The sequence below is a fragment of the Cannabis sativa genome, chromosome 1, assembly GCF_029168945.1.
Source record: "Cannabis sativa cultivar Pink pepper isolate KNU-18-1 chromosome 1, ASM2916894v1, whole genome shotgun sequence".
In the NCBI taxonomy this organism is placed as follows: Eukaryota; Viridiplantae; Streptophyta; class Magnoliopsida; order Rosales; family Cannabaceae; genus Cannabis; species Cannabis sativa.
The window spans coordinates 9,817,784-9,889,872 of NC_083601.1; the positions used below are offsets into that span (position 1 = coordinate 9,817,784).

The 72,089-nt window shown below is 33.8% G+C and overlaps 3 protein-coding genes across 3 annotated transcripts; 2 read left to right on the top strand and 1 right to left on the bottom strand.

The window, feature by feature from the left end:
• Positions 1–5,522: 5,522 nt before the first annotated feature.
• On the top strand, positions 5,523–8,275 carry LOC115703839 (uncharacterized). Its single transcript, XM_030631069.2, has 6 exons — positions 5,523–5,818; positions 5,961–6,056; positions 6,141–6,218; positions 6,721–7,021; positions 7,172–7,447; positions 7,599–8,275. The coding sequence occupies exons 1-6, from the start codon at positions 5,792–5,794 to the stop codon at positions 8,024–8,026; spliced, it is 1,206 nt and encodes a 401-aa protein (XP_030486929.2). The 5' UTR covers positions 5,523–5,791; the 3' UTR covers positions 8,027–8,275.
• A 17,580-nt stretch (positions 8,276–25,855) lies between these two features.
• Positions 25,856–30,274, top strand: LOC115707975 (probable zinc metalloprotease EGY2, chloroplastic). Its single transcript, XM_061103571.1, has 12 exons — positions 25,856–26,275; positions 26,360–26,423; positions 26,815–26,946; positions 27,389–27,439; positions 27,529–27,639; positions 27,921–27,995; positions 28,130–28,235; positions 28,370–28,463; positions 28,891–29,044; positions 29,167–29,374; positions 29,608–29,768; positions 29,858–30,274. The coding sequence occupies exons 1-12, from the start codon at positions 26,121–26,123 to the stop codon at positions 30,104–30,106; spliced, it is 1,560 nt and encodes a 519-aa protein (XP_060959554.1). The 5' UTR covers positions 25,856–26,120; the 3' UTR covers positions 30,107–30,274.
• Positions 30,275–59,857: 29,583 nt separating this feature from the next.
• Positions 59,858–62,239, bottom strand: LOC115703803 (uncharacterized). Its single transcript, XM_061112312.1, has 2 exons — positions 60,984–62,239; positions 59,858–60,035 (listed from the first exon to the last, which is right to left on the bottom strand). The coding sequence occupies exons 1-2, from the start codon at positions 62,237–62,239 to the stop codon at positions 59,858–59,860; spliced, it is 1,434 nt and encodes a 477-aa protein (XP_060968295.1).
• Between the last annotated feature and the right edge of the window lie 9,850 nt (positions 62,240–72,089).

Consider the following 72,089-nt stretch of genomic DNA (forward strand, 5'->3'; position numbering starts at 1 on the left):
CCTGGCGTCCATTCTAATAGAATAGCCTGCAAAACCAAGAGCTAGCCTAGTCAGATTGCGATCAACAATAAATTACTAATTACCACTTACTTGAGAAAATGAAACATGTGCCTAATCAGCTATCAGGCTACTAACATGCTTTTCTTATAACATACTAATAAAATAAACTATTGAAGTAATAAAGGCTTACTAAACCGTGAGTCGAGCTTATCTCTGATGATGATTGTACATATCATGACGATCTTTGAAGGACCACCTGGCCGCTCTGATACAAAATTACAATACCTTACTAGTTTAGGCATGTTATCGTGATTTTATATTAATTATCCAATCTGTTGCTAATCAACGAGTTCATTGAAAATCGTGATTAATTAAAACATTACTTAATTACCTTAAATTGAAAGTAAATAACGTTTTACATAATATGGGATCCCGTACTTAAAATATTTGCAAACGTAATATAAAATACTCGATACAAAAGTTGTCACCTAGCGACCATTCAAAATATAGCCTGCTGTCCTAAAGATCGTACGCTCCAGGCCTAACCGTCCCGACATGTACAATCTTCATCCGCTCGCACTTACTGCTGTTCAACCTTAGCTTTGCCCTTATCTACACATGAAAACAATAACTGTGAGTCGATAGACTCAGTAAGAAAAGCATAATCATAACATAGATATAAACCAGATTACAATTAGGCACCCATACACCCAATCATAACCCTATCCCTGCGTCCCACGTAATACTGAGTTTAGAATGTTCGTACGATAGTACTATTGACCATAATATTAGCTTATACTCGGTACTCTAGTCGTACCGATGTGATAGCGTCGATCAGTACTTAAGCCAAACATACATTCATTAGTATCCATTATAACTCTATATATACTGATACTACTAATTCAATGTAATCTAACAGGAAATCATAAACATGCATACTATGTATTCACATATGCATATCATTATACTTATCTTACCTCGATTCTGAATTCAGGTGTACCGGTCAACTTGAGTGGAATTGCTGCTCGACGGTTTACAGGCATCTAAGTCACAATATACGTAAAACTGATAAGTGATACACTAAATCCCTTTTCAGGGACTTTAAACTCGAAACTAAAAGTTTTTTTATCGATATCTAGCAAGACAAAGTCCTAAGCATCGAGAAAATAAGAGAAAAATCCTAAAACGGGGAACCTGCCCAAAAAATAGTAGGCCGTTTTATAAAAAAAACGGTCTGCCACTTTTTGGGTTTTGCACCAAAAAAAAATGGTAGAAAAACGACTTGTCATTTTTCACTGTAGAAAAACAAAGACCCCCCATTTCGTACCAAAAGTACCCTAAACTACACCATAAGCTCCAGAACACCTAAATACAACATAATAAACCATTTCTAAGTGGTAAAGTCAAAAATAACTTGAAATTACAAAATCTACCATAGTTGAGCCAAGTTTGAGTTCTTGAACTCAAACTTGCTCAACACCAACTACAACCCTTAAATCTAACTCAACAAAGCCTAAACCAACTGAAATTAACCTCAGAAAACACAATCAACATAATTCAAAAACCTACAGAACCCTAATCCTCAAAATTGCATGGATACAAAGCTTAAAAACCATAAAAATTGAAAGGAAAGGGGGGAGGGAGCTTGCTTACCTTGAGTTGGTTCTTAATGATCCTACCAAATCCAGCTAGAACACTTAAAAATTGAGTTGAAAACCTAAGCTTTCTGCTGGGTTTCTTGAGAGGTCGAGAGAGAGAGGGTGTTGGAGAGAGAGAGTTTTGATTTTTTTTCTTTCTAATTTTGAATAATTGATAAAAAAACTTAATGTTTATCTAAAATATTCCCTAATAAATTTAGATTATTAACTCAACAATGATCCACTAATGGACAAAAGCCAACATAAGGCAAAAGACTATTTTGCCCTTGCTTAATCAAAAAGTAACCTTGTCACTTAAGGTCATTTTGTTCAAATTTAAACTACAAATATTCTCGATATTCTCAATGTCTATCTACATTGTCCCGCTATTCTAAAAGTTATTAAATCATACTAAGGTGACTCCATAGGTCATACGTCACGTTTCACTATTATCGGGCATAAAAATAATGAGAAAGCGTAAAATTCATATATAATATAAATAGCATATCTAGAATTTAAATATATCTTCAAAATCATAAAAATAATAACTTAAAGTCCACTAGTAAAATTAGACCCTAATTATCTACTAATTCTCATACTAAAATTAAGCAGTCATTACACTAAAGCTGAACATAGGGAATCAAATCATGATCATCATTCGATGGTGATCAATGTGAATGAAAATGAGCTGTCGAGATCGAGAGTAGTGGAAAAATTGCCAAGGTCACACTCGACGGGTTACTCATTGATTTAACTTTGAGAGTGTACAGAGGGGTACATGATAAGAATACTAAAAGAAGCTAGGAGACAACTAAAGATTAAGAGTGGAAATAAGCTGCAACTGAAAATTGAAGTGGAGAGTGTTTTGACTAAATAACTCTTTTTTTTTCCCTATATATTTCAATGAATTTTTCTTTTAAAAAAATAATAAATATAAATAATAAATAAATAAAAGATGGGGGCAAGTCAAGTCCGACCTGCTTAACTTGGGTCACCTTTTTTTTTTATTATTTATTATTTGTATTCTTTTATTTTTTTAAAGAAACATTCATTAAAATATACCAAAAAAAGAAAAAAAAAAAAGTTATTTAGTCAAAACACTCCTCTAAGGGTGTTCAACAAAATTTATAAACCGTTAAACCGAATAAACCGCCCAAACCAAACCGAATAAACCGATAAAAAATACAACTCAAAATAATACAATAAAAATCCAAACCGCCCAATAAATATATTAGGTGGTTTACAAATTATTCTAAACTGCCCAATTAACCTGAATAAATAGAATTAAACCGATGTATATATATATTTTTAATAAAAGTGTATATATTATATTACGTAAATTATATTTATTAGTCAAATTATTTTGTATTTAAACTTTAGACATTTTAGTGTTTAACTTAAAATTTAAACTTTTTAGTTAATAGCTTTTATTGTATTTGGATATTGAAGTTGAAGTTTAAAATCTATCATATTATTACTTTTTTTATTATTATTATTTTATTCAGTTATTTTATGTTTACTCAATTATATTTATTTTATTTTAAAGTTTTTAAAATTAATTTAAACTATAACATTTTTTAACTTGATATATAAATAACAATTTTTTTATTTTATTTATTATTATTTTTTTTTTATAAAATCTAATTATTTGAATACTAAAAACTAACAATAATAATTATAAAAAAAAGTGAAGAACGATTTGGACGGGTTAACGCGACCAAACCGACGAAATTATTAGACGGGTTGAACTTTTTCTAATTATTAATTGGGCGGGTTAAGATTAAATATTTGCAAACCGATATTCATATTGGGTTAATAAAAATATGCTATAAATCGACCAAACCGACCAACGTACACTTCAACTTCAGCTTATTCCCACTCTTAGGTGACGTTTGGTTAGAAGGAATGAAAATATAAGAATGAGAATGGGAATAGGAATAGGAATTGAATGGAATAAAATTTAAAATGCATAAAAAAAATTCTTAATTTTTTTCTTATCATACATTGGAATGGTCTTTCCTTCCATTTCAAAATGGAATAGTCATTCCACCAAAATGGTAGAAAGACCATTCCATTAAAATGACATTCCAACACTTTAATATGCAGTCAAACAAAAGAATAGAATGAAGATTGTTTCCTTTCAATTCTATTTCATTACCTCCAACCAACGTCACCTTAATCTTTAACATTCTCCTCACTTCTTTTGGTATACTGCTTAACCCGGGTCAAACCTGACTCGTTCGATTTAAGAAAGCTATTGGGCTGGGCCAGATCATGCCAAATTGTTATCAGGTCAAGTTGGATCGAAGTCGGGTCTGGCTTGACCAGCCCCATTTGACATTGCTAGCCATTTAGCTTAGGGCTATTTTCAAAAATATGGAAAAAATTATTAAGGTTATGATAAATATGGCATAAAAAGTAAATGCCACTAAATATGGCATTATCTAACCATTCAAACTAAAAATATGTTTTTTTTTTTCTAAAAAAAAACTATATAAAACATTAAAAAGAAAATCTGAATTTAAAATTTATAAAAAATAAAAACTTAATTAAATTACCATAAAAAATATTAAAATTCCTTTCATATTTATTTTTTTTAAAAAATAAAATAAATAAAACTATAGTGATCGTCGAAGTTGTCACTCGTGCCGGAAAAGTCACCGGAGTTTACTGCTGGCACCGAAAAAGTCGTCAGAGTAGCCGCTGGTGCTGGAAACGTCGCGGGAGTTGCTGCCGGTGCTAAAAAAGTCGTCAGAATTAGCATTGTCGCTGGAAAAGTCACCAAGAAACTGGTTTCTTAATGAGGAAACCGGTTTCTTGGTGATTTTTTCGGTAATTTTACCGGTGACAATGCCAAGTTTGACGACTATTCTGGAGTTTGATGTCGGTGCCGGAAAATTTGTTGGAGTAGTTGCCGTTGTCGGAAAATCGCTGGAGCTATTGCGGGCGTCAAAAAAGTCATTGAATTGATATTGTCCCCAACAAAATCACTAGAAAAATCACCAAGAAAGTGGTTTTTTCATCAAGAAATAAAAATGATATACACTGAAAATAATTGAAACCAGTTTCATCAATCAACCAAATAGAGAAAAAAAATACAAAAAAAATTACTAAGAAACTGATTTCTTCATCAAGAAATTGGTTTCTTGATGAAGAAAAAAAACCAGTTTCTTAGTGATTTTTTCGGTAATTTTTCCGACGATAATTCCAATTCTGACAAATTTCCCAAAGTTTATTGTTGGTACTGAAAAAGTCACCGGAGTAGCTGTCGGTGTATTAGTCGTCAGAGTTGCTACCAATGCTGAAAAAATCGTCAGAATTGCCATTGCCGTCAGAAAAATCACTGGAAAAATCACCAAAAAACTGGTTTCTTCATCAAGAAAGAAGAAACCAGTTTCTTGGTAATTTTTCCAGCGACTATGCCAATTTTGATGACTTTTCCGATGTTTGCTGTCGGTGCCGGAAAAGTTGCCGGAGCAGCTGCTAGCGTCAAAATAGTCGTCAGAATTGGCATTGTCAATGGAAAAATCACCAAGAAACTGGTTTCTTGGTGATTTTTTCAGTGATTTTTCCGGCGACAATGCCAATTCTGACGAATTTTCTGGCGCCGACAGTAACTCCGATGACTTTTGCGGCACTGACCGCTACTCTAGCGACACTTCCGGCACCGGCAGCAAACTCCGGTGATTTTTCCAACATCAATGACAAATAAAACTTACTAAACAAATAAAAACATTAAGTATGGGATTTGAAAAACTAATTACATATATATGGCATATCAAATACCATAAAAAGACCTAAAAAAAAAATAACATATAAATTGGTCAAACTTAAATGTGTCATATTTATCATAAAAACTTTTAAAATCCTAAGTGTAATTTCCTCTTTAGCTTAAAAACCCCCCCAAAACTCGTGTTGAATAGAAGTAGGTGTAAAATTATTAATCACCACATTTGGGTTTTATTAACCCCCCCAAAAAAAAAAAACAAAAAAACAAAAAAGATAAAAAAACCACACTTTTTGGGTTTTCTGCATGGGTCTTTGATCGAGCAGTGATGAGAATTTGAAGGAAGCAAGATTGAGAGTTTTGCTTTCGAGTTTGCCTTACTGTGTTACTGGTGTTGCCTAGCCTAGGGCTAAAATACTTCTTCAAAATGGCCCCAAAGGCACGATTCAACAAGGTTCCTCCTTTTTCATTTCACATCGTTCTGCATTCTCCATTTCTTTATTCTCTTTGTTAATCTTGGAATGCTTTTTCTTTTTAGTTCCGTTATGTGCTATTGATCGTTTCATATTTGATTATAATATACTCTGCACTTGCAGAGAGGTAACACACGTATGGACGCGGCACTGGATGCTATGGGTCAATTTGGATTTCAGAAGCAATGTGTTCGTGAAGCTGTCAGAAAACTTCTGAAAGTGGGTTTTATCTCCTTTCTAAATTACATATAGTATGTCTGTGTGTGTATATATGTTTGAGATTCTAAAAGGGTTTTGCTTTAGGTTTATGGAGGAGATGATGGATGGCCTTTTATTGAAGAAGATTATTACAGAGTCCTACTTGAGGCTCTCCTTGAGAAGGTAAGTTGGTACATCTATGCTATAATTTTCTTGGTTATTATATTATTATTGAATGATATTATGTTGATGATAGGTGATGTTCTATTTTTTTCCCATTGTTTTGTGATTCTTAAACAAGGTAGTGATAATCCCTTTCTATTTTCATGTGCTGTGTATTCTCTAGTGTTATAATTAGATAAAACAAAAAGAAAAAGGATGGCCCCTTTGATTGTTCATATGGTAAAGAAGGAAAAAATGCATCTTAGTCTTACAGAATACTGAAATAATATGTAATATCTTATGTACACAGCCATACAAACACCATCCTCTGTGTGTATTGTTTAGTTATTTTGTATCTGAACTAAAGAGTTATTCCCTTAATTTAGAATAAACCCTTTGGGTTGAGTTAATTAAAACTCTCTGGTATTACTATTTTAGCTGTGTATAAAGCAGTCAGTATAATAATACTATAGTCATGATGCTAGTTTGAGCTGGTCTATTTTTGTTTTTACTCATTTTATAGGATGTTTCACAAGATGATGCAAGAAGTCTAAAAGACACAGAAACATCAACTGCTGGGTCATCTTCTGGAGTTACCACACGTAGCTATGCTAAGTTTCAGACTCTCAAAACCAACTTGCAAATTGAAGCTGCTTTGAACTCTATAAAAGACACCGAACCATCAAATGCTGGGTCTTCTTCTAGAGTTTCCGCACCTGACTGCTCTGAACTTGAGACTGCAAATACCAACTTGCTTACTGATACTACTGTGAACTCACAGAGCACTAAAGCTATGGACTTTGATCCAGAGACTAATAAAGAAGGTAATTTAACTTTCTTTGCTGTTTCATAGACTTAAGAGAGGTTAATGTTGATAGACTTGAAATTGTGTTTTTATGAGCATTTTCCCCTATTTAACAAGAATGCACTTAGCTTCATATTGCTACAACCTGCTTTTCGTAATTTGTTCTCAGGGGCAGAAGATAGCGACCCACCTACTAAACAAGGTGGAGAGGGGAACTTGGCCGATAAGAAGTTGAACATGAATTCCACTAACTTGCAAATTGATGCTGATTTGAACTCTATAAAAGACACAGAACCATCAAATGTTGGTTCTTCTTCTAGAGTTTCTGCACGTGATTGCTCTGAGCTTGAGACTGTGAATACCAAGTTGCTCACTGATACTACTGTGAACTCTATATCACAGAGCACTAAAGCTATGGACTTTAAGCCAGAGACTAATAAAGAAGGTAATTTATCTTTCTTTGCTGTTTCATAGACTTAAGACAGGTTAATGTTGATAGACTTGAAATTGTGTTTTTATGAGCATTTTCTCCTATTTAACAAGAATGCTCTAGCTTCATATTGCTACAACCTGCTTTTTCATAATTTGTTTCTCAGGGGCAAAAGATAGCAACCCACCAACTAAACAAGGCGGAGAGGGTAACTTGGCAGATGAGAACTTGAAGTTGAATTCCCCTAAGAATGATGTGGATAGTTTTCTTGATTCTGAAATCCAAACTGATAAACCACAAATTGTGTGTGCCAAAGATTCGGGATACGACAAAAATACTTCAAACTACCCCATTCACAGCCCAAACCAGGAATGCTCTCTTTCACTGAGGAAGCGTCGACATTATCATGGTTGGGTTAGTGCCAGCTGCGAAGATCACAACGACAATGATCTTGTAGATTTGACACCGGATCCTTTACCAGAAGGTTTAGCGAATTTGTCCAGGAAGATTCATGGTAAGAAACAACGCAAGTCACTTTGGGATATGAAGCCTGAAGATATGTCCCAGCCTCTCACCAACTATCTAAAAGCCTAGATCACTTTTTTTTTGTTAACTTCTGCTTTTGGGTAGATAGCAATAGTAATACTCGATGGCACTACTGGACTTAGGCTAGCTAGCAGGTTTTGCTGATGTATCATTGGAGTTGAAGCTGAACAACTACACATTTGTGATTCCCAAATGGGTTAATATTACTTAATAGAGGAAAAATGATTATAACTTTCAGTGTAATTTCTTGTGGGACATCGACTAATTTAAAGAATACATACTGTCTTATTGTTAGAATGTTCACTCTCTTTTTGCACGCTAAATAGAAGTAAAAATCACTTAAAATTACATGGAAATATAAAAAAGATTTTTTTTTCTTTTTGTAAGGATAAAAAGGGAAAAAAAAAATTAAATATGCTATCAGGACAAACTTTTAAAGGTGAGTCTTATTTGTTGAATAAGTATTCAAAATATTTCCACATGACAAAATTGATATCTATAGGTATACGGTGTGCATTTAGATTACCACTTATTACAAAATCTATTATGATATTGTAACTGCTTACTATTATACATGATATTTATTTTTATTTTTTCTGAAGTATACTATTATGCATGATTAGAGCATACACTAGTTTTTTATTTGTAAAGTAAAATATTATATCAGCCAACGAAAGAGCTACACATGTAGGAGGAAGGAACATCACCCTCCTTCAAACTACAATCAGAAAAACAATAAGAGTAAGAAGCTATAATAAGGAAATGAAAATGATCTATTTTACAAGGAAACTCAAAACAAATAGAAATATCATTCAATATATGTTGACAGTAAATTCCTACAATCATTATTTGAAATGACAAACAAAGACACTACATGGATTTGGCTTCGAATTACCTGATTGCTGAACCACAACCGAACTCCAGTCTCCAAAATCAACTTACTTCAATCCTGCCTCTTTATTTAACTCAATGCTTCCTTCACTCCTACTCCCTCAGCTAAAGTTTAGTCCTCTTAAATTAAAGGTTAAAAGCAGATTACAACCAAAAGATCAAATAATACTCACAGAGTAGCACAGATCTGATGAAGAAGAACCAAGAAAATACTAACAAAACCAAATATAATAGTTATACATAGTAAAATTTGACAATTCATGCTTAAAGTGAGTTTAGCGACTCTTAATATTTTACTTTACAAATCATTCTTTAAATACACCTCAATTTTACTTAACCCCCAAAATACCCCTCCCATTCACTCACCTCTCTCACACTCTCTCCCTTTGAATCTCTCCCGCTCCCTCTTACTCATCACACCTTTGAACAACCACCACACCCACCACCATCCACAGCATCCCTCTTCCTCGAACTGCCCCTCTCTCCCTCTCTTTCTTTTTTCTTCATTTGGAACCCACGAATTGCCTCGAATCCCACTCACCCACCAAAATTTGAAAAGGGTTTGGTGTTTTAGCGAAGGATTCGATGTACATTGGAAGACCCGAGAATCTAACACAGATTAAATCCCATTTTTGGGTAAGATTTTGATGTCTTCTTAGAAGATTGAGAACAAGATGATGATGAGGCACCGTCTACTCCAATGGATGGGATTATCACGACCATTGGTGATACACAATCACAGGATGGTGTCCTACTCCATACTGGACCCCTAGAAGGGGTACCATTTGTGAGAAAGAAGAAGAAGCCTTGGTATTTGCTGGACTACATAGAGGAGAAAAAGAAGAAGCGACTTCTTCCAGAAAATGTAGACCCAAAAAGACCACCAGATCGTAGATTGCTACGTACATTCAAGAGGTGAGTGCTTGGGGACATCCCAATATCCATCCTAGGAATCTCCACACCAGCGTCGGTGATGTGAGTTTCTTTACGAAGTTGTTAGTGGTCGGGAAATAGTTGGAGGATGATGTTTTTATTGGTTTTGTCTATAATAAGAAAAATATTGAAAGAATGTTATTTTATCGACTTTTTGTCGATAACTAACCCAAAACACCAAAAATGTTGTTTTAGTGACTAGTATTTTAGTTGTGGATAACTAAGCAAATGTTGATGTTATGTCGATACACATTGCTAGAGGAATCGTCTAATGTCCCTGAAAGTTCATTTAATTCTTCATTTTAAATGATCATTGATTTATGTGGTTTATCGATAACATAGTCTTTACATGTCGCTAAATGTCATCAAAACATGTCCTAGTAGTCAAGATTGGCATTCTTATAATATCGATGATATAGTCAACACATGTCGCCAAACTTGTAGACGACTAGCATTCTAACCATGTCGACAACATTGTCGACACATGCCGACAAATATCGTTAAACATGTCTAGATAGCAAAAAACTACAAAAAATAGTCATTCTAATTTAATCATATTGATAACGTGGTTGATACACGTTGCTAAATATCGTTGTAGTAGGTCCAACTAGTAAAAAATTAATAAAAACAACTTAAAAAATAGATCATAAAACTGTATTACTAATAAAAAGAATGAAAATACTAAAATAATGCTCAAACTCGGGCCTTGCATGAAGCTTTGTTGTGGCCTAAGTTGCCACAGTTTTAACAATGGTGAGTACCACAACTTTATCACCGTTAGATGGATATTAGTTACTCCATCTTCTTCCTGCATTACTCTTCCTTGGATGACCTATGAGTTTTCCTCTCCACTGGTATCCCGACTCTCATGTTTTGCATATATTCTAGAAGCACTCAATTGTCCTCCTCGTCGATAATATTAGTTGTTGCATCGTACGTATACTTCCATGTATCTTTGTGTAATAGGTGGAGCTTAGAGCATATAGGCTCACAAAATGAGTAATCGTTGCGGCACATGCATGGGTACAAGGAATTTTCAACAATTGGAACATGCTACATGTGCATGTTTTCTCAACTAAGTTTACATCACCATCTCTCTGACCCTCAGGACCTCTACCGAAGTTAAACAAATGTGCACCATTATGTTGGACGCTTCTGAACTTACCATCCTTGTGTTACGTTGCCAAATCATCCTCAAAAGTAGTTGCCAAAGGGATAGCACACTTACTTGTCTCTTTGAGACGGTCAATGAACCAACTTTGTAGTGTGAACCCTATGAACTTAACCAGAGTAGTTATTGGATATTTCTTGAATTCTTCTGTCATGTTTTTGAGGCTTTCAACAGTGTTCCTTATCATTATGTTGTACCTATCACATATACAATAAGGACGAGCCTACTTTTCCAGTCTTATACTCTAAGTGTATGCATCAATGGCAGGATCCTTCCGTTAAAGCACCTAAAAATGTTTATCACATTCCCTCTTCTACCATGCATAAGCGGTGAGCCATATTTGCTTATGGCATACATCAGTCTTGAGCGTGTGGGCCACATTCATAGTAATATGTTTATAGCATGCATAGTGGCATGCTTCAGGGAAAATGACATTGACAACATGTTTAATGTTTTGATTCTTATCTAATACAAACACTAAGTTTTCAACCTCCCTAATCATTTCCCTTAACTTCAGTAAGAAATACTTCCAAGATTTGTGATTCTCACTGAATTGCAAAGGAAATTACAAATAATTGGTTGTTTGCATCATACACTACAAAAACTAATATTGTGCCACCATACTTTGTCTTCAAGAACTTGTCATCAATACTAATCACAAGACGACAAAACTTAAATCCCCTCCTACAAGCATCCAGTGACCAAAAATAGTACTTGAACCAGTCGTCCTCTATGACAATGTCTGTAATAGTACTTGGATTCTTCTGTTCCAGCATGTACAAGTAACCAGGTAACTTTGTATAAGATTGTGCTGGCGTACCCCTAACATATGTAAGTGCATTATCCATGCACCTCCATGGCTTCTCATAACTAATTTTAATTCCATATTCGTTAAACATTTCCCTCTATATGTCTTTTGCTTTGTACTTAGTTCCATCTGATGTGTACTTTCCTTTAATAAGGTGGCCAACAACCCACAGTGCTGCTTAACGGTTATCAGCATGTCTAGAATCCATGTTACATGTGTGTTTGTTGTGGAACATAGTGACCTCAAACATGTCACAACGTGCCTTCTTCCTCCCCCTCAATCTCTATTTGCAATTTGAATCCTTGCAAGTTACGTAAATCACATCGGTGCCAGACTTCCTCACCATGAACTCAAAATTCAATTTCAATGCAAACATTTCCACTATATTTTTCAATTTAATCTTGTTTGTGTAAAACTTGCCAATATGTATTTCTCCTGAAGTTATTCCACTAAGAGAAGCTGTATAAATATTATTTTCCTCTATGTCTTCCCTTGTCCACACAAGACATATGAATTTTGTACAAACTTCAAAATCTAATTGTACAATACTACGAGGAGGACTTGACCGATTACTACTAGTGCTTGGTGTTTGGTAATTTTCACTACGAGGGGTTCTTCTTTCTTGCTATGCACTCTGGTTCCTTGGAGGTAGTTCTAACCTCAAAGCAGGTACCTCTATAGATTCATCAACTTGTAACTCTATATCACCATCCTTGTTCAAATCTACCACAAGATTATTGTTGTAAAAGGGATCATCAAACTCATCAAACTGATCAAATGTATTATCAGCTTTATGCTCATCTATATTAGTAGGGGCCTGCTCATTAAAACCTACCGCATGGTCTATTTCTAGGACAAAACCCCCAACAATATTTCATGGGGGCACAATTGGCAGAGTAGGTCCTAAATTCGCATGCCTCTTAACTTTAGTCACAAACAGTGGCAACAAGTTCTCCACACTCATTTTTGTCTTCATTATTAAGAACAATCTTACTTGACTGTCTTTCACTAAAACCTCCATAGTATCTATTGCCTTCATTGTATATGTAACACACCTCTACTTTCAGTTCATACACAAGAGGGTCTATATTCAACTCTTCATACAAAATTCTATGCAATTTTTGTACAGTAGTGTCAACCTCAAATATCAATATCTTACTTTTTTGATTATTGAATATCAAGTTGAAACTTTCAACTGTCCAATCCCCATCATACAGTACAACTACAAACATAATTGAATTTGCAAACAAAAATGAAAAAAAAAATTAGTTCAAGAAACAAAATATGTCAATAACTATTGCAAGAGATATCACAACATGTTGTGAAACATATCGACAACTCCATCGTAACACATTTCTACTAGTCACTAAATGTCATTCTCTACTTCATTAAACACTATTTCTAAAACTATGGACACATATTGCAAACAATATCGATAAACATCGCTAAAATTGTAAGTAGCTAAAAAATATTCACAAATGTCATCAGTTACATCATTACATGTCGCTACATGTCGTTAAAAATTATTTCTAACCTCCAGCGCATACTCATGTTTCCATATATCGATAACGGCATTGCTAAAAATTGCTAAAACTAAAAAAAAAAACCAAAAAACATAGAATCTGAGATTTGTATTTCAAGAGTAAAACAACCAAATAAAAAGAAGGATATGCGTAGATCTATTCATATCACCCTAAATACACCTAAATCCAACAATAATTACTAAATAACTTACATACCATTGTTTTTTTTTTCAAGAATTATGTTGGTAAGAAAGTTTGGGTTGCTCTTACACACTTAGTTGTCAAGCTAAGTTGATGGACTCCGAAAAAGGATATGTGTTTGTGTGTAACTTTCTAGAGAGAGAGAGAGATGAGAATGAGAAAGGAAAAGAGAGAGTAAGGTTTAGTTTTATTATTTGAAGGTATACTTGGAACTGAAAATTGTTAGTATCATATTTAGTGTAGTGCTTAAAGGGTGGAATATTATAAGACCATGCAATAGCATTGTTTCTCAAATTTTCCTATACATATCACAATATAATGAAAACACACAAACATGGAGATTACTAAGTGTATCTTGCCCTATCATCCTACTCGACCTTACTCGATTATATACTTATATTTATATGTATGTTTGAATAGTATGCATTCCATTCATATTTAAAAAATACATAAAATATAAAATCCTAAAATAATTAATTTAATACTTTATTATTTTAATTATTACTAATTATACTTTTTCATTAATTTTACAGATTATAGAATTAATACTTATTATTTAAATAATTACATATATATTGGTAATATTTTATGTCACTGAACATAATTTTATTATCTTTTTAAATTGTTTTTCTTAAAATTTATTAGGGTAGGATTTACCCATGGGTACCCTATACCTGTTAGGGTAATACCTGTACCTACCCGTAAAAAATAATAGTTTACCCGGGTAGGGTATGGGTAGAACTTTTTGTTGGGTTTTGTGCCATAAATAAAACCCATTACAATCTGATTAGTTATCAATTTAAGTGATTTATGTTAACATGTATTTTTCATGTTTATGGTTTAATATATATGCACAAAATCAGTTAAGTCCAGAACATATATTTATTCACAATTACAGTATTGTCAACACAGTGGAATGTGATTGTGATTATATGATTCAAAAGACTAAGTCCCTGTTCATCAGTGTTTTGGATTTACACCGATGTGATAATCAGCGATGAAGTATACTTACACTTGGAGTAAGTGTTATGTTCTTTCCAGGACATTAGTAAAGTATACTAGTTTCGAATGTATGGAGTATACATTGGACTGGACCGATATTGAACTTGGTTAAGATATTATAAACTTACTGTTGTATCTTTCCAAGTCAATATCAGTAGTTGATCTTAGATTAAAAGAATCTAAATCCTGATATGCTTAGGCTCAATCTCAGGAGTGCTATTCATGTTCTTTGATTTATTAGTTAAGCCTACTTTTGGGTCAGGGTGATACGTATATTTTGGGAACATGATAGCATGGCTGAGTGGGAGCGCTGAACATAAATATGGAATCTATAGCTTCTACTGGTGTATGGAAGTCAAGTGATGATTCCCTTCGAGCTTAGTTAAATAGAAGTAAATGGATGAGCTCTTGTTTCAGTGACTATATATTAGATCACTAAAACATCATTTACAGGTAGCTAAGTATTTTAAGGGGCCAAATACATTGAGGGGTGGAAACGGTAAATTTATCCCATCTCGATGTAAATCATCTATATAGAGGATCTTTGATCACATTAAGATTATAACAATGGTTAAATGAGATAGCATATCTATATCGTGGAACATATAGAATGCTCTATATAAGTCTGAGAGTGCAATTCCAAGTTCTAAGAGTGGATTCAACAAGGAATTAATAAGTTAGGAATTTACTTGGTAAATTCGGTTCAACTTATTGAAAGCTCAGCAATATAGATCCATGGTCCCCATTCTAGTTAAGACCATATTGTTTGTAAGACTCAATAATTGATTTATGATTAATCAATTATAATTCTAAAAGTTAGACTATGTCTAATTTGTGAATTTTCACTAAGCAGGGATGAAATTGTAAAGAAAAGAGATTCTAGGTTTAATTATTAATTAAGGGACTTTATATGTCTTTTTTAATAATTATATTAAATGACAATATTATTTAATAATCTATTTTAGTTATTAAATAATTAGTTTTGACATTTAAATGGTTAGAATTGGAAAATTGACATTTTTGGGAAAATAGAAATAAAATTGTGGAAACTGCAAAATCCAAGTGAGGCCCATCACACCTATGGCCGGCCACTTGTTTGTGTTTCCCAATTATTATTTTCAATTTTTTAATTGCCAAATAATTACTAACCCAAACCTAGCAGCTATCTATAAATGGAAAGTGGTGGATCACACCAAATAAGGCAGTTAATCAATTACTCAGTAATTAAGGAAACTGTTTATTTTGAAAAGTTGAGCTTCCCTTTTCTCTACATATAGCTGCCCTCTTCTCTTCCTCTTGTACCACACGATCAACACAATACACAATAGAGAGAGAATTTCGAATTCCCTAGTGAGAGAGTAGTGCCCACACACAGCAAACAGTACCTCAATCATAGATTGGAAGACTGTGAAGGATCACATCCAACTGAAGGACATTCGGGTTCAGATCTTAATTATACTCTGCAACAGAAAGGAATCAAGGGTTAGAGATCTGAGTGGAAGGAGACACATTATTCTGCTGCACCCACGGTAAGATTTTCTTAACTTTATATGTGTTTTCCTTTTATCGTTTTAGAAGTTCATATTTAGGTTGTTAATCAACATACTTGTGAGTAGATCTAAGATCCTGGTAAAATAAATTCCAACACTTTTTTCATAGGATAAGGTCATAGAATAAACATACCCTACTTGTTGCCATCCCTAATCTTACACAAAAAAAAAAAATTAATAAAATAAAAAATAACCTAGATCATGAAAAGCTTCCCCTAATGAATCCAACCTTAAAATCTATTTGGAATGAAATATAAAGCGTATATATTTAGATTGTTCTCGTAGGAACTCGTCAGGAAAGTCTCCGACCCTAAGCATCTCATCCGCACTGACAAAAAAACCTTGATTTTGGTTGAAGTAACCTATGGAAGAGAGCACATTGACGAGGTTGGAAAACTCAGGCCATGAAATTTCAGCACAAGCGATGGAGGTGTTCACTCGCATGACATCTGGTTTGGATCACTGAAGGTGGTAAGGAAAAGGGAACATGGTGGGTCCCAAATTATCTCTCTCTCTCTCTCTCTCTCTCTCTCTCTCTCTCTCTCTCTCTCTCTTTCTCTCTCTCTCTCTCTCTCTCTCTCTCTCTCTCTCTCTCTCGTAGATCTGTTCATCCCAAGCTCACTCTCTCTCGCAAATATGTTTGTCCCAAGCTCCCACAAATCCATATCCGAAATAAAATATTGGAGCAAAGTGTTTTTCTTAGCCTCAAAAGCTTGGCCAAAAATGGTCTCCATTCTCATCACGAGGTCGGAGAGGAATGATCTCTCATTTGGGTTTGCAAAGGTAAGCGAGAGAGTAAGGGAGGGAGGTGTTTGGTTTGGTCAATGAAGGTTGGTGGCTCGCCTGTTATGGACTATGGAGGTCGTGAGCAAGAGAGAGAGATGAGATTGGGTTTTAGGTTTAGGTTAGGGTTTCTTTTTCATTTTGTTTTATTTTATTTTATGATGCTTAGGCTTAGATTTCTGCAGAACAATATACAACAAACAAAACATTAATTACTACTAGTGAAAAGGAAGTGATATAGCTTAACTTGAAAAGATTAAACTTCTTTAACTACCTTTGATAATTATGATCATTCTAGAATTTAAAATATCATTATTGTTTTAATTATTGTTTAAGCAAATATTACATAATAATAATTAAACAAATAGAAAATAACAATAAAACTAACAAATACAAACACAAAAGAAATAAGTAATTTGATTTTTAAAGAACTCATAGTAAATGTCACACACACCATAACTAAATTTACTAAAAAAATTCTTGGAGTGTTCGATAAGGCTAAGAGGAGAAGAAGAGGAAGAAGAGAGACCTAGACTCCCAAAATTTCCATTATTGTTGGATCACCCGCTAGGACCAGGATTGATGCAATGGTATTCGTTCTTCAATGGTCCGATAGGGCTGAGATGAGAAGGGGAAGAAGAGAGACCAAGACTCTCAATTTTTTCGTTGTTGTTGGATCGTTCACTAGGATTAAGATTTGTGCAATGGCAGTCATTCTTCAATGGTGGACTATAAATGAAATTTGACAACATATAGATCAAAAAAATACATTCTTTTACTCGTCATCAACCAACAACCTAATATGATCATCAATGCATCATATGATGCCTAATATGCATTATAATAACTCTATGTATATTCTACTCTGTATAAGGCATGCATTCATAGATATACAACTTTTGAATTATATCTAGAAAGATAATTTTGATTGACTCATCATTATATCAATAACATGGAAAATAACTTGTTCTCCCTGTTGATCTGATCGGGAGTGTAATTTTTCTCCTCTATTTATTGATGTGGTTGGATGCTTCTCTATTTGTTAATGCAGTTGGTGATGGGATATGGTCATCGCCATCGCTGGCAGTCTTGAAGCCCTAATCATGGTCCTTTTTCGAAAAAGAGGATTTTGGGAATGTATAATCGTAGAGAATGATAGGAGATCGCAAGGGAGTGGTCCGAGTGGAGTTTGAATCACAATAAGGGGAGATTTGATTGTTCAATCTTAGACTTAATATTCTTTACAAAAATCGATCCCTTTCTGGCTTATTTTGGATTTCTTCACAAACAGTGGGGAAAATTGATTATTTTTTTTTAATTTTTTCTTTTAATATTTATATCTATTCTATATATATATATTAAGCTAACAACATTAAACCACCTCTGTTATACCAACAAAAATTATTAGATAGTTACTTTTAATATATAAAGATAAAGATATTTATATTTTGGAAAATTTGCAGCATAAATAACTTATATTTTTGAGTTTATACACTTATATATCATATGCTTTATCTCGACGGATTAAATACCACAAGTTACTTTTCTGTTACATCCGTTACTACCAACACCTTTAAGTGCTGATTAAGTTAACCATATTGACAAGCGTCGACATATTATTGATCCATGTCATTATTTGTATAAAAAAAAAAATCTTTTAAAATAATTTTGAAATAAAAAACTAATTAAAAATTATTTTAAATAACATAAAACAATTATTAGATAAGAAATTTAAATGTTTTCTCTCTGTTGATCTCTCATTCATTTTCTTCTCTCTCCTAAACAAACTTAAAAACTCTCTTTCAGAAAACCATGGCAGACAACTTGATTAGGATTATAGAGTAGCATATCTGGATTGAGAAGAAATAGAGAAAGGTCAGAGTTTGGGCAGAGATGATGCGAAGGAGGGAACTTTAACCAGATCCAGACCTGAACTCAAACTTAGGACCTGGGACCCGGACCCGGACCCAGACCGTAGTTGGTGTTGGGGTCGAGTGTATTGAAAATATATTATAACTTTACACGATCAATTAATATAAGTCAATACCAAACATTGTATTGTATTAAATAATACTAGTACAATACAATACAACAAAACACAATCCAACACAATACAAAATAATACGATACAAAATTACGTACCAAACAAACCTATATAATACAATACAATACAATCTAACACAATACAATACAATATACTTAAATTGAGATTGGATGGATGTTGTAATTAAATTGGAACAATACTATTTAAATAAGACTATCCCCTCATTTGATTACAACACACGTGGGGCATATTGATTCGATAAATATACTATAAAATATCAACGAACAAACCGAATTTAATTTAAGGCCAATTATGTAAAACCTCAATTGGTATTATGAGGGATGCAAAACCACAAACATTCTTAGCTGTTGGATTGATAAAGAGAGTGTTTTTTTGGGATCCTAAGGCTGGTATATATCCATTTAAAAGTAAGGGTATACATTTTGTTAAAATTGGTTATTGCTCAAAATTCATCTCTATTGTACTACCATCTACATTAAAATAATCAATTAAATTGGTAAAGTGTATTTTTTTCTTTTTCTTTCAATTAACTAGAATACGAAGGTTGAGTGCTTATAATGACGCGTTAAGAAAGTCACAGTATAATTTAATTTGTATGTAATTAGAGGTAATTACACAATTTAGTATGTTTGTCTGACCATATAATTACACTGGAACTGTGTAATTACAAAAACTTTCCATTTAAAACATGAACTACTCAAAAATATTATTTTCTCGTGTAATTACTAACTATTTTGCCAAATAAAATATTAAAAATTCATATGTAATTACCACCTCATATTCAAACACACTTTATATTTTAAAATATAGTGTAATGACTAGACTGTGTTATTACCAGCCTAGTAATTATACTATTTAACAATTACAGAGTTACTTCCAAACACACTTTAAGTGATAATTAAATTTTTGATTTGTTTTGTTTATTAGAAGTAATTAAAATCCACTAATTCTTTTTTTTAAGTGTATCTAAGTAATTATGAGAAAAAAATTAAATAAAAAGAAGACAGTGACAAACTTTGCATAATTATGCAGCACACTCTTTAAATAGGTATTCATAAGAAAGTTTTTTAGTTTATTTTTTTATGATTGTGTATGTTGTAGCTATTTAAGACTACTTTTAAATATTTTAGAAAATTTTGAATAGTTAACAATGTTGAAAATTAAGAGTGTTCACCAAACTGCTCACACTGCACAAACTGTCGGCACCACACCACATCCCATAAAAAATACGGTTTAAAACTAGTTACAATACAATTGTGGTTTTTATTTTTACCAAACAATAAGGTGTAGTGTGATTTATAGTTTTGAATTTAATAACCAAACCATACTGTTTTGAATCAATTTTCTAAATTTATCTAAGTCAATATGGGTTCGTTTGGTATGCTGTATTACATCGTATTGTATTGTATAATATTATATTGAATTGTATTTTATACAATATTTTTATGTAAAACTATATGTAGTATTAACTTTTACGGGCACCTAAATATATAATATTTTAGTATAAATTAAAGTTTAACATAGTATTATATAAAAATATGATATATAATCCAATTCAATATAATACAATACGACCTAATACGATGTTCCAAACGAGCTTTATATGTGCAAATGTACAAGTCTAGCCAAATGAATCACCTTTTATTTTTTTCTTATTATTATACTACTAATTAGTATTCTTATTCTTTTTGTCAAATATAAATGAAAATTTACACAAAGTACTAACAATTTGATTTTTTTTTTCTATATTTACGAATTCTATTTTTGACAGGTTTTTCACTTTTATATTTTTGAAAGAAAAAAAATATTGTTTTCACATTGCTTCCTATAGCGGCAACGTGAAACAATAGAAAAATAACCCAAATAATAATAATTGAGAAAATTTGTAGTACACCTTCCTAAAAAAGAGTGTTCTAGTAGACCTTCCTATCTGTTTCGGTATCTCAAAAACTTTTTTAGTTTAATTATTTTTTTTTTATCATGTACGTTATAGTTATTTAGTGATAGGGTTTTTGTCCTAAAACCAAGTATTTAAAGGATGATATATTATTGAATATATGAAATACAAAAAGTATTATATATGAATATGTTAATTATTGAAAAATAATTAACAAATATTAAAAAAATTATTATTCACATAGAGAGTGTTTGGTCTTGTAAGAGTACAAGAGAATTAAGATCATACCATATGAATAAAACTAATAGGTAGTGTATTCAAGTATGGAATCTTTAATATAGAATTACTAAATACGATTTACAAAGCACTAAAAAGTAGTGTCATGTGATTTTAAATCGGATCACATATGTGGATAGACATTTAGTAAGTGTATTGTGTATAATTTGATTGTACATAATTGGACTGATATAAATAAACATCTTTTATTTACATGTCGTTTATCATAAAAAGAGTTATTTACATCCCAAAATCATTAGTATATCTATCTAAATCTTGAGCGTTCGTGAACTCTTGTTTGCGTTCTTTAAGTTCTTTGATCACTCGTTTAAGTTTCTCAAAAAAGATGATTCTTATAATTTTATTTCGGGAACTTAATAACATAGATGTCTGAGAATATAATATACAATCACTACTACAAAAATGCTATTTAACAACAGTTATTTAGCAACACTTAATAAAAAAGTGTGGCTGAATTATTTTTTTTTAATCAGACACACTTAAATATAAAGTGTTGCTAAAAAACATATATTTTTAAATAATTTATATTTTAAGCTAAATAATAATTACTAATAGCAACACTTCTAAAAAAAGTGTGTTGATTGATAAAGAAAAAAAATAAAAGGCAACACTTTCTACATAAATGTCGTCACACATAATATAAATTTAAACTGATTTTTAATTAGTGGAGTGTAACCTCCTTTTTATCATGTGTACTTTCAAAGATGAGCTACCCATAATAAAAAAGCAAAACTGTCATTTTCTTTTTTTAAATCACTATTGATATTAAAAAATCTTTCAAAGAAATTATGCAGTAAGCTCAACACTACAATTTCTTATATATATAATATAGATATATAAAACATTAATTAGTGTACAAATTTTTGCGTTTGAAAATTCTTCGATTCCATTATTGAAGTTCTACATTAAATAATATGTTTTCTTGATGTTTTTCAGGTTACTTACACACTTTCAAGTATCAAAATTCTTCATCAATTTTATGTAGAAATTATATTTTTGGGTCTATTATTATAGGTAAACTTTAATTTTCTTTGTGCCAAAATAGCTAAGTGAGCTGCTTATTTTTATTGTTATTTGATTTTTTTCCTTTGATCAATACTCGATCATCTCTCCATAAATGTGTGTTTATATATGAACACAAAATTAATATAAGATAATTATAATAGAATTACTTGATTCACAATATTAAATCATGGATCATGGTTCCAAATTTATTTCTTTATTAATTATTCATTTTGTATATAGCAAATTTATGTTAATTCTTTTGGAAATTATTCGTTCATTTGCTGGTTAAATTTTTAAAGTAATGCTAATTTTATACATATATTATTAATGTGTAATTATTAGTATAATTTTTATCTATGTAATAACAATAATGTGTTCACAATGATATATTCTAATGATTGTAATTTTTATTTTTGTTTAACTTGTAGTGCATGTTTCTTCTCCAAATAAACAATACGAGATGCTTATATGGATGCATCGGGTAGTAACTAATCTTCGTTGGAAGGAGATGACAAATTGCTTGGATTACTAGTATTTGAAAGAGTTAATGAAATTTTAGAGGAATAGATATTAACTTTGTATTTAGTTTTTCTTATTTCTCTCATAACTTTGTATATAGTTATTACAAGGTTTTTTATAGAACTTTTATCAAGTACTGTAGTGAATATTGTGTATTTTTACAGAATAAGAATAAATTTATTTTTGTTGCAACTTTTAGTATTGGAATTGTGTAGTAACTCAAATTTAATTAATGGTAATATTTTTTTTTTAATTTTAAATATTTTTTATAATTATAAATGTATAGCAACGTTTTTTGTAGAAGGGTTGCTATTTCTCTTCATTAACTTACAATCATTAGTAACACTTTTACAAGTGTTGCTTTATAGTTATACTTTTGGCAACATTCTAGGAGGCAACACTTTTAAAAGTGTTACCTTTTAATTTTCTTTAGTTAAAAAAAAGTGTTGCTAAAGCTATTTTTTCTAGTAGTGAATAAGTGAAACCCAAGCTTTCCGAAAGGATCAGATATTAGTTCCCTTAGGGCCTGTTTGGTAGGCTATATAAGGGTCGTATTGTATTAAATAATAAATAACACTATGTTTTGAATAAAGCAATGTATTGTATTAATTATTAAGACAAAAAATTTAATACATTTTAAGTTTTATTATTTAATACATAACAAATAGTCCGTATTAGATTGTATTATAATATTTACAAAGCATTTGGAGTCAATCTCATTCTCTAACCCAGACTCGGACCCAGACCCGAGATCCGACCTTGGGACTTGGATTCGAGATCCGAATCCAGAGCCGAGAACCAGACCCAGATCTAGACCTAGACCTGGGCCCAGATCAGACTTGAGACCCAAACCCAGGATTGAAGATCGGACTTGGGATCTGGACCCAGACCCGAACCCAGACCTGAACCTGGACTCGTACCTAGACCCAGACTCGGACCCAAGGTCAAACCCTGGACTCGAGACCGAACCCTGGACCCAAAATCGAACTCGGGACCGGGGACTCAGACCCAGGATTGGGGACCGGACCCAGGACTGGGGACCCGAACCTGGGAATCAAACCTCAGACCCTGGACCCTAGATCGGGACCCAAGACCGAACCCGAACCTGTTAGGCTATTTTTAGCCTAAGTTTTGAGTCACTTTTTAGTGGTGTTTTGTTCTTTGTATCTACTTTTAGGACAATTTTACGCTTGTTTCTCTCTGTTTTAGGTTCCCGGGGTGTTTAAAGAAATATTCATGAGAGTTAGACTGGACAAAGTCGAGAAAAAAATGAAAAAAAATTCAATCTATCTTTAGCAAAGCTCGCTACGGTGATCAATAATGGTTGCAGCGAAGCTTTCTAGGACATTATATTTTCGAGTTTCAACGGTCGCCACGACTAAGCATTTTGTGGTCACGACGACCCCTTCATTACGAATTTGTGGGTAGTTTCGTACTTTCACAATTTTACGTGGGAAACCTGGTTCTTTTCAAAAGGAACATGCGATTTTTGAGTCATTCCTTCAGAATTGGAGACCTAGAAACAAATGAGAGAACTTCAAGAGCGGTTGGTGGCGATCCAAATCGATTTCTCCAACTAGTTCTTTCTTCTTTCTTTATTTTTTCTATGCTATATACTGTTTCAAGTATGATTATGGAGATTATGAACTAAACTCTTTTTTAGGGATTTTATGAATGTTGTTTGAGATTATACCATGAGTTTATGCTAATTGCTATTTTTCATCTGTTTGTGAATTTATTCATATTTGCGCTTAATTACATGTTTTAGATTGATCACCTTAAACATGATTTATAATCTCAATACGAAATCTAAAAAGTGAGTATTGAGAATACTAAAATTGGATAAACTTGATTTTGATGTGAAACGAGATTATTCACATAGCCTTTGTGACATTTAAATTATTGTTTAATGCAGATTATATATTAGTCTATCTCAGAGATGAATAGATAACATATGATTTGGGGTCTAAAAGATCTGAAAAGAGTTAGGTTAATTTTATAATTTGTCATTCACTTAAAGAAAGAGGAATAATAATTAGCATTAATAATTGGGTAATTAAAATAACATGATTTTTTCCCTAATTTTTCATCTTTTGATTAAACACTTTTATTGTTTAATTTTTTTTTATTAGTCTTAATTTTTATTTTTATAAAAATTATTGTTTATCAAATAAAATATAAGTCTAATTTAATAGTATTCAGTTCAATTTCATGTGAGATTGACCTCACTTATATGAATACTACTTGATTACATGTATAGTTGTTTATAATTTAGGTAACAAGACTTAGACTCAAACTTAGCATGCATTATTTTTTATATATATTTTAATCTAACACAACTAAATATTTTTTTTAATTATGACTCAATTGACATATTAAAGTAATAGTTAATTTATTATTCAGTGTATTTTGTTAATATGGTGTGTAATTATGATTCGTACTGTGCCATTTCAATATGGTAAGAGGGTGTGTCACGTTATAAAATTATATCTATTTATTATTATAAAATATTAATATCTATTTTTGTCAATCTAATTATGGCATGTTTACTTAAAGGGAATGAGAATGAATGGTATGGTATTGAATCCCATACAATTGTTTACTAAATTTTAGAAAGGGAGAAAGTAGTGAGACCCACACAAATTTGGGAGAAAACAAAGGGAAAAGTTCTCCTTCCATTTTTATAGGGAATACCTCTCTCTTTCCTAGCTTAATTTATTCTAATTTAAATTTTAGTAATTAAAAATAAAAAAGACAAATATGCCTTTTAAAAATCTATAAACAAAAAAATAATTACATATTCTAATAATGGCAATTTTGTCAAATTAAAGCATTCCGATTACCTTTCCTAGTTATGTAAACAAAATAATATAATTCAGGTTTTCTCCCATTGATTATTCTAATTCCAATTACAATTTAGTAAACGCGCTATTAATGTTTAATAGCATATTTTAACTCATATTTCACCTTTTGTTTTTGTCTTTATCAAGTTACTAATTTTTTTTATAACACACAACTATTATTATTGAACTTTTTAAATTTTGTAAATTTTTACCAGATAATGTTTTGTTTGATAATATCATAAATACATTCTTCCATTATCTTAAAACATCATACTTCAGTCTTCACTATAGATACATATGACCAAAAAACCATATTTACATTAATACCCTCATAAAATAAAAGTTTATTTTGTATATAAAAGTGCATATTTAAAAAATATTTTTCTGACACAATAATTTGTACTACTGGGTAATTAAACCGGTTGTAAGAGGTATGGTCTTCAAAAGTCCCATTAATTTAAAAATAAAATAGAAGTGGATATTGTGGTTTTCGGCTTTTCGCCTGGCTTCATTCCTCTCCACGGATAAGATTCACAGAGGCCAAACTCTGTCAGATTCGAAGAAAGATTAAATCTTCAATGGCGCTACAGTTTTAGCAAAATTACACTTCTTCTTTTCATTTTCGAACTACTGAATCATTACTTACCAACTACAATGAATTCTCCAGCATTTTCAAGCGGGACTTACATATCAACATCGGCTTGTAGCTTTTGCTCTGATATTCGTTTCCAGCCTTCTTTGGCTCCCTCTATTTGTTTTCAGCTTAAACGGTATCGTTTAACCAGTTTGAAGTTCAATCACATTCCTAGGTGACCATTTTAACTTTGAACTCTATATATAATTTCATATTATGATTGTTTTCGTGAATGTAGCAGTATATTGTGATTTTGCAGGAAGCGAGTGATTCTTCGTCGAGTGACTGGGACGCAGACTGACCCAGATAGCGACAATGAAAAGGTTAATTTTTGTTAAAATTTGATGGGTTAAGACTAATTTTTTCTGAAAGGGTAAAGTAAATTGTACTCTTATATGTAGTAATCCTAAAGAGCATTCTCAAGAACTTAGTCGTTAGATAATTTTCTGAGAAAATAAATTGATATAAATGTGACACCGTAACGTTACTTTTCTAATCAATGTTTAAATATCTGTAATGGGCCTTAAAGGGAATTAAAATCAAGAAAGCTCTTTGTTATTTATTCATGTGTGTATTTTGCATGTTTAAGAAGCAAGTTTTTATAAATCTTTTATCATGTAAGTTAGTTGATCAAGTTTTATTTCATGTTCATCCCTTTCCATCTCCTTTCCCTTATAATATATTACCGATTAGTTGAAGTGCCAATGTGTTTAGGACGACGAAGAGCATGAAGAGGTTCAAGTTCAGCCTCCCACTGATTCCATAGAGCAAAATAACACCCATGATGACTCTAAGCCGCTTGCTTCAGAACAAATTAATGAAAATGATGCAGGAAATATTTCTCAGGTTGGTATTTAGGTAATACTATTTTTATTATGTTTGTTTTGTTCTACATAGACCTGTTTATGATTGTGTTGGTACTTTTAAGAGCTTTTCTCATTCATGATTGTGTTCATCAAAGGATATAAGCATAAACGAGGGTTTAAGCATAATTTTAGTCTTTGTTGGTGGTCAGGGTAGTGATGATGCCCCTGCCGTTGCTCATATATGAAATATAGCTCATTAGCTCTTAAGCATTGGACAATAACTTAAAGACTGTTTTTCTGTACTTGGGCATAAATTCAAGTTTTTTTGAGGTTGGTAGGGGCTGATCCTATGATCAGCTCCAAGTTGATTGACAGAACTTATGGAAGCTCTTTTCTTTTGAATTGGAGAAAATATATATGCTTTTCCAATATATATGGGATCCACTAACCATTAATTTCTTTATCCTCTTGCATTCAAACAGGATGTTGATAAATTAGAAGTAGCTAGTGGATCCCCTCTGCCAGGTCTGAAGGTGATTATGTATAGTTGTTTCTATTTTTGAGGCATTTTCTGTCTCGTGCCTTGGTTTTGACACCTTAGTTTCTAAATTTGCATGAACAGCCACAGCAACTGGATGAATCAATCAGGATTCCTAAGGAAACAATTGAAATACTTAAAAATCAAGTATTTGGTTTTGATACTTTCTTTGTGACAAGCCAGGAGCCATATGAGGTATATTGTTGTTGTTGTTGTTGTTGTTGTTTTCTTTAGTTCTCTACCTATTTTTCTGCATAGGTTTAGGGATTATAGAAATTTCAACTTGTAATCCACTCTGAAGTGCAATATGAACATAGTATTTTTTTGATGCCTGTTTATGAGCATAATTGTTACTTTTTGAAAGCAATGATAAATACTGTCAATAGGAACTTTGAAATTTCCATCTTTTTGTTCTAGTCATGGCTTTTCAATGTCACTCGTTTTTGTTTGACATTATTTTTCGTTACTTTGACTAGGTTGGTGTGTTATTCAAAGGAAACCTTCGTGGGGAGCCTGCAAAAAGTTATGAAAAGTTAACAAAGAGAGTGGAGGTAGTAGCCTTTCTAGTTCTTTTTCTTTTCCCATCTTTTGAGGGTTACATTGATCCCTCTCCCTAATTTTTTTCTTTTATTTGATTATAAAAATTAGAGAATTAATTTTTATAATATCACTCCATTATTTGTAGGATAAATTTGGGGATGAGTTTAGAATTTTCCTTTTAGTCAATCCCGAGGATGATCGACCTGTTGCTGTTGTTGTTCCAAGAAAGACCTTGCAACCAGAGACAACAGGTGAATTTTATAACATTCTTTCACATTTTATTTCTCATCTAAAAAACTTTTAAGCTCTTCCATTGTGTATGCTTCTTTTGTTCATTTCTATATACACGATTTATATAATGATCTATACATTAATGTTGTTGCAGCTGTTCCTGAGTGGTTTGCAGCTGGGGCTTTTGGACTTGTTACCGTGTTCACGTTACTTCTTCGAAATGTTCCTGCATTGCAATCCAATCTATTGTATGAATTCCTGTTCCTATCATACTTATATACAAGTTGAAAGGCGTGGTAAAAAAAAGTGCTTTTTATTTTGTTCTCCTCCTTAATCTAGATTTTGCTGTGCGTGACATAATATGGAAGCTCATAGAATCTTTCATTTTCACCCTAAGTATTACGATTAGATATTATTGTCTTCGTAAGTTATTGCTGTAATTTCAGTGCGTGTTTTGAACATATTGTTTATATTTTAGCTAGTGTATTAGTTTCTTTGACATGAATATGTTTGTTTCACTCTTTTCTGTTCATACTTTGAAGTTTACTTATGTTGAAATGAAAAATATGGTTTATTTTCAAGCATAAAGTGTGTTTGCGTACGAGGTTAAAACATTACATTTCAATATTAGTTCAAAGGAATAATGCACCTATTGATGATTAACAAATTTCCCAGATCAATTTTTGACAATGTTGACCTGTTGAAGAATGGAGCACCTGGGGCCCTTGTAACAGCACTTATTCTGGGAGTCCATGAACTTGGCCACATTTTGGCAGCAAAAAGCTGTGGTGTCAAGCTTGGGGTGCCATACTTTGTGCCCAGTTGGCAGGTGTAATTTTTCGCGCAAGTAGTTTGTTTTCTCACAACTGTGAGAAGTAATTCCTCCTTTGGGTTAGCATCTAGTGGTCCATTGTGGGATCACGAAATTATAACGAGCTGTTTTGGTGACAGATAGGCTCTTTTGGGACAATTACAAGGATTATAAATATTGTACCCAAGCGTGAAGATCTACTGAAAGTAGCAGCAGCTGGACCTTTGGCTGGATTTTCCTTGGGTCTTGTTCTTTTGCTTTTAGGATTTGTCTTACCACCTAGTGATGGTATTGGTGTTGTTGTTGATGCTTCTGTGTTTCACGAGTCCCTTCTTGCTGGGGGCATTGGTAAGCACTTCAATTTTTGATGTACTGCATGGAGAAAAATGTCTCAATTTATATGTTTTAAAATCTTTATTGACTTCTAGACTTCTAGTAATGGTTCATCTGAATAGCTATTGCAATCATCAAATCTGATTGTGTAACAAACATGTTCTTCTGCCCAACATTAATATTTCAGCAACTAATTTTGTTTATTGGAGATCCACAGTAGTGACTGTTTTTATCACAACTCCTTTCAGCAAAGCTTTTACTTGGCGATGCGCTCAAAGAAGGCACTCCAATATCTGTTAACCCTCTTGTAATATGGGCATGGGCTGGACTACTTATCAATGCGATCAACAGCATCCCTGCGGGAGAGCTTGATGGGGGACGAATTGCTTTTGCTATTTGGGGAAGAAAGGTATGCCTTTTGAAGTCATTATAATTCAAACTTGAAAAGACACTGAAACCTATTCTCAACAGTTTGAACTTGTTCTTGTAATTCGGCAGAGTTCAGTTCGCCTTACGGGGGCTTCAATTGGGCTACTTGGACTGTCTGCAATCGTAAATGATGTGGCTTTTTATTGGGTTGTTCTGATATTCTTTTTACAGAGGGGACCAATTGCTCCACTCTCTGAGGAAATAACCGATCCTGATAGCAAGTATGTTGCTCTTGGGATTTTAGTTTTGGTGTTAGGATTGCTAGTGTGTTTACCATACCCCTTCCCCTTCATGGAAGAAGCTGTCATAAGTTTCTAGGAGCACAACACAAGCCTTGTAGATTTCAGGACACTTCGATAGAATTAGTGTCCATTTTGGAACAAGGATCGGTTCAAGAGAAAATGGCTTGAATACAAATTCTTATGTACATCATAAATATACACAGCATAGATCTTTCAGATGAATAAAATGTATTTATTTTGTCAATCGAATAATGTGTGTATTCTATTCTATTCTATTCTTCATTTCATGTCACATAACAAAAACAACCATTCCCAACTCTTCAAGGAATAAAGCTCCCTTGTTTTACACATTTTATATTCCTTGCTTCAAGAACAGAGGAATCTTCATTTTAAAACTAAACCAAAGCCAAAACGATTCTCTGTCATTAAAATTTGGGTAAATACTATTTTGGATCCTGTGTTTTGCAAAAATTACCGATTGGACCTTTTGTTTTTCTAAATGATAAAATTGACTTTATATTTTCTAAAATGGTAAAAATAGGACTCTGAACTGATTTTTTGTCAAAATAAAATTTAATAATAATTCGATCTAAAAGTGTTATGACAAAACTGTTTACATATTCTATATCTGTTCGTATTTTCAAGTTGGTTATATTGAAAAAAAGTTGTCAAAAATTAATTTAAGGTCTTATTTGTATCGTTTTAAAAAATACAGGGTCCATTTTGTCATTTAACAAAACAGAAGATCCAATTAATAATTTTTGTAAAACACAGGGTCCAAAATGATATTTACTCGTAAAATTTTAAGGCTTTATGGAGGTAAAAAAATGTGAACTACAATCATGAGAGAAGGAACAAAGAAGAACCGTGATTTAATAATTCTGCATTTGACTTTATAACAAAGAGTTCCAAGTTAATTACAGCTCTTCCTATGTTTTTTGGTGACGTTTAAAGACTTTACAGTACGCCTCCAATAATAATAATAATCAAATGATTTTCTTCTCATTCATGTTTTTTTTCTTACACTTTGCCACGAGATTAGTTAAAGTTGTTCAAACGTCAAACCAATTATGTACCATCAAACTGAAAACTCTAGTCTCTATCTTGTCACCCAAAATAGCATTAAATACTACACTACATATTTTATCATTAGAATAATAATGAAATTATATTCTTCTGATTCATGTTTTCTTGGTGCAACTTATCTTATCGACAGGATGTGCCACCTAGGATTCTGAAGTTTAAAACTCCAATGCAAACATTACAAGAATATTTTCCAAAGTCTCATTTGGTTTTACAAATTCCTCTCAAAGTCTTTTGATGCATTTGCATTTGTTCATATTCATAGCATAAATCGATGTAAACTTATACAAGAGCAACATAATTCATCTTTGTTGGATACTCATCCAACAAGAAGGGATACAAATGTTATTGTGCTACTTAGGGGTGTGCAGAAAGTCATTCAATCCAATCCCAACCGATCCAATAGAATCGGATATCCAATCATATTTGGATCAGATCGGATGCAAATTTTAAAAATCTAATTGGATCGGATCGGATGTTAGATGAGACATCCGATCCAATGGATAACCGAACCGATCCAATTCAATATCATTCAATGTCCATCCAATCATATTTAATATTTATAATTTTATATATCTAATTATTTTGTTTTAAAAAATATATTAATTATTAATAAGTTTTATTGTGAACCTGCACACATTGATTTAATATTTTATATAATATTTGCATTTGATGTATTGGACTTGTTTATTAAGACTTTTGCTTATTAAGTTAGATTTGTGTTATATTTTTATTATGGGATCATGAAAATTAGGTTGGATTTGGATTAAACTATTGTTTATTATTGGATTATTAGGTTTTAAATTCTATATTTTTTTTTCTTTTTAATGAAATCAACTTAAATAGTGGCTAAAATGGATTGGATTCATCCATTGGATCCATTGGATGGATCCAATCCAATCCAATAAAAAACCAGTTAAAGCATCCAATGGATGGAACCGATCCAATCCAATACATCCATTGGATCGGATCGGATCGGATGACTCAATTCAATTGGATTGGATGACAAAATCCAATATCCAATAAATAACTGGATTGGATTGGATGGGTCTAAATCCATTGGATGTGATCCAATGAACACCCCTACCCGCTAATACCTCCTCTCGAATCTTGACTAGCTTAGAGTCTTCCAATTGCACTATTTTGATTCTTTCTAACAAGTCTGATTGAAGTGTTAGGTTATGTAGTTTCCTAATCACAAACTTAATATCAGCTTTAACCATATTCGAAGCCAACTGAGGTGAGATCATTATGGTACTTAAAACCTACCCGGGATCTCTTCTGCTCAAAGCATCCGCCACCACATTAGCTTTTCCAAAATGATACAAAATCTCATAATCATAATCTTGACTTTCTTCTAACTACCGTCTCTGTCTCATATTTAAATCTTTTTGAGTAAAGAAGTACTTGAGACTCTTGTGGTCTATATAAAATTTCACACTTTTCCCCGTACAAGTAATGTCGCCATATTTTTAAACACAGCAACAACAAGTTCTAAAAATCATGTGTAAACGCTGCTCATATTCCTTCAACTGATGGAAAACGTAGGCTATGACCAGTTAGCTTGCAGCAAAACACACCCTAGACCTTGTCTAGATGCATCACAATAAATAACGAACTTTTCTTGGTCTGATGGTAAAGCTAACACTGGTGCTGTGATCAACCGTTGTTTCAATTCTTGAAAGCTCGTTTCACACTTATCAGACCATACAAATTGCTGGTTCTTCTTAGTCAATTCCGTTAGTGGCATTGAAATCTTAGAAAATCCTTCCACAAACCGTCGATAATATCATGCCAATCTGAGAAGACTTTGAACCTTAGTACTTGTCCTTGGCCTCGACCAATTCTTAACTGACTCAATCTTCCCCGAATCAACCATAATTCCATCTTGTTCGATAATATGCCCTAAATCGGGCACTTCAAAGATGTTGCTCAAGCTTCGCTTTTGACTAAGAGTATACAAGGATGCCATCGATAAACACTATATACAGTTATCGAGGAAATCTTTGAACACATTGTTTCTAAGATCCATAAAAGCTTTCGAAGTATTTTTCAATCTGAATGACATCACTAAAAATTCGTAGTGACCATATCTGGTCTGAAATGCAGTCTTCGGGATGTCTTCCTCCTGAATCCTCAACTGATGATAACCCAAATGCAAGTCAATCCTAGAGAACACTGTCTTACCCTGAAGCTGATTGAATAGGTCATCAATTCTATGCAATGGATACTTGTTCTTGATTGTCATCTTATTCAAATCCCAGTAATTAATACACACCCGAAGGGAGCCATCTTTTGTTTTCACAAATAAAACTAGAGCTCCCCAAGGTGATACACTGGGTCGAGTAAATCCTAGATCCAGCATTCCCTGAAGTTGTATTTAGCTTCTTGAGTTCAGCTGGAGCCATCCTGTTTGGTGCTTTTGAAACAGTCTTTGCCTTAGGTGCCAAGTCAATTATGAAATCTATCTCTTGCTGTGGTGGCAATCCCGGTAACCTCTCGAGAAAAACATCAAAAAAATCTCTTACCACCCTGACATCCTTAGGCCCAAATGTTTTAGGTCTACTAAAGTCAATCACAATTGTTAGAAATCCTACACATCCAATGTGTAATAAATCTTTAGCCTTTAAAACTAAAATGATTGGGATTTGAGAACCCTAAACGGAGTTGACATAAACAAGTGGACCTTCGCCCTCTGACTGAAAAATCACCATCTTTCGTTTACCGTCAATAGTGGCCGAATACCTAGACAAGAAGTCTATCCCAAGTATAATATCGAACTTTGTTAAATCCAAATCCACTAGGTCAAACACTTAATTCCATATTTTCAATTCTAATTGGTATAGTAGGCCTTTTAGAGATAACCGATTCTCCACTAGGTAGTAGGGTTCTAATCCTATCTTAATAAAATCACAGGGCCTACCCCATTCATTAATTACTCTTAACGCCACATATAAATGTGTAGCCCCATAGTCAAATAGTACATTATAATAGGAGTTGTTGACAAGAATCTAACATGTTACCACCGAAGGACTGGCAGTAGCATCTGCTTGCATAATGGTAAACACTCGACCAGGTATAGGTTTCGCCTCTTTTTTTTCTCTTCCTTTTCCATCTGAGGGCAGTCTTTCTTGAAATACCTAAACATGTCACATTGAAAGCATGCCTTCTGATTACATTCTCTGGGATGGTATTTCTTGCAACGAGGGGACTCAGGATAAGAATAACCCTAACGTCCACTTCTACCTTGGTTCCCACAGAACCTCTTACTCTCTCCAAAACTACCAGATGTTTGAAAATTCTTCCTCTTTTGGTCAACATTGGTCTCACCATCATCCCCACCATAGCCAAAAGTAGGAAGGGTGGTGGTCCCACAAACACTTGGAGTCCCTCGGGGCTCCTAAAGAAATTCTACTACGCCCTCAGCTCGGAGAGCCTTTTGAACCATCTTAGCGTAGGTTGTTGTGTCATTTATTGTAATGACCAGATCGTGTCTAGTATTGGCATTCAAACCCGCCAAGTATTTTTCCTTCTTGTTGAAGTATGTGGGTACAATACCCAAAATAAGTTTAGTACGTCGATCAAACTTCGTCGTATATTATGTTACATGGTCTCTCCTAGAACCAATTCAATGAAATCTTTCCTTTTAGCACTGCAAATAACCTCATTATAATATTTGGCATTAAATAAATCCCAAAATTCTTCCCAGGTCATAGTAGTGACGTCTTGGGTGAGGGATACTATCTCCCACCACACGAGTACGTTTTCTAGGAACTGGAAGGTGGCACAAGTCAACTCAGTCATTCTTGATGACACCCATGAAATTCAGAATTATTTCAATTACTGTGAGCCATTATTCGACCTTCATGACATCTGGACCTCCTAGAAAAAATGGAGATGTCTGCTTGCGAAACCTTTCATACAAAGGCTCTATACGATTTCCAACAACAAGTTGTTCTGCTGGCACGACTGGAACCAAGGCAGCTGGCACTTGCTGTGGATGCACTCAAGAGGACCCTGCTGTCTCAACCTCTAAATTTCTTCCTCTTGTTGATTAATTTGGGCTTGCATTTCTGCAAACCTTTGCTCCCAGTCATGAGGAGTTGGTGGTGGGTTTTCATGACCACCCCTTGAAACCTTCTACGGCCCCTGCCGCGTCCACAAGGATTCAAGGGATTTTGACCTCCCCAACTATGTCCGATCTCGACCATATTACCACAACTTCTCGTGTTTTGCTGGGCGTCCATATTGTAGGACTTAGCCTACGAACCCATAAGTCAAGTAGGTCAGACATCGATTATCTAAATTTTCTAAATACCACACTTATGGATTTTTAGGCAATGCATTCAAATAATAACATATTACTATCATGCTTCCTAACATGCTTTTCTAATCACATAACTTACTAAACAAGTAAGGCTTACTAAACTGTGAGTTGAGCTTGTCTGTGATAATGATTGTACATGTTTTAATGGTTTTCGATAAATAACGTAGCGGCTCTGGTACCAAAATTGCAACGCCCTAATGATTAGGCACGCTATAGTGACTTTTTAATTACAGTGTACTTTTTCTAATCAAAGGGTTTATCAAAACTTGTGATAAATTTAAACTTTTTAATTAACTTTATACTTTTACAATTATAAATATATAATCGTACAAAAAGGTTGGGATCCCGCTTTTTAAACTTGTTTACATAATTAAAATAAACTTTACAAACATGTCTCATAGTGACTACAAAATTAAGCCCAAGTCGTCCCGAGACTGAACTCTCCAGATTGTACCATCTTGACATGTACAATCCTTCCCGAGCTTTGGACTCACTGTTGCTCAGCCTTAGTCTTTTCTTTACCTACACATGCGAACGATATCTGTGAGTCGACTAACTCAGTAAGAAAAAGCATACACCACAATATATTACTGACTTGTATTTAGGTGCCCATACACCTATCCACAAGGCTAAGGCCGAGTGGTTGAAAGCTCCGGTCTTGAAAACCGGTATAGTCCAAAACAAAGGACTATCGAGGGTTCGAATCCCTCTCTCTCCTTTTTCTTGGTGAATAGATTAGTTTCGTTAGTTTATTGATTTCAGTATTATAAGTGGAATGGCTCGGCTATTCCACTTAGCCGAGCCAGAAAAAAAAATAGATTAGATATAAAAAGAAAGAAAAAAAAGGAAGACTTTAAAAATATTACCGACTCGCCCAACTGCAACCCAAGGTCATCGTTCTCTTTGGTTTGCACAACCAAAAAATTATTCTAAGGATCTACAAGAAGATCAAAAAATATGAAATTGTATCAAGAATTATGTACAAAAAAATATGAAAATATCTTCTAGTGTCGAGGGGATTGCATGGATAGAGATTCAAAAAAAAATCAACTTGATTCAAGTCATAATCTATATGGGATTCCCAAAATTATTAATAGCCCTCAAAAAATGGAAGAATTACAGATGAATGTAAAAAAAGAACTACATTCGATGAACCGAAAACTTAACATTGCTATTACAAGAATAGCAAATCCTTATGGACACCCTAATATTCTAGCAGAATTTATAGCTGGACAATTAAAAAATAGAGTTTCATTTCGCAAAGCAATGAAAAAGGCTATTGAATTAACTGAACATGCAAGTACAAAAGGAATTCAAATACAAATTGCAGGGTGTATCGACGGAAAAGAAATTGCACGTGTCGAATGGATCCGAGAAGGTAGGGTACCCCTACAAATGATTAAGAACGTTTATAATAGAAGTACAACCTCTGTACCACATGCACTAAGTACTGCTACTACACTATTGTTGGTAGGGCTGAACTGTACCCCGAGTATTATTTAGTGTTGTACCACATGAACTATATACTTAACTGTACTAGTGTTGGTAACACCAGATTGTACCCTTAAACATCATATGATGTACCAATGCACTCAGTACCGCTATCGTACTAGTGTTGATAGCATATGAATTACATAATCACCATGCATATAATACACATACACATATACATATAAAATATATATTCTATCCTAATCTTACCTCATTTTTGAATTCAAGCGTGTCGGTCAACCTGAATGGAAAATTACGCGCTGAATGGAGGCCCTATATCACATTCACGTAAAATGGGTAAACAACTTTCTAAGACCTTTTTTAGGGATCTAAACTCAAATTAGAAGTTTTCCTATCGATAGATAGCATGGAAATACCTTAAATATTGAGGAAACACGAGAAAAACGATTATACAAGAAAACTGCTTGAAAAAGGGCAGGCTGTTTCTGTAAAAACAGTTAGCCGCTTTTCTTCTTCTGCACCAGTAAAAATGGTAGATCATTTCTGCAGAAACGGTATGTTGTTTTTCACTGCAGTAACATAAAAAGTCTCAAAACATGCTTAAAATAGCCCCAATCTCAAAACCAAGCCCGAGAATACCTATTCACATCATAATAAACCATTTTCATGTAATAAAACCAAAAATAACCTCAACATGCAAATTTTAACATTATTGAGCCAAATTTTATTTCTTTATCTCAAACTTGCTCAACTCAAGAATCAACCAACAAAAATAACTCAATTAAGCTTCAAACATCATTACCAAGCTATAGAAAGCATCCCCAAACGAAACCCTAAAAAACAAATCTTAATTCCCAATTTTTTAAGCCTAAACCTAACAAAACCTCAACAATACAAAGGATAAGATTTTCTAAGGTTTACCTCCACTTGAACCACCATAAATCCTTGTTGAATTTCCCAAAAAAGTGATAAGGTTTGCTGGATTTCCTCTGGTTCTTGCTTGAGGCCGAAGAGGTGGAGAGAGAGAGAGAGAGAGAGAGAGAGAGAGAGAGAGAGAGAGAGAGAGAGAGAGAGAGAGAGAGAGAGAGAGAGAGAGAGAGAGAGAGAGAGAGAGAGAGAGAAAAAAGAATAAACCTTATTTTTTTTCTTAACTTCCTAATGTTTATCATCAAAAATAACTTAACTAAAATTACTAAGTATAACACCTAGTAATCAGCTAGGACAAGACAAAAGAGTGATATCCACTTCTCACTAAAACAAAATATCAAAGAATGGCGAAATTTTAATTTTACCTCTTGCTTCACGCTTATGCAATCTATATTTCTGGAGGTAAAATAATCCAAAACCATAACCCTGCCTAATCTTGATATTCTAAATATTAACATATGGATACCCTACTAAATTGAAAGTTCTAAACTCACTCATGTGATTCTATTGGCCATTCGTCGTATTTTTCATCGTTACCGAGCAAATATCATAAAAATTATAAATTTTGCATATGTCATAATTGAGAAATAATAAGTCTAATGCCCATTTTCTGAAAAATGGGACCCACACATATATAATTATGCATAAACATTAAACATCAATAATTAATTCTAATTGTCCTACTAATCCATAATCTAATAACGCGGTCATTCAATGCAATGTGTCCAAACAGTGCATGTGCCCCTTATAATGTGGGGTGTTCCTATTGGTTTTGTCTTTTGAGGTTAATTAATTAATTCAATGGATAAATATTTTAATTTGAAAAGTAGTTGAAATATTCTCTCAAGTGGTTGAGAGATTCCATCAATCGGTTATTAGATGTAATTATCTATAATTGAATTCAGTTATATTATTTATTTAAATAATTAAATATGATTTAATAAATAGATTTTAATTTAAATAATTAATTAAATAAAACCTTTATTGAGTTTCTTTAAATATACCGTATAACAAAGTTCTGAATGGTAGTTTTTGGAATATAATTTTTCACGTAACTTTTCTGAAAGCCTAGAAAGAGTTTTTACTAGAAAACTTTTTTCTCTCTATCACATAAGAAATTATTCTTGCTCATGTGTTGAGATTTACATAAAAACTTTATGTACACTTTAACTTTATCCTAGTAGACATAATTATGAATTATGTATCGTGGGATCTTATGATTTTGTCCGAGTGATAACGATTAGAAATACTGAGTTAATACGTTGTCTATCAGTGTAGACGATTTATACAGTAAATGAGGATATGGAGTTCCTACGAAGGAATAGTCTAATCTTGTGAAATCCAAAGTTGATATCTTTTGCTATGATGTTATGAGTTAAAGAAGGTTATTGAGAATCATGAAAATTAAAGCAAAATTAGTATGATATTTTATTCTTGAAATATGGGTAACCTGGGAGGATCAATGGAATATTAGAAACATGCAGTGGGCATATTTGATAAATGTTAGATTATCTTAGAATGATCTCTTCCACTGACGAAGCGTTTGCTAAAAGTGATAATTAAATGTACCATTGGTTAGGTACTTTAATAAGTGTGGTATGAGAGAAATATTAGACACCTGTTCACTGGAGTAATACAGGTAAGAAAAGAGTACGATGGACCGAAAAGACCCAAGGAACTTATAAAATCATAGAGTGAATTCGAGTTGTATGCTCGTTTCATTGAGTACAGAGAAAAGCTACACTGATTAAAGTGTAGAAATATCGAGTTCCAAATAAGAGATTTTGTTTTTCCCTGAGTATCCTATGAAAGAGATACGTGAGGGAAGTTAAACCCCTACATCATTAGGCTTTTTGATACTGGCGTAAGTAGGCCAAGTAGCCTATCAGCTAGCCTTGACTTTTTCATTGTCCGAAGTGTATAATGTGTTTCATATCTCCATGCTGAGAAAATATATATCAGACTCGATCCATATCCTGAGTTGTGATGATGTTAAGCTTAGAAAAATCTATTATGTGGGAAAAATATCCTCTCTAGGTTTTGAACTGGAAAAAGAAAGTAGTATGGAATGAGACGATTCCACTAGTTAAGAAAGTGTTGTAGAGAAACTGCGAGGTGGAAGAAATAACGTGAGAGGTAGAGTCGTAAATACGAGAGTAATATCCTGAAATATTCAGGTAAATTTTGAGGACAAAATTTTTACAAGGAGGGCATGGTTGTAATATCTCAGGAACCTAATTATGAATAATTAAGGTTTCTTATATATTATGAATTAATTAGGTAGTAATAAGCAGGATCATGATCCTGCTAACTTACTTAGCATAAATTATAAATTTTACTATAAGTGGATACATAAGCGTAAATTATTAATTGCGGAGATTTATTTAGAATATGTGGATATAATGTAAGTTACTTCCGCAATAAAAATATTTTCAGATTCGGCAACCTTAGAGACCCAATTGGAGACCAAAAATATCACAACAATTTTAGTTAGTAATATTGATAGAATAATTGAGATAAGTTGATTTTAGAAATATCGAGGTATTTTAAAATACTCGAAGTTGACCAAATACCCTAAGGTTAAAGATTTCTTAGTGGTTAAGAAATTTTAATTATTATTACTATAATTTTATTATTATTATTGATATTATATTATTATTAATAACGTTATCTATTAATATATATATATATTAAGTTTTGTAAACATAACAGTAAAGAAAGAACGAACGAAAGCCCCACCCCCACTATTCAATTTTCTTCAATTTTAAACTTAAAATCTAGTGAGTTAAGCTCCGGTAGTAGCGAGATAGTAAATCATTGAAGAGGGAAAGCTTAAGGTGAGGATTGGTTTCATTTTAAGTTAAATACAATTGATTCTATATAGTGACTTTGTGATTTAGAATAATTACAAAGATTCTGACCTTATAGAACTGTTCTTTGGTAGTTATGGGACTAGTTTCAATGTTTACTTGTTGAATTTGAGGTGATTTAGAGTTAGAAATTAAGTTTGGAACTTTTTTTAATGGTATTTTCCATTTAAGGGCTTAATATTATTTTCGGTAAGGATTGTTGTATTTATGGTATATATGTGCCTAGTGAAGTTTGGAATGATTTGTATAGGTTTTGGTGATGTTTCGGTGAGTGCAAAAATTGGGATTTTTGTTCTATGTTACTGCCAAATCGGTCCACCGGTTGGTGCAACCAGTTTATCGTTTCCCAGTCGGTTTACCGTTTCTAGGAATTTCGGAGAAGTCAGGAACTGTATTTTTGTCATAACTTTTCACTCGGGTGTCTATTTTAGACGTTCTATATACCATTTTGAAGCTTGTAATGAGCTCTATAATATGGTGTATGTTTTAGAGCCAAAATATATGTTTTATTTTAGTGTATTTGTACCATGATGTTTGGTAAAAAACTTTAGATTATCTTACACGAGTGTTAAGCAGTGTTTTGAGATATACACTTATTGGTTTACCGTTGTTGTGACATAGGGCCGAGATCATCAAGGAGGTTTCTCCACTTGGGTTGGCTGACATACATGAATTTGAATCAAAAGTAAGAAAAGTATAATATACTACATGGCATGACAGGTTTCGTAATTATCGATTGTTTGATTAGGCAATAATAATGTGAATGCAATATACAAGCTCACTTGATTAGGTGACGTGATATATGAATGTTAGACTATGGCATGATTTTTCCTGGTTGTGTAATGCGGAATAAGAATTCTAGACTATAATATGAGTTTGCCTGATTGTGCAATGCAGCATAAGAATGCCAAACTATGGAATGGGCTTGCATGATTAGGCAATGTGATATACAAGCGCACCTGATTATGTGATATGATATATGGATGCCAGACTATGGCATGGGCTTGCCTAATTAGGCAATGTGATATACAAGCACATCTTATTAGGTGAAGCGATCTATGAATGCCAGGTTATGGCATGAATTTGCCTTAGTAGGCAATGTGATATGTGGACACGAGTATTCAAGTTGTGCATGTGAGGCAACCGTTTTAAAGTCATGACTATAAGCTGAAAACATTGTTAGGTTTCTTCCTGTCGACGATCCTAATTAGGTACGGGTGGCAGTGACATATAGGTGCCAAGCTATGGCACAGACTGGAACTATTATTAGATTTCTTCCTGTTAGCGATCCTGATTAGGCACAAGCAGCAGTGACATATAGGTGCATGGATATGGCACAAGCTCGCCTGGTTAAGAGATGTGATATATTGGTGCCAGGTTGTGGCACAGGCTCGTCTGGTTAGACAAAGTGATACATTGGTGCTAGATTGTGGCACGAGCTCATCTGATTAGTTGATGCACCGACATCATATATGATGCCAAATTATGATATGGAATTGCCTAATTAGGCAATCCAATACATGATTGCTTTTATTTCCATGCATATGGCTAGTTATGTTATCCACTTTTGAATGTTATTATTCAATCATTCCATAATAGTGAAATTAATAATTGGTTATTTCATGTATTATCTTTTATTACTTTTCTTGCTGAGTCTTTGTGACTAATGAGTAATATGTGGTGTAGGTAAAGGTAAAGAAAAGCTAAAGCAGCCATGAGGTGACAGTCTTCTCCAACAATGTACATGTTGACCCTACTAGCCTGCGTGCCGAGTTATCAAGAGTTTTTTTTGGGTTGTATCTGCCATGTATTTTGATTTAGTATTTTGACTTGTTATTGTATTTAGCCTTTTTGTAAATCTTTTACAACAGGGATCCCCGGAACACAATTTTAGTGTCGTTATGATGTCCATTTTTAGAATTTTTTTTGTGTATTTTTTATTATAATCACAGATTTTAATAATTAATTAACTTATTAGTAGTAAACTAGTTTATTAAAAAACACACGTGGCGTCCCTATGGGATAGGGAGTTACAAGTAATGTACTCTCGTTAGGATGTTAAAAAGGGATGTGTTGGATCTGATTAATTACTTGGGTTATGAAGCTCTAATATCTATAATCAGACTTGTTATACAAGAGCTTATGTTTTCAGATTATTAGAATTCTACTACAACAACAGTTAGCGAACAATTACATGAATGGGTCCTTATGGAAATGTGCTTACCAAGTTAACAAAAAGGTTTTATGGATGTATAGCATAGGTAGGAGATTATAATCCTACGAGCACCACCTATTAAGGATGCGGAACACTTTGGAAGAGAGGGTGAGTTAAGCCCTAAAATTAAAGTAGACAGGTAGCATACCATCTAAATTGATCTCCAGCATTGCCAGAAATATGCGATGTTAGGTCATGTATTGATGCTGAGTAAATATGTAATAACATGTGAAAGGAGATGTAAGATTTTAGAGCAACAGACAAATATGATGGAAAGGGTAAGATTTTAAGAAATATGACCTAAACTCTGAAGTACATTTAGGTGGAGGAAGCCACCTAGGAAGAGAGTCCAATTAGGGGCTCATTATTCAAAATTATTCAGATTTGATTTTGAGGACAAAATCCTTTTAACGAAGAGATAATTGTAATGACCTTATACTTAGAATATGGATTAGGAAGACAATTAGCACTAATAAATTGTATTACATGGCTGTATGTGATTATTTTATTCTATGGGTCATATTTATAAGAAATAGGTATTAGGATTATAATTTTTCAAATCTAAAGATTTTATTAAACTCTAAGTGCATTATATGTTATGTGTAATTTAATAATTTTGTGGTGTTTGCTCAGCAACAATAAAAACGTAACGATATGGCCATTAGAGTCACTCAGGTTTGGTTTAGAATCTTTTTTTAAACAAGGAAAGTATATTTATTATTTAGAATACCGGAAATAGATGGAGTTATAGTAATTGACTATTTCACACTGAAGCCTTAAAGATAACTTAAGGAGTAAGAAAAGGGTAAAGGGTAATTCTTGCCTAAATGTTTTATTTTGAATTTTAGTGATTTAAGTGGATTAGTCAGTTTCTAAGGTTATATCTTGATTGTTATTTTAGAATAAAACAAAAAAGATAAGATTAGGTTTTTATGTTTTTATCAAACTAAGAAAATTTATTCATCCCTTACCTTCTTTTTCCATTTTTGGCCCTAAGAGTAACAAATAGAACCAAGTCTATATTTCACTAAATTCTCAATGAATTCAAGGAGGATTGGAAGATTTATCTTGATGCAAGAATCCTAGCTCCATATTCTTTATTTTTTTATGATTTAGTTGGTTTAAGCGCGCTTTTGGGTGAAGTAGGTTCTGTTTGAACCTGAGTTCTATGATTTGTTTTCTGAGTTTAATTTGAGTTGTTGAAGCTAATTTGATTGATTTTGATGGCTAGTTGAAGAGTTGAGAAAGTTTGAGTTCAAGAACTTAAACTTGACTCAACAATGGTAATTTCTAGAATTCTGTGTTATAACTATTGTTACTGCTTGTATTATGGTTATTGGACCTTAATTATGTATTTTGGAGAGTTTCATGAAGATTGATATTGATTTGGATTAGAAATGATATTTTTGAGATTTCTGTAGCAGAAAATAGCACAGACTGTTTTTACAAAAACGGTCTACTGTTTTTGCTGGTAGTAACACAAAAAAAAAAGTGTCGTTTTTACAGAACAACTTCATTTTTTGTATTTTCTCGATATTTAGGGTATTACCATGCTATTTATCAATAGAGAAACTTCTAGTTTTGAGTTCAAGTTTCCCAAGAGGTTTTAGCAAATCTTTTACCCATTTTGCGTAAATGTGACATAGGGCCTCCATTCAGCGAGCGAATTTCCATTCAGGTTGATCAACATACTTGAATTTAGAAATTAGGTAAGATTAGTATAAAATATATATGTATATGTGTATGTATGTTACATTCATGTTGTATTATGTCATTTATATACTACCAACACTAGTACGATTGCGGTACAAAGTGTATTGATATAGTATATGATATTAAGGAGTATGATACATCGTTACCAACACTAGTACGGGACGAGTACTTAGTGCATGTGGTACAGATGTCGTACTTTTATTAAGAACGTTCTTAATTCATCTAAAGCCTTGTAGTAAGGTTTATGGGAACCTAGCTGGAGGTCGACTAAATGTTTATATGTCTTATACTTTTCTTACTCAGTTTGTCGACTCAGATTTGCTTGCATTTGTAAATTAAGGAAAGGCATAGATTGAGCAACAATGATTCTAGAGCTTGTAGATGATTGTACATACCGGGATAATTAGGCCTAGAGTGTTTGGTCTTGGAATGACATGGCTTTTATTTTATAGTCGCTAGGTGATACTTTTATGACAAATGTATTTTGTATACTATTATAAACTTTTAAATGGGATCCCAAAAATTATGTAAGGTTATATATTTGTTAAAGTTTTAATTTAATCAAAATTTTTTAATTTATCTTATTTTTTGATAAACCCTTTGATTAGCAAAGGTGTGTACAATAATTAAAAAATTACTATAGCGTGGCTAAGCAGTAGGGCATTACAATTCTCTTTTAACTATATAAATTGTTGTAAATATCTAGTTCAGTTAAATTCTACTCATTTTTTTCAAAAAATTTACTTATGTGGTCATGATTTATAGGTATACTTTCAGTACAAGAGTCTGTTTAACAATTTTTTAGCTAACTGAAATTCAATTTATTGACATAAAATATACAAACATTAGTTCTGAGAATGCATAAACTTATTCTCATAGTTCGTAATTAGGCTATTGTTTATGCATTTAATTTTTGTTTCAGCTCTAGAATTGGGCCAAATTAACATTGTGTTAGTATTACATCAATATATTATTTAAAGAAATATGGGCATAATGTAACTACATAGGGTTATTTGAAGCAATTTTTATAGTTTAGTGAGAATTTTTGCAATAGAAAAAAGTTCAAGAGCAAAACTCTTTAAAGGTCATAGTTCAAGGGGATAAATCATATTTATTCTTGTATTAATAAGGTTAATGATTAGTCTTTATAGTTTGTATAACTTAATTAACTCATTTATGCTTTGTTGGGATTTAAATGGCTCCTTTGGTAGCAATATTAGATTGGATTGAATTGTATTAGATTTTCTTAGTACTATACTAAGTTGGGTGCATTATAGAAATAATGAAATATAAAATAATATTTTTTAATATAATTATAATTCAATTAATGATCTTTTTTATTGCACATTTTTGGTTTTAGTTTTTCTTTTCAAAAATTATGCCAAACTAGCCCTAATAAGCTATGATAATGTAAGCTCAAAATTATAAACAAACTATTTACTAAATCTTGAAATGAAAAAACTCATTCATCTTATATATGGTATTAATACTAGAAAAAATATTTTTTTTGCAAAAGTCAATGCTCAAAACCAATGCAAAAAGACCAATTTAAAAATTTTTGTCGATCTGGGACTGAGCTACTTTGCATCAGTTTAACCCAGCATTTTTGGCATTTGCGTCAATTTATGGACACAAGGTAGCATTTGTTTAAAATCGACACAATTGATATTACAAAAAGAAAAGTCAAATAAGAAAGCGCATACACATTAAAAGAAAACCTAATATAATTCAGTCACCTTTGATACTCTTTCCCTCTCTCTTTGTGACCCCCGGATGGCTAACCCACACCCTGACATTGACCTCGACAACCAATCCAAACCATGACAACCACCCCGTCAAAACACCATACCCAGACATCCACCTTGATGGTCAACCCAAACCCGACAACACTCCAGACTCTGACGATCACCTGAGACCCAATGTCCACCCCAAACCCGTGATACTACTCACAAGGACGGTTCAAGATCTCTCCTTGTTCTGTCACAGGTACTCTAGTTCTCGCTGGAGTACTCTCTCTTGTTCTTCATATCATATTTTAATCATCGTCTTTGTCCTAAAAAAAAAAAAATTCTTCATCTTTTTAATGGTTCAACATAATCAGCCTGAAATGATGAAGAATATATATATTAAAAATGTTTGTTTGTATATTTAGGTTTATTGGTTTGTATATTGGAATTTTTAAATCTAAATATTCAGGATGGTGGATCTTAAATTTAGAATTTTTTTTTTGCATCGGTACAAAAAAAGCACAAGTATATCGTTTGTGTCGATTTTATACCGATGCAATTTTTCATAATAATCAGCGATTGCAAAACGATGCAAAAATTATCCCTTTTTTGCTTCAACAAAATTTATGTTGATTCTATAAATTAACCAAAGAAACATATTTGTTGGTTGGAAACAAGCGTAACATGTGATTTTTCTGAAGTTACAATTTCAATGTGAGACTCTCAAACTTAATAGGTTTGTACTTTTTAGCTGATGTAATGTTTTTGAAATTATTTGATTTATATTTTAATGAGTGGTAATTAATTATTAGGCAGAGCTATGTAGGCATTATTTTTTATTTAGGGACATAATGTATTAATGAAAGTAATTTACACAATTAGGTAGATATACTAGATACTATGTATAGATATGATAAATATACTATAAAACCATGTGAATATTATACTTTACGACTTTAGAACTCTCTAGTGTACGCTTATCTATCTTATTCTCCAAATATATTTTTTAGATGCATAGTATATAGTATTCTATGCTTTCAGATAAATTAGTTGTGTGATCGAATGCAATTTGTCTATAATTTTTTGTCATCTAGTGTGTTAGGTCTTCCAAAATTTGTCTTAATGATATTTAGAAAATAAGGATGATTATTCATTAAAAAAAATTTAATTCATGCAACACTAACGCACTCAACAGTTAATGATGTATACACTATAGTTGAATACAATGACCTTATTTTCAATTTATTAGAAGAATAAAATATTTTATTAATTAAGAAGAGATATCGCTTAATTAAAATCTATATTTATCTTATTTCTTAATCAGTGTTGATGGAAAAATTTGGCAAATACTCTCTCACTAGATTGGTGAGTGGAAATATAAGTTTGAGTAAGGAAACAGAGAGACACAGGAATTTATAAAAGTTCACTCCCTGTGTCGTGACGATAATGAAGCTACATCTATTTTGAGTTTTAATTTCTAGCGAGAATTACAAAAAAAATGGCTAAGTTAAGAGCTCTAATTTCTAGAGAGAAAGTAGAGAGAGATGCTCTGACCTTATGGACAATTAAAAGAATGTTCCAAATGAACTAGAGGAGCTCTCCTTTTATAAGAAAAAATATCCTATCAAAATATTAATAAAATAATACAAAAAATATGAAAAATTCCCTTTGGGTTGATGTTGTCCATTAATGATGATCTAATGGTCAAAAATGACTCTTGATTAAAATCATCAATTTTTCAGAGTTTGAATTTTGCCCGTTGGATCATTTTCGGATAATCTGTAGAAAAAATTGCACTTGGAAAAATTTGGGAACAAGTTTTGGACTTGAAATCCTTCGAATTGCGATATGAGTGTGAGACATGACATGAAAGATATTTGGAAGAGATTTAAAATGCAAGCTGAATCGCATCAATCAGATCAATGTTGAGGGAGTTATTGTCATTTTACAGAAGGATGTTCATCACCCAACGCCGAGGTTGACATCCTAGCGCCCAGGTTGACATCCAGCGCCCATGTTGACATCTTGACATCAAATTAGACATTGGGTAAGTGAAAAAATATCCCAGACTTATATTGTTTTGATGCCTAAGTGATATGTTGACATCACTTAGTTAGATTTTTTATAGTAGTGAAAATGTTCACTAGTTGTCAGAGATGTCACTTTTTGGTGAAATCAGCTAGACTCAAAACTTCTTGATTTTGTTGATATTCTACCTTGTTGAAAGGGTGAAATATAAAAGTGTGAATTTGATCTGTCATAAGTCGTGGTCTCATTTACTACAAAATAAGTAGTCAGATGCTCGAGATAGAATCAAAATCTAATAAGCAGAGCCCAATGCACCAGACCATACATCAATCTGGGCGCTAGGTGCTTCCCGAGTGGCTTCCTAAGGCTCATTTGGATACTTATAAAAATTTAAGATTTTGAACGAGGTGTCCTACCCTATTTATGATCAAAATAAGAAGAGTGTCCAGAGCAAAAAATTTGTTTGAGGAGCGGAAACATGCGAACCAAGTTGCATGTCAACTTGTGCACAGAGCCCAATGTCCATGTCAACCTAGACAGTGGGTCCCTGTTTCTAACCTCTGGCGATCTCATTTTCTCCCTAAGATCACTTGTATCTTTATTCTTTTTGAAAACAAAATAGATGCCCAAAACACTTTTTGGGAAAAATGTCTGGAAATATCCCAGGTTGACAAAATGTCAATAGGGGCAATAGGCCCAACATTAGTGTCAACCTGGGCGTTGGGTTCAAATTTCTTCCACCGAATTGTTTTGTTTGATTCTTGAAAATACTTGTATCTCAGTTATTTTTGAAAATGGAGAATATGCCCGAAAGACTTCTCAAAAAAACTGATTGGAAGTAATCGAGGTTAACAAAACGTCAACTTGAGCACTAGGCCCAGTGCCTAAGTCAACCTTGGCACTAGGCCCCAAATCTCGCTCCCAAATGACTCTGTTTATTTCCCAAAAGCACCCAATTATTACTTATTAACAAAAATGGAGAATATTCCTGAAAGAATTCTTATGAACTGCTGTCGAGAATGGACGAGGTTGACAAAGTGTCAACCTGGGCGCTTGGCCCAACATCTAGGTCAACCTAGGCGCTGTCCCAGTTTTGGCCTCTAGGTCTATCTGTTTTTTTTTTTTTTTTTTTTTTTTTTTTTTTATCCTGAAAGCACTTGATTCTTTATTATGATGGAGACGAATAAAAAGCTTGGGTTATTTCTTCAATATTGTGGTTGGAAGCACCCTAGGTTGACAATATGTCAACATGGGCTCTATGTGCACTACTGGCCCAGGGCGCTTGGTGCATCAGGTGCTCAAAATGGAAAGTGTCTTGATTATGATTATGATGCCTCAAATATGTTTGTGATAGGTCTTATTCATGTCAAAGTAAAAAATTTGAGCCATTTGTACTAAGATGGACTTGAAAACTGAAACCCTATTGGAATGTCAACCTAGGCGTTGGGTGAAAACCCTAGGCACCCGGGTTGACTTCCGATTTGTTGTTTCATCTCTTTTAAAATTCCAAGCCTTGGATTCTTCTTGTCTTCTTGGTTCAGAATAATGAAATATGGTGAGTTAGAAAACATTTGGAAGGATCCAAATTTCCATTCTGAAGTTCCCAGAGTCAACATACGCATATGGCTAGGGCCCCTCCCAAGTTGAGTGCTATGACTCGAGACTACTCAACTTTGAGATGTTTTATTTCTTGCCACATGTCAAACATTGATGTCCAAGTTACCAGGGTCAAATTCTGGGTAAACATTTGCCGCCAAGTTAACTTAACACTTGTGTGAGGCTGACTTGATGATGTGAACTAAGTTTGTTTCTCTCGAAACTACCAAGTAGGCATCAATTTTGATAATCTCTGCAATTCTTCTCTCTTCTTCAATGATTCCTAGTGTGACTAGGAATTTCGAATTCTATTCCCTTTTGAATTAATGAATTTGAAAATTAAAGATAAAAAGAAACGAAGAGAAAAGAGAAAAGATAACAGATTTTTGTCTCTCTTATCTATCTTTTTAAATTTAAATTTAAATCCAGTCCTTGTCAGCTTAAGAATAAAGGAGATCAGTTGATATAAATAGATAACTCCTTTGTCCCCTTTCCCACTTACTTCAAATGCTCATAAAGGAGAATTGAGAGCCTGAGAATTTTTCTTCCATCAGTTCTTCAAGTTTTCTTCAAGTGTTCTTCAAATTCAAGTAAATTTCAAAATTTTCAATTGTTTTTGAATTTTTTATTTCTTCTCCTCTTGTAAATCTCATTTTAAGGATTCTAGATCATGTTAGAAATCCTTAAACTCCATTAGTAAGCCCTCCAAAAATAAAAATAAAAATAAAAGTAAGATTTTTATGTGAGTTGTTTGAGCTAAAATTATCCATTCATGCAAGGTGCAGTTTGTCTAAATTTGCTTGAAAAAAATCTATTTTAAGTTGAATTAAGTTGATATTTTATTAATCAAATTTGAGGAGAACTTAGCTGAAAGAAAATGAGCCTCGCGTGAGAAGAACTAGCAAAAAACCTGAGGAATATAACTAACACACGACCCAATTCATTCGTGCAAAGCTCACAGTACCAAAGTCTAAGAAGCTAGACAAGGCCCGTGGAGGGCAGGTTATGGAAATTGAGTTAGTCACTGCTGCTATTGAAAGTAAGGACCAAAGAGATCAAGACTTTGAACTAAGACCTCTTGTATTTAGTTCCGTCACTCAGCCCCAAATAAAATTGATTCGAGATGAGTTCTCTCTACCTGAAACTATTGTCAGGAAACCTAGATTTGGGTGTCGCAACAGTTCTCAAAATCCTTATTGTAGTGCTTGTTGAAGATTTCACATGAACGCAAGTGCATTCTTGCGTCTACACCCGTGATTCGTATCAATTGCCAATTACTTCGAGGTATGCCCTTATCAAATAAATCTGAATGGTTACTAGATTTTGTCAACATTCTTTTTCTTCTATCGTCTGCAGAATTGGCCTATTTTGACTCCTCATGAGATCAATTTTCTGTGTGATCTAAAAAAGTTCCACCCACAAAGAGAAAGTCTTCTACTATTTATATCAGTTTAGTGTGTACATGGACAGTATCAGTTTAGTGTGTACATGGACAGTATCAGTTTAGTCTTCTACTATTTATATCACCCATAAAGAGTATTTCTATACCCTCACTATTTCTTCAAGAAATCTCACCTTTAAAAAGGTTGGCCCTTTCAAAAGGCCTGCTCCATTGATCGACATGAAGTAGAGAGCAGATGCCATGTTAACTAATATCGACTTATGGGAACGAGAGTGAAAGATATTATTCATCGATGACAACCTCCATCACGTAGGTCTCATACCAACTTGCCAGCGAGTGTATGTTGATGCTTGCTTTGTTGATCATTCTTTCACAATGCCTCTTGAGGATGAAGAGAGTGGGCAAAGTGCCACTATCATTGGGTTCAAAGTGATGTTGGTAGATATTGGAGTTGGCTCTGGTGATAAGGCCAAAACTAAACCTTCAGGGCACAATGAAGCTTGTGTGCCTGAGGGAGTTTATGAATCAGTAGGTTGTTGATGCGCCATAGTCATCCCTAACCTTATTTTTTGTTTTTTTGTATTTTTCTTACGTACTAACCACTTTTCTTTTATTTCCCAGATAAGATGTGTTTCCTTGCTGCTATGGCTTCTTGCTCCTAGAGGAAAAAATCGGCAACCGGGACTGATGAACCTCCTATTCGAGAGGTCGTGCAAGTCATTCCTACGACTTCTTCAACTCCTCTGAAGAAGTCTAGAAAAAGGACAATGCTATCGTGACTTACAATTCCTCTTTAGTGAGGGATTCATGTAAGAAAAAAGAGAAGGTCATAGATATTGAAGAGAGGCCTTCTACTTCTCCTATGGTTATTTCTTGGGGAGAAGTGGATTTGGTTGAGCTGAGTTCCCACAAATCGGAGCTTGTGACCTACCTGCGTGCACAAGACAACATGTTGTTGGCATCTGGGGAAGCTTTTGTCACTTCCAAGGCTGAAAGTAAGCCCTTGGGAAGTAGGGTTGTACATCGGTCAATTTGGGTGGTTTATCCTATAAATTTTTTAACCCAATCTAAAGTTCGGGTTGATAAAATTTAAGTGCAACTCGCCCAATTTAAAAAAAAAAATTGTAAACCGACCAACAGTTTGGGCGGTTTGGGCGAGTTAACCCAAACCGACCAAACTTTTTTTTTTTAGTTTCAAAGTCAAAATCAATAAAAATGAAAAAGATAAATTAAAAATATCACATTCCTCCAAAATACAACACAATATATATGACTTTAAAACTAACAATTAAGTATATAACTTTATATTATTATATATTTAATCATTTATGTTATATATAATAAAAACTAAAAAGTTAAAAAAAATTAAAATCTAAAATCGGGTTGGTCGGTTTAATTGGGCGGGTTGGACCTATTTTGAACCCGCCCAATTAACAAATTGGGTAGTTTGTAATTTTTTTCGGGTTATCTTGGTTTGTAATTTTTAATGATTTTTTCGGTTTGGTTCGGGCGGTTTACGAATTTTTTTGTATAGTTCTATTGGGAAGTTTGTACTCGCCAAGCCTCTTCATATTATTTCTCAGAGGGGTTTCAATGACATCTTGAGGGTGAATATATTATCCCACTTTTACTTATCTTCTTTGTCAAAGTCATTTTCTGACCTTATTTTTTAATTGGTAGGCTTACGTGGGATTTTCTTATGCTATGGACAAAGAGCATAAGAAAGTTGTTAAGCTTGTAGAGAAGTTATCAGTCACTGAGCACAAGCATCTGATGCAGAGCCATGGTCATTAACTTTGAGAACATAGTCAGTGAGCTTCAGACTAGTGTCTCAAATCTTCAAGGGACCGTGGATAGTGCCATAAACTGCAAAAATAGCTTAAATAAAGAGCTCTCAACTGGGAGGAGGAAAACTTCTGAAGTGGAAGAGTCCCTCGACAAAAAACCTTAATTTTTGTTTAATTAGAAGGTCAATTTCGTCGTCTTGAAGACCAAGTGGCTATCCTAGGGGCAAAGGTAGTTGAGGATGTTACATTTTATGAGGGCTATTGCTTTGATGCCATCTAAAATTCTTGGTCGGCCAATGGAGGATTCTTCAGCAGTTAGTTTATTGAGGACGTTGTCTTAGTCTTTTTTAGAATTTAGCTTTAGTGTGTTAGTCGGTCATCTCGAGCGACCTTTTGGTGTAGATATGCCTTAGTAAAAACTTTATTAGAATTTGTCCCAATTTCATTAGAAATTAATTCCAATATTTATTTTTTTTTTATTTTACTTTGTCTGTTGACCTTTAACACTTGCACAATATTCCATGTGTTAAGAAACTCACTTACTGGGAATAAAATCAACATTCTTTAATGTTTCATTACCATGAAAGTACTACTCTGGTGTGTAAAATTTTTTGAATGCCCCTATAACACCTAGCTCCCATTAATAAGGGTGTATTTGTCACCCAAGTGATTAAGAAGTGCCTTCATTGGTCACTTATCATACCAAATCTCATTGATCTTTCTTGATCATAAATCTTGAGGAGTTGTTACATGTTGAGAACTCGTCCACTCATCTAAAGATTCATGGGTTGAAAGTGTTTGACTCACTAAAGAGGTACCTGATGTTACCTCAACACCATCTCTACAAGCTTTACTTAGCACTTGAGAGCGTTGTCAGGTCTGTGAGCTGTAATTTCTTAATAGCAATGAAGTATCAAAAAAACTTTGTTTAACATTTTTATTCATCAAAAATTAAATACAATTAATGTTAGAAAAATTGAAAAAAAATGTGTTCACAAACTTGCATTTTTGTCAGAGATAGCTTAGTTGAACCCCACTACACTTATGTCATGTTCAACTAATAGTGTAGGAGTCATAACTTGGTGATGGACCTCTTGACCTATAGATGACTTCGCTGTATATTTTTGTTCAAGAGGCGATTGATTCACTTGCACGTGGAAATGTGAATCTTAATGTGAAGCAAGCTGTTTTGGAGACAGCTAATTTATTAGTAGTATCATCTTGGATGCACCCTGTTCTAGTGCCTTGGTATGGGCATTGGATTCAAGTGGCAATCATAGCGGGCCAACTTGTACATTCTGGGTTCTAGTGCTTCGATGACAACAAATGGTCCTTTTAAGAAGGTCAGAGTACTCCTACTTTTGCATCTTTTTTATTCAAGAATACTCGTTGTAACACCATATCTCAACACTTAAATTTCCTATCTTTAACCTTGGATTTGTAGTGTCAGGCGACCCTTTGTTAATACGTAACCTTACAAAGCTCAAACTTCTCTCTGATTTCTTCAATTCTGTCTAGAGCTCCAACTTTGTCCAGAGACTCAGCCAGTAATTAGTGATTGGATTATTGATGATAAATGAGTCTCTAGTGTGATTATGGTGTGATATCTACATGTATCAATTCTTCGCACCTATAACTCAAAGTGAATGGAGGATGGCCAATTACTATTTTTTTCGTGGTACGGTAAGACCATAACACCTTGGGTAATTCTTTAGTTTCCTTTAGCTTTCTCCAGGCACTTCTTTAGAGTATCTTTAAGAGTTTGGTTAATATCTTTCACTTGTCCATTTGCTTGTAGGTGAGCGTTTGCTGAAAAACTCTTAATTATTTTGTGTCTTTCATAGAAATTAGTAAAGAGGTCGTTGTCAAATGGTTTTCTATTTTCTGACACTATCTTTTGTGGAAGTCTGTAGCGACATGATATTCTTATTAGTATGAAGTCAAGAACTTTCTTCGATGTAATAGTGGCTAAGTGCTCTGCTTCGGCCCATTTGGTGAAGTGGTCCACTTCCACTACCATGTATTGGACTCTACCTTTTCCTTTAGGTAGGGAGTATAAGAAATCAATTCCCCAGACAGTAAATGTCCATAGAGTTTACATGCTTTTAAGCTCATTTTGGGCAGCCCTAGGTATTTTGAAGAATCGTTGGCACTTGTCACATCTTTTGACATAGTCCATTGAATCTTTTAGCATTGTTACCCTTGCCTCAATATCTTTTTTTAGAGGCTTTGGTCCCAGTGTGACAAAAACCCACATGTACCTCGACCATGAGTAGTTTTGCCTCTTCATTTGTGAAACACCTCAAAAGAGGCATTGAGTAGATTCTTCTACACATCACTCCATCCATGATGATAGAGCGAGCTACTTTTCTCATCAGTTTCTTAGCCTCGTTCTGGTCTGTTGGGAGAATACCTTGTTCTAAGCATTGAGCAATCGAAGTCATTCATGATGGACTATTATACTTAGTTTGTATATCATATGCTAAATATCTTCTCAATCAATACGCATCGCTTTCGTCTTCCCAGGTGTAACAAATTTGATGTCTCGTTTTATGCATCAAATGACGTATAGTTTCTCGTTAATACACGAGGTAACAGTTTGTATATCTTTACCTCACATAAGACCTTATAGTCAGCGAGTTGCAAGTATACTCTATTATTTACGCAATTAATGAGTTATTCCATCAAAGGAGATTTCATCGATCCATATTCCCCTTAACCTGACACGTGTCCTCTATTGGAATGGTAGCCAAATTTCGGGTATAACAATTTTCCCTTAGAAAGTTCTTTTTAATAAAAAGTACTTTTTAATAATTACAGAGGGCATTCTTGTCATAATTCCTTTTAAAAAAATTTGTCCTTTGATTTTTGCGGTTGTACGGTTTTGAGGGTCATTATGAACTGTCTTTTCATCTTCTACCTCACTCCCAACCGTTAGATTTTCCAACCTTTGGCCTTCTTGTTACTGGACTTTGAATATAAAATGGTGGCTTAAGCTTGCCATATTCAACAAACTTCTGGTTTTTTGGTGAATTTCATCTTGAGATTAAATTGTCATTCTCTTGCTAAGATGTCCCATCCATGTTCAGAAACTTATCCCTCCAAATTCGTAACACCAAAATACACCAACAACTTTCCTTCTCTGCACGTTCCCAAGAACCTTAATCCTCAATTTAAATTGGAAATGAAGGATTCCAAGATATAAGAGCTTCCGATTAATCCAAACCCAGAAGATGCATTTGATCGTTACAGGCGATCCTCACAAGAGATTTTTTAGGGTAAGTATCATTCCTTGTGAATGGTAGTTTGAACTGGATTATATATATACATTTTTTTGTGTTGCTCCATTGATCTTTTATCTCTGTCTCCACAGGAATGGACATAGATTTTGAGAGCGAGTTTAGAGGTCCTCCTCAGGCTGACAAGGAATCCAAGAAGAAGGTAGTCCCAGTTGGCGTGTCATGGATTCTACTAAAGAACCCAACCGCACCAAGACCCAAGCTTGGACAAGAAGACCTTTGGACCAGTCGATCTCTGGTGTTGAAAATTTCCTGAGGCTAGGAATGAGTTCTCGACTACAGGAAACGGGATCTTCTGATGCGGAGAATGAGGTCTATGTTACGTGTAAACAGTTTTTCTCAGGCTACGTGTAAACGGTCTTTCTCGAGCTATGTGTAGACGGTCTTTCTCCGAGCTATGTGTAGACAGTCTTTCTCGATTTCATCAACCTCCCACGAATAACCTCGTATTCTTTGTTTAGGAAAATGTCTTAATGGTTTGCCCCTAGTGGCATTTTTGTAAAGACAAGTTTGTAAACCAACTTGGATTTTCTCTTATCTTAAATGCCTTGTACTCTTTTCATTCGAACTATAATATAATTGTGTTTGCTTGCGTTTTTATTCACAATGTAAACAATTATACTTTGATCAAATGTAAAGTACTTTTTGGGTTTTTCCATTGCTCGTAATTTTCCTGTTTAAGTAGTTAGTTATCTACCAAACTATTAATTTTAGAACAGTTGTCAATTCTGTCTCGCTATGACAGTTATCATATACCTCGCTATGGTAGTTATAATCTGCCTTAAGCAAACTTGAATATACTTTTAATGGTTTTATCACTTTGTACATTTTTGATTGCTCGTATGAATAGTTAGATTATCTATCTATTTACTAGGTTTAAATACTTTTATCAAGACGTCTTGATGTCTCGTTTAGTACTTTCCTATCTTGCACGAATTGTTAATATTCAGCTTTATACGCAAGTTATAACTTTTGATTTTCCTTTCCTGACAGATAGGTTTTTAATCAAAAATAATAGTTTTTTGATCCCTTCTTCGTCAAAAAGGCTTGATCAGGGTGCTATAACAATTCGGCCCCTCTCTCGTCAAAAAGGTTTGGTCAGGAAGTTATAATAGTTCAACCCCTCTTTCCTCAAAAAAGTTTAGTCGAGAACCTAAAAAAAATTTTTTTAAAAAAAAAAAAAAATTGAAGTGGTGGGTTTGCATTGTATCATGTATTTCCAAATGAATTCAGGTTAATCATACTGAAATGCCCCTTAAGTAATTTTAAAGAATGAAACCTTGTAATTACTTAAATAATAGAAATGATTCTCTTTATTCATAACTGAAGTTAAAATATTAACATGAGTAATGTGAGTTACATCATTTATTTATTGGTAATAGGGTCGCAAATGTTCCACGTTCCAGTAGTTCTTTATTAGCGAGCCATTGAGTCGAGCCAATTTGTAAACTCCAATTCCAACTACCGCTTCGATTACATATGGACCCTCACAGTTCGGGTTGAACACTCCTACAGATGCATCCCTCGTGTTTGCAAATACCCACCTTAGCACCAAGTCTCCAACATTAAATAGTCTTTCCTTGACTTTTTTGTTGAAATATCTTGTAACTCGGTATTGATACACTGTATTAGTGACTTGCGACTCAGTTCGTTTTTCATCAAGTAGATCCAAGGATAACTTTAAAAGTTCTTGGTTTTCTTCTTGATTATAAAACTCTCGTCTATGAGTCGATATGTTCACTTCAACAGGCAGCATTACTTCTGAGCCAAATGCTAGCGAGAAAAGATGCCGTCTTCTCGGTAGTTCTGTGAGCCCAGAGTAGTTGAGGTAGCTCGTCGACCCACCTGCCTTTGGAAACGTCTAACGTCTTCTTGATAGTATCCTTTAAGGTTTTATTAACAACTTCCAATTTTCCATTTGCCTGAGGCCTGGATACCGACGAGAAGCTCTTGATTATTGTGTTCCTCTAGCAGAAATCAGTGAACAAGTCGCCATCAAATTGGGTTCCATTATCGGATACTATCTTAATGGGAATTCCAAACCTACAGACAATGTTCTTAACGACAAAGTCAAGGACTTTCTTGTAGGTTATGGAAACGAGAGGCTTGACCTCAGTCCATTTGGTGAAGAAGTCGATTGCTACTACCGCGTACTTAGATCCTCCTCACCCAGTAGGTAATGCCCCAATTAGGTCAATCCCCCATATAGCAAATGGGTAAGGCAAGGTCATCATCCTTACTTCCGTTGGTGGCACGCGAGGTATGTGTGAAAACCTCTGACACTTATCACATTTCTTGACAAACTCATGGGTATCCTTATTAATCGTTGGCCAGTAAAATCCTTATCTAATGATTTTTTTAGACAGGCTTTGCCAACCCGCATGATTCCCACAAAATCCTTCATGAATTTCTCTGATGATTTCGTTTGCTTCTGTGGGGAGAACACATCGAAGTAAAGGCATCGAATAACCTCTTCTATATAGTTTGCCTTCAATTATTATGTAGCGAGGCATTGAATACAATAGTTTTCGTGCCTCGTTTTTGTCAGTTGGAAGTTTTGTGTCGAGTAAATAATTGATAATAGGAGTCATCCATGTAGGAGAGTTGTCTATCATCTCTACGTATTCTGTTTCACATATACTTGGCTCACTTAGCATCTCCACCGAAACTAAGTTCAATTCATCCAAGTCGTTGTGCGAGGCCAGTTTTTCCAAGGCATCAGCGTTGGAGTTTTATTCTCTCGGAATTTGCTCGATTTTAAAGTAATCAAATCTTTCCAAGTTCTTCCGAACCTTCTCTAAATACTTTGCCATATTCAAGCCTTTGGTCTGGTATTCCACGAGGACCTAGTTCACAATCAGCTGGGAATCACTACGGCAGATGAGATTTTTGACTTTCAATGCTTCAGCTATCTTTAAGCCAGCAATCAAGGCTTCATATTCAGCCTCGTTGTTTGATGCGTCAAATTGAAATCTCAAAGCATAATGAAACTTAAAGCCTTCTGGTGCAATTACTATTACCCCTGCACCTGAGCCTTGCTCATTGGATGCCCCATCTAGATATAACTTCCAAGTGTCCGCATCTTGGTAAACAGGCAGAATGTCTTCTGAAGTCATACCTTCTATTAAGAAGTCTGCCAAGGCTTGGCCTTTGATGGATGTTCGAGGGTGATATGTTATGTCGAACTACCCTAGTTCGATCGACCATTTTATCAATCTTCCAGAAGCATCTAGTTTTGATAAAACTTGTCTCAAGGTCTGATTAGTTACCACTTTTATGGGGTGCGCCTAAAAATACGGCCGGAGCTTGCGAGATTCGTGGACTAGGCACAAAGTGAGTTTTTCAAGTGGGGGATATCTAGACTCTGCCGATAGTAACCTTTTACTTACATAGTAAATAGGTTACTGGTGCTTAGCCTCTTCTTGCACTATAGCTGCACTAATCACATCTTCCGAGATAGCCAAATAGAGAAGTAACGTCTTTCCAGTTATTGGTTTTGCCAAAATTGGAGGCGCCGCTAGATGCCTTTTTATGTTCTGAAAGACATCTTCACACTCTTTTCTCCACTCGAATTTCTTGCTGCCTCGCAATACATTAAAGAACGGCAAACACTTATCAGTTGACTTCAAAATGAATCTATTAAGTGCAGCTTCCTGTTAGGGCTTGTACTTCCTTAGGCTTTGTCGGTGATGGCATGTCTATCAATGCCTTGATTTTTTCGAGATTCGCTTCGATACCCCTCGCGTTGACTATGAATCCAAAAATTTTCCTGAGGAAACTCCAAAGGAACATTTTTTCGGGTTTAGCTTCATATTATACTTCTTTAATATTTTGAAGCATTCCGCGAGATTTGTGGTATGATTCCTACTTTTTATTGATTTTACCAACATATCATCGACGTAAACCACCATGTTTCGCCCGATCTGGTTCGCAAACATCTCGTTCACCAATCACTGATATGTTGCCCCAACATTCTTCAGCCTAAAAGATATTACTTTATAGCAGTAAAGTCCCATGTTGGTTACGAAGCTTGTATGTTCCTGATCTAGGACATGCATTTTTATCTGGTTATATCAAAAATATGCATCCATAAATGACATAAGCTCGTGCCTAGCAGTTGCATCCACTAATTGGTTGATCCTGGGTAGTGGGAAACAATCTTTTGGGCACGTCTTATTCAGATCAAAAAAACCAATACAAGTCCTCCAAGTTATGTTAGGCTTTGGGAAAAGAACGGGATTGGCTATCTACGACGGTTAAAACACCTCGCGTATAAAGTCATTGACTAATAACTTGTCCACTTCCTGTTTTAGTGCCCCTTGTCTCTCGGAATCCAAGGGTCTCATTTTCTGCCTCTTTGTTGGGTAGTTTGGAACGACATTTAAATAATGGTAGATAATGTTAGGGTCGATCCCTATCATATCTCCATATATATGGCTCCACGAGAACTGATCCTGGTTCGCCCTTAAGAAACTTATTAGTTGCTATTTTAGCTGCTCGTCCAGGTTTTTCCCAATGTAAACAAACTTTGTGGGATTTCCTTGGTCGAGAATTACTTCTTCCAATTCTTCAATTGGTTTTAATAAGTTTCTTTCATCTTGAACCCGGGGGTCAAGATCCTTGTCCTTCTTTTCACTTTTTTCTGCCAAGATTGCCATTAATTGATGACCCGCTTTTCTATGCTGCAACTCTATGCGATAGCAATCGCGAGCTAGCATCTGGTCGCCCTGCACCACTCCCACACCTTCTGGTGTTTGGAACTTCAAGGATAGGTGCTTGATCGAACTAACTACCCCTAGTCTGATCAATGCAGGACGACCCAACAATATGTTGTAAGTCGATGGCAGGTCGACAACTAGAAAGTCTTGCATAATTATGGCGGATAGGGGTGGCTCGCTCAAGGTTAATGCGCGCTCAAATATTCCTAGACTAGCAATACTGTCACCAGTGAAGCCGGAAAGATTTACCATGCAAGGTTTCAATTTGGCCTTTTCGAGCCCCATCTTCCTCAGCGTTTCCTTATAAAGGATTTTTACCGAGCTCCCATTATCTATTAACACCCTCTTTATCCTTTTATTGGCGAGGTGAATGGTAATCACCAATGGATCGACGTGAGGATATCTCAGGTTTTTCTTGTCTTCCTCCGTGAATATGATTGGAGGTTCTTCAGTTTTCACCTTCTTGGAAGGTTCTGGGGAAAATGTCGACTGCTCGTTCTTTATCTCTTTCACATATCTCTTTTGGGCGTTATTTCTCTCCCCTGCAATATGCGGCCCTCCCGAAATAATCAGGATGTCCTCTCTTTCAACAGGAAGAGGTTGTAACCCCTGGTTGTTTGGGTTGTTAGGCAGACTAGGTTGGTTGTGTCCATTGCCTTGTCTTTTCACATACTGTTTGAAGTGGCCTCGAGCGATGATACTTTCTATCTCATCTTTTAATTGGCGGCATTCTTCGGTCGTGTGCCCAATATCCTTATGGTATTTACAATACCTGTTAGGATCTCTTTTGTTCCTTGCATGCCTCATGGGCTCAGGCTTGCCGAAGGTAACCTTTTGCTCATGTACGAGGTAAATATTCTCCCAAGTTTCATTAAGCTCGGTATAAATAGTATACATTGGCACGTACTTATCGTGCTTCTTCTGTTTCGTTTTATCTTTTGACAGTTCCTTAGAACTGTCCTTTCTCTTCGAACGAGAAGCCCCCGAGTTATCAACTCTCGTTGACACAGTACTTATCGAAACATTGCTGGGTTTACCTCCTGAGCCTGTTTTCAACAAATTCATTTCTTTTCAGGTTTCTCTTTTCGAACGAACACCTGAGCCCTTTCGTTGAACTTAGTGATGTTTCTCACTGGACGACCCTATAAGTCGTCCCACAGCTCGCCCCCAGCGGTTGATGGATCAGTAGAGATCCCTGCCTGAAGGGCTGTAAGTTGTGTACTATCATCCAAATTTCTAACCCTAGCAGCAGCCGTGCTAAAATGACTTAAGTATGCCTTAATTGTCTCACCAGGTTGTTGCTTTACATTGGTTAGCGAGGCTGCTTCGGGTCGTCTATCCCTTGCAGCCTGGAATTGTTTCTTGGAATCCCTGGACTATTGTTCCCAGGAAGTTATTGAATGGTGAGTAAACTTGTTGAACCAGCTGCTTGCTGCTACAACTAGCGAGGTGGGAAACAAGATACAACGTTATTGTGTTGAAGTTGTTCAAATGCGAGACCGGATCGGTGGTTCCATCATACGATGAGACATGTGGGTTTTTAAATCCTGAGGGAAAATGGGTATTCATGATATCTGGGTGGTACGGCTCAAGCTCCTCATCTGAGTCGTATCCATATTGTCTCCCTAATTCCCCCACCTGATATCTCCTGAACTTACCCTCTAACTCGTCTATTCGTAATTGGATAAGATCCTCTTTCTTTGGACCGAGTTGTTGGCAACGATCAGGTTTTTTCTGATTCAAGTGCTCTCGCAGATCCAATTGGGAATAATTACCGGCAGACCTTGTTTTACTCACAGATAGCGTCCTACTTGCGGACCTCGTCTTGTTCATGGACTTCGTCCTCGAGTGACTCGCAGATTTACTGGTCCCCATGCTTTATCGATCATTAGCTCGTCGAGTACTTTCTCCTCTTTGAGTTGATCGACTGTGGGTCCTTGAACGCCCTGAGGTCACACTTACTTCTTCACGCTATGTTCTTTCCCCCTAAGTGTGGTTTGTCGTATTTCCCCTATTAGGGTTTGTACGAGCCCTCTCTCTATGGGTTCAGGAAGAACACTAGTGATTTCTCGCAGGTGACCTACGTTCTCCTGATTGAGTCCCAAGATCTTCTTCATTTTCATGAGGAATTTCTTGTTCATCAGTTTCTGGTTGCCTCCTGTTCTCATTTCTATGAGAGGGTTCTAGCTGATCATTCTGATTTTCAGGGGGAATCTCATTTTCCTTAGGTTGTTCTTCCTGGATATTTTCCTGTCTCCTGGTTCGTGAGCCATGGGGCCTGCCTCATGGTCTTCTCACTCCAAGTTCAGGTTGATTTTGAGTGTTAGTCCCCTGTGTCGCCCTAGCTACGGCTGCATCACGCTCTAGTTCAGCGTTCCCCCCTGTGCCTCCTCTAGACGACATCTAAGGCGGCGGTTTTCTGCTTCATAAGTGCCCTCTCCCATGGGCTGAGTACTTCCACGATTGGGCTTCTCATCCCTCATTCCAGGATTCTGGCCATTCCCACGCTGAGTTTTCCTCGAGCGTGTTGTCCGCGTACTGGGACCAACGTCAGGTTGGGTCCTCCGGGAACGTGTGGTCTGAATGCTGGGACCACCCTCAGGTTGAGTCCTCCTGGAGCGGATGGTCTGTCTGGACTGTGGGTTGGAAGACCTTCTGGAGCTCATGGGCTCTTTCCCATAACGGTGATGAGTTTCCTTGTGTGGTGTATTAACCTTTTCTAGGTTTTTAGCCATGAAGGAGATGGTTTTTCTTCAAAAGAAAGGAGGGTTTTTACTGAGCTTTTTTCACGAAGGCTCTCAATGAAAGCACCAAACTGTTAACGCAGATTTTTGTTAACCAAAATTTAAGCCTAATAGTGATAATCTCACACACAAAAAAAAAAACAGTAAAGGAAAAAGTATGAACACAAAGGATTTTTTACGTAGTTTTGCAGTTAAAATTCTGCATATTCTACGAGTTAATCTTATTAGACTTTTGATAGCTTTTCAGGGCCTTTTCTCTATGATTTTTTTGTCCCTTTTTTGATCTAACTTGCCACTATTTATAATCCCATAGTAGGCAGTTAATTACAGAGTTGACCGTGATCTTTACAACGTTTATCTCCTGAAATCGTGGAGTTTGATTACATATCACGTAGTATAAATGCGGTAATTATTTGAATATCACACAGTTGTGATTTATCCTCTTTTACTGGGTCAAAACGATCGTGTGTTTAAACACGTCTTAAATCATAACGTTCTGGGAGGCCTCGACAAGAATTCGGTTCCAATGACCTTGATAGCGAGCTGGAGCTTTTTCCCCTATCTTTCTGAGGTCGACAATGTACGCCTCGTTGCTTCTTTGTTTGAAGACTTAACGCTTCATTTTGACAATCGCAATTCTTATTTACAAATATCACCTCAGCAGTCATTTGAATGTCAGCTTCTGACTCATCAAGACTATAAGTCTTACTGAAAGATGTCTGAAGTTAATTGGTGAAAGACACAGGAGTGTGCCTTCCTATAGCGATATAAGTGCCTCGCTTATTAGGTCTTGAGTTTGCCCAACTATTATACTTAGTTTGTATATCATACGCTAAATGTCTTCTCAATCGATATGCATGGCTTTCGTCTTCTCAGGTGTAACAAAGTTGATGTCTCGCTTTATGCATCAAATGACGAATGGTTTCTCATTAATACACGTGGCAACAATGTGTATATCTTTACCTCACATATGACCTTATAGTCAGCGAGTTGCAAGTATATTCTGTTATTTACGCAATTAATGAGTTATTCAATCAAAAGAGATTTCATCGATCCATATTTCCCTTAACCTGACACGTGTCCTCTATTGGAATGGTAGTCGAATTTAGGGTATAACAATACCCATAATATCCTTCTCCTTTCCCTTATAACTTCACCATCCATACTCTCCATTCCATCCATACCAATGGTGGTTCGATGGGAGTCCGATGGTGGCCTGATGCTACCCATTGTTTTATGGTTTTGTACATAAGAAAACGGTAGCATCAAGCCACCATCGAACCATATTCTACATTTACAAATTTCAAGCTCCATTCATCAAGCTTGTCGGGAAGGCATCGAGCCACTATCGAACCACATCCTACATTTATAGGTGGCATCAGGCCATCGTCAAACATTTGTCTTTAACCTTTACTCATTTTAACAATAGAAAGACATCGGGCCACCATCGAGCTTGGCAAAAAAACTAGTTTTCTGTCCAAAACTCAGATATGACCGTTTGTTACCCTAAATCTAATATCAACTCATAGATAACAGACATTAATCATACAATTTATTCCTAAATCAATAAACCTATAAATAAAATCATACATTTCAATCCTAAATCACACATAATACAATTAAAATGAAATAGAAAACTTACATTCAAAGCGCGATGGTCGTGGTTTGATGATCTTGGGTCTTGGGTTGGTAGTCGTTGGTGGGTTGGTGGTATTTGGTTAGAGGCGCTGTGATTGGCAGCCATTGGTTGCTAGGTTCTCGTGTGCGTGAGAAGAAGAGAATGGGAGAGACAGAGAGAATAGAGGAAGAGAGAGAGGAGGGTGAGTTATGAGAGAGGTATTTTTGGGTTTATTAAAAAAGTTGTCTATCTAACTAATTTAAATATACTTAGGTTTAGTGTATCAATTTTGCCCAAATGCTTGAATATTAATTTAAATTTCTGTTTCTTAATCTATGGCTCACATATTTGGAGACACCATCTTTAATGACCGCATAGTTTTATCTTGAGAATAGCAGATAATTAGGACTTATTATCAGAAGTAGGCTTTTAATTACTATTTTTGTAATTATAGAGATATATTTGAATTCTAGGTGTATTGATTGTGATATATATGAGATTTTATGATTTTTATATTTTATGCTCAGTAATAGTGGAATACGACGTTTGGTCTGTAAAGTTACTTAGATATGGTTTAGTATCTTAGAATTATTGGGGTAATATAGTTAGATATTTGGTATGTCGGGTATTTTCAGGATTATGGATTAGATCATTTTACTTCTAAGTAAGTACATTACTTGTTGGTACAGTAATGAGTGATTTTCATTTTGGCTTTAGATTAATTAATGGGAATTAGTATTATCCTTAAGCTATATTGGATATTATATGAAGAAATTAAATAGAAGAAAATATAATAAATCAAGTCCAAAACCATCTCTTTCTCTCTTTCTTATTTGGCCCTAAGGAGACCCAAGAAACCAGTCCATTTGCTTCTTAATTTTGGGTATTTCAGCTAGTTTGAAGGTATTTAAGAATGCTAAGAACTAAGGTAAGCTTCTCTTCTAAGTTTCTTTGAAGTTCATATTTAAAGGATTAGATTTTCATGCAAATTTTTATGCTTTCAGATTCTGTATGTTTGAGATGAGTTGGGTTGAGTTTCTAGGGTTAATATGTTGTTGTTTGTGTGATTTAGAGTAGGTTTTGGTGGTTGTAGTTATGTTTGAGCTTGTGTTGAGGTTTTAAGCTCAAAGCTCCCTTTAATTGTGATTTTTGAAATAGTAGCTTGATGATAGATTTTTCAGTTTGCATATGTTTATTATGACTTAGTTTGGTGTTCTATAGCATTTGGAGAAATAAGGTTTCTTTTTTTTTTATGTTTTTGCAGTAAAAAATGGCAGATCGTTTTTACAGAAATGGTCTACCATTTTTAGCAGTCTGGGACCCAAAAAATGGCTTAATTAATTTTAAAGAGTGTTCGTATTCTATATATTAGTCATGTTATTATACATTGTTATTACTTACAATGTTTACATTAAAAATTATTGCATGTGGCATATATTAAAGATTAAATTTTGTATACATCTTGAAGATTATGCAAAAAACTATATTTATATATCCTTTGTAATATTGTAAAAGAAATTGCTGAATAATTTCTTTTATTTTTTATGGATGAATAATTAATAAATTTTTAAGAAATTTATAATAATGTTCTACTTGTTCAACGTCATTCCCTGAAGTGAATGCAATAATTTTAAATAATCAATGGTATTATTTACTACTCAAATATTTCTAGAAAAAATTAGAAACAACCAAAAGATGAAATACCACACACTATCAAAGTGCATGAAATCTATATATCATGTGTGGAATTGAATAATAGTAGTCACGTACCTGTAGTATGGACACAGTTATAATCAAGATAAAATTATATTTGATTATTGAATAGAATGTGAATTGTACATATATTTTAGTATATCACAAATTTATTGTACATTTAAAATATTTAAATATCATTTCCTGAAGAGAATGAATAGACATGAAATTCTATTTCAAAGAATATAGATTTTACATATATTGATAATGCCAGAAGCAAATTAATATATACATATTTTATTATTTTTTGAAATCAATAGTTTCAAACTATTATTGGTACAAGATATGTATATATGTATTTACTATTTAATTCAGTTTGCATATTCCGAGATGTGAATATATAATTTACTAATATTTGTTAGTGATCCAATATAATCTATTATAATCAAAGTGATAAAGAATCACAAAATGATTATTTAAAAAGTTTCCTGAAGAAGTCTTACACACAATTTCTTCTTGGAGTAGTAAAATATTTTTGTATGTACCTAGATGTATAATTTTTATCTAATCATGAAAGTGACAAGTCTTGATAATTAGACTGTTGAATAGTCTATTAATATATTAGACCACTTGTTAAAAAAACATGAAGAAATATAAATGATATATGATGATTATATCTGTACCTTTTGAATGTACACATTATTGAATTGATGATGAAGAAATATAAAGTTTGATAAACATAATAGTGACTCCTGAAAAGTGTATATATTTTGGAGAATAATATAATTATTTTATTCGTGTATATAAAAATGAAACTTGTAATGATTACTTATACATTGGAGGGATTTTACATTACCCTATGAAATTGAAATACAAATTATAGTGAACTTGAAGTTTATGAATTGAGTTATTTTGACATGATCAATCATATGCAATAATTTGTCAAATGATTTGACTAAATTTTGTTGAAGAACCATAAGATTCTTCTCATTATTAATTTATAAGGCTCAAAAGAAGAATGCGCATATATTCTGCACATAGAAAAAGTTAAAGTATATTTTCATATTTTTAATTTTTTATTAAAAAAATATACATGTAGCATTTCATTTAGTTTCTCTTTTATATTTATTTATAAGATAAAGTTATATTTTTATTGATAATTATTTTTCTAATATAATTCATTTTAATATATATGATTTTATTTATTTATCTAGAAAATAAATATATATTAAATTATTTTTGAAGAACATATTTAAATTATATTTCTTTAAATCTTGAGTCATTGTCATGTATTTCTAATTATACACGTATGACCATTCTTAGAAATGAATTAAGTTCATAACTATTGAACTTGAACCTAAAGTTTATAGAACTTGAAGTTCAATGTCATATAATATATGTGGATTTAAATAATTATTGATCTATTGTGATATATTGAAACCCTTGCAGGTGTATAAATATTATTAGATATCACAATTTTTAAAAATTCTCTCAATCAGGAGGAGAGAAGTAGTTGGGATCGATGATGACTTTTAAAAAATGATCCTTACACAAAGTATATAAGAGCGATATAGTTTAAAATGATATATTTTTAAACTGCAAATCAATATTATTCAAAGTTGAGTTAGAATGAGTTGAAAACGCCTGAAGCATAAATGAACATTGTAGAAATTATTAATAAATTTCATTTGATTTGTCCTGAAGTTGTTAAATCTAGAGGTACTCATGGATACCTTAATGTTATAAAATATTGATGATTTAAGAATGATAACCGTGATGGAAACGGTGCTCTAGAAGAGACTCATAAGAGAAGTTAGACATAACACATTTGATCATAATTGAATTCCTAAAGTGGTTCTATATAGATACCTATAAATGATAAACATATTTTAAAAAATATGTAATTTAAAGAGATCTCTATAAGTTATGTCAATATGGGAGGAAATTATCATATACTTAATTTTTTGTCAACAATAGTGTTGAATGTGTGCATATGCAATAAACTTACATGAGATAGCAAAGATCATGGTATTAGATTTATCGAGAATTATCGACATACATTTTATTTTTGGCTAAAATATTATGACGCAGTCCAAGCAAGTTTACTCGCATAAAGTGAAGTAAGACCTGTAGGGTGTGCAAATAAATATTTCTAATGAGAAATTTTCATATATGTATTTGTACATAATTGATTGTTGTACAAAGTTTGCATAGACATGAGATTGATTAAAATAAAGCTTAAATATTGAGAAAATATAATCATGATTTGATTATAACCTGGAATATATTTTATGAAGATTTATAAGCGTCACATAAATGTTGCAACAAAAATTTATTTATTTGGAGCTCCTAATATAGTGAGAATTTGAAATAAGCCTTATCTAAAAATTATAGAAGAATTTAATACATGTCTTAAGTGATATAAATTCAAAGTCGTGCGCACTATATGACAAAGATTTTTGTATGAAATAAAGACATGTAAGTAAATTATTAGTTGAAAAATACGTATGATTGTCTATGCAATATAAATTCGTAAATAGTACATTGTGATAGACTCTTAAAGAGTTTTTGATTATATTATAAATGATTGAATAACAAACTTTTATTTCTTTTTGTATATTGAGAAATATGAAATATATGTAGTTAGTTCATTAGTAGAGAAGTCTTAAAGTACTTCATATGTATCAGCAATTGTAGATATATGATCATTTGATGTGAAAATTAAGATCATACAACAAGATGGAACAAATATATGGTCTTGGAGTACCATTATTCTCGTAAATGAAAATTTATATTATCATTAATGTGTTATGTTCATATCTACTTGAGATTTTAAACTTTGGTATGAACAAAGTTACATACACACATGAATGATACAATTAGTTAGATAAATATTGATGTTCCACAAACCCATCATCCATAATTTAGAAGTCCACACATACTCTGGAAGAGTTACAGAAACTATATGATCATATATAATATACGGTGATATTTTAAAAGTGATAACAATAATCTTATGAGATATATTATCACCAAAATAATTGTGGATCATATGTACATGATGGGGAGATATATTCATGTTGCACTCTTTTTACCTTAGTTCAGGTTTTATCCTACTAGGTTTTCTTGGCAAGGTTTTTAACGAGACAACTTGCAAATAAATATGAATATGAAATATATATTGCACTCTTTTTTCTTTAGCTCAGGTTTTGTCTCACTGAGTTTTTCTGACAAGGTTTTTAACGAGGCAACTTTAAATCATGTTAACATATGTAAAGCCCGCTTAGTTAATTTGGAAATTAGCAGTTGTTTATGATTAATTATGAAATTATTTATAGCTATTTAAATAATTTATTATACTATTATTTATGTTATTCAGTAGCTTGCCTATTTTGTAATTCCGATGCCCGGTATTTTGGAACTCGGCGTTTGGCTCAGTAGAAATCACAACTTAGTATGTTAGTAGTTTGGGGACGGGTTTTAGACATTGGGAATGTCGGGAATGGCCGGGAATTTCGAATGTCCCAAAAATACCCCTTTAGTGATTTTTATGTGATTTTATGGTGGAGGGGCAAAATGGTCTTTTTGCCCCATTAGTGTTTTGTCTTATGTGAGTTTATTAAATGAAAATTAAATGTTTATTTTTAGTTTTAGTTGGCTGAAATGAAATACTAGAAGTGGCTTTGATTTTATTTATTCTTTTTACAAAAAATGCTAAGTGTAGAAAATAGAAAATTTTGAAAAGAACTCTCCATTTCTCTCTCTATTTCGGCTGAAACTTTGGGCAGCAAGGAGCTGATTTCTCCATTGATTTTTACTTGTTAATCCACCTCCTCTTAAGGTCCATTGCAAGCTAGGTTGGTTCTTGTCTCTCCTTCTTTAATTTCTTGAGTTTTGATGAAAAAGTTGAGTAAATGCATGTTAATTTGAAGTTCTTGCTGCTGTGATTTGTTGTTGTTTTCTAAAGTTTAATCTTGCTATTTTTAAGTAATTTAGAGCTAGTGTATGCTTGATGGTTACTTGGAATCAAGTTTTGGAGTTTTAAATTCAAGAGCATGAATTTTGAAAAATATATGTTGAATCTGTAAATTACTTGCTGTAGTTGATTATTTTCGTTTTCAGAGGCTTAGTTATGCATATTTATGTAGGTTTGATCTAGCTTGATTGCATGTTAGTGGATTCTAACCAAGTTTGAGTTTTGAAACTCAAAGCTTGGTCTTTAATGGTGTTTTGTGATTCTGTGAGTTCTGGGTGATTTTGTTGCCTTTGAATGGTTATTTGGGGCATATAGAACAGGTCTGGAAGATCTTGCATGATTTGGGTTAGAATTGTTTGAGTTATGAATTTTTGAAAAATTCCTGCGAGGAACCGGAATTCCGGTTGTGCAACCGGAATTCCGGATGGGTGTCCAAGAATTCCCGAACTGAATTCGGTTGGGCAACCTGGTCTCCGGTTGGGGAATTTTCGAAACCCTAGTTTTCCTCGTTTTTATGTTTTTAGGGGTATTGCCATGCTTTTTATCGATAGGGAAACTTTTAGTTCCTAGTTTTAGTCCCCGGGAAGTGATTTAGCGTGTCACTTATAGCGTTGTGATTTTTATGGTTTAGGAGCCAGTAATCCGTCACTCGGCCCGATTCCGGTCGAGGTTGGCCAAGCACACTCCGAATTCGGAATCCAGGTAAGATTAGTATAATAGTATGCATATGTAGTTTACATGTTTAGCGTGCATGTAGGAAGCCTGTTAGAGTACATTAGTTATGTATATAGGCTTCGAACCATCCAACCCTGTCACGTCGGTACAGGCTGAAGTATGACCAAGGCGGCGGAGTATGACCGTTCGGCCGATCAGCCGACACTTGGT

What these genes read in the sequence shown, in the direction of transcription:
- LOC115707975 (XM_061103571.1), top strand. Translation starts at nt 26,121, where the DNA reads ATGAATTCTCCAGCATTTTCAAGCGGGACTTACATATCAACATCGGCT. An exon ending in CCCCTCTGCCAGGTCTGAAG is followed by an intron (nt 27,440 to 27,528) that starts GTGATTATGTAT and finishes TTGCATGAACAG; the next exon opens with CCACAGCAACTGGATGAATC. An exon ending in AGTTAACAAAGAGAGTGGAG is followed by an intron (nt 27,996 to 28,129) that starts GTAGTAGCCTTT and finishes CATTATTTGTAG; the next exon opens with GATAAATTTGGGGATGAGTT.
- LOC115703803 (XM_061112312.1), bottom strand. Translation starts at nt 62,239, where the DNA reads ATGAATTTGTTGAAAACAGGCTCAGGAGGTAAACCCAGCAATGTTTCG. An exon ending in GACCAAGGAAATCCCACAAA is followed by an intron (nt 60,036 to 60,983) that starts GTTTGTTTACAT and finishes ATTGCGAGGCAG; the next exon opens with CAAGAAATTCGAGTGGAGAA.
- LOC115703839 (XM_030631069.2), top strand. Translation starts at nt 5,792, where the DNA reads ATGGCCCCAAAGGCACGATTCAACAAG. An exon ending in CTGTCAGAAAACTTCTGAAA is followed by an intron (nt 6,057 to 6,140) that starts GTGGGTTTTATC and finishes GTTTTGCTTTAG; the next exon opens with GTTTATGGAGGAGATGATGG. An exon ending in TCCAGAGACTAATAAAGAAG is followed by an intron (nt 7,022 to 7,171) that starts GTAATTTAACTT and finishes ATTTGTTCTCAG; the next exon opens with GGGCAGAAGATAGCGACCCA.